Source organism: Stegostoma tigrinum, chromosome 18 (genome assembly GCF_030684315.1).
Source record: "Stegostoma tigrinum isolate sSteTig4 chromosome 18, sSteTig4.hap1, whole genome shotgun sequence".
Lineage (NCBI taxonomy): Eukaryota > Metazoa > Chordata > Chondrichthyes > Orectolobiformes > Stegostomatidae > Stegostoma > Stegostoma tigrinum.
In genome coordinates, this window is record NC_081371.1 from 31,472,649 (window position 1) to 31,544,737 (window position 72,089).

At 41.6% G+C, this 72,089-nt stretch overlaps 2 protein-coding genes across 6 annotated transcripts in view; both read left to right on the forward strand.

The window, feature by feature from the left end:
• Positions 1-17,051: 17,051 nt before the first annotated feature.
• On the forward strand, positions 17,052-44,336 carry ifrd1 (interferon-related developmental regulator 1). Of its 3 annotated transcripts, none has more exons than XM_048549104.2 (12): positions 17,052-17,315; positions 32,227-32,331; positions 33,752-33,836; positions 34,635-34,759; positions 35,038-35,195; positions 35,273-35,323; positions 35,416-35,594; positions 36,011-36,119; positions 36,948-37,082; positions 40,386-40,514; positions 43,435-43,530; positions 43,835-44,335. In XM_048549104.2, the coding sequence occupies exons 1-12, from the start codon at positions 17,282-17,284 to the stop codon at positions 43,922-43,924; spliced, it is 1,296 nt and encodes a 431-aa protein (XP_048405061.1). In that variant the 5' UTR covers positions 17,052-17,281; the 3' UTR covers positions 43,925-44,335. The 3 variants fall into 3 exon arrangements, with proteins under 3 accessions (XP_048405061.1, XP_048405062.1, XP_048405063.1); XM_048549105.2 differs by lacking the exon at positions 17,052-17,315 and adding an exon at positions 24,994-25,179 and having other exon boundaries at positions 43,835-44,336; XM_048549106.2 differs by lacking the exon at positions 17,052-17,315 and adding an exon at positions 25,648-25,668 and having other exon boundaries at positions 43,835-44,336.
• A 6,126-nt stretch (positions 44,337-50,462) lies between these two features.
• Positions 50,463-72,089, forward strand: part of LOC125460692 (leucine-rich single-pass membrane protein 1-like) — a 21,962-nt gene continuing 335 nt past the window's right edge. Inside the window, exons 1-6 of one of the 3 annotated variants that reach the window (XM_048548398.2) lie at positions 50,523-50,901; positions 50,990-51,017; positions 55,268-55,400; positions 57,714-57,803; positions 69,171-69,308; positions 71,502-72,089. The exon at positions 71,502-72,089 is cut by the window's right edge and continues 335 nt beyond it. In XM_048548398.2, the coding sequence (XP_048404355.1) occupies positions 55,268-55,400; positions 57,714-57,803; positions 69,171-69,308; positions 71,502-71,668 (528 nt within the window). In that variant the 5' untranslated portion in view covers positions 50,523-50,901; positions 50,990-51,017 and the 3' untranslated portion in view covers positions 71,669-72,089. Of the gene's footprint in view, positions 51,018-55,267; positions 55,401-57,713; positions 57,804-69,170; positions 69,309-71,501 lie in introns of all 3 variants that reach the window. The other 2 variants (XM_048548400.2, XM_048548397.2) reach the window with 2 other exon arrangements.

The following is a 72,089-nucleotide window of genomic DNA, read 5'->3' on the forward strand; positions in this document are numbered from 1 at the left end:
CAAAGAACAAGTTGCATAACTCAAAAGTCAAAGCTTCTTTGACATTACATTTGTGGTTTTTTCACCTGCCTGATTCTCCATCACACTCTCCCCCATTCCTGATTACTAACCAGTCTTGCAACATTACCAAACTGGGGAGATGACTACCTTCCAGCGCCAACTGTTGTGGGTAAATCTATATAAATTAGCCTTTGATAAGGCTGCTTATTAAGAAATGTCAGAGACAATCAAGTACTAAAACAACAATTCAAAATTTATTGTACATATCAACCAAATATTAGACCCCTCATGTGAGCAAGTATAAACTTAAAAATAAGAGCTTGCATAAACGACCAATCCTTTCTCTCTTTCTAAATGTTTTTTCTACATCATACACTCATTCCACTTGTTTGATCCTGCCAATGGCCAGTAATTGAGCTTCAACACCGAGTTTCAACACACACACAAAGGCACAGGAAGGCTCCAGCTGCAAAGTCCACCACACCCTCATCTAAACCTCTCCATGGTACTCCCCACCACCCCCCCCCCAATCCCTCCCACACACACCTAATCTTCAAACCAAACTAAATCATCAGACAAGGGAGCAAAAGCAGCCAAACAGCCCATTAAATTTGCTCCACCATTCAAAGAGGCTATACAGAAGGTGTTAAATGCCTAAAATGTAGTGCCGGGGAGGTGTTAGAATGGATACAGCAGCAACATTTAAGAACTATTTAGACAGATACATGAACAAGCAAGGAATAGAGCTCAGAACTGGAGGACTGTTCACAGGACCTGAAACATTAACACTGGTTCCTCTTCACAGATGCTGCCAGGCCTGCTGAGCTTTTCCAGCAAATCTTGTTTTTGTTTCTGATTTACAGCATCTTCAATTCATTCAGTTTTTATTCAGGGAATTGAGGTATATAGCCCATGTGCAAGCAGGTGGGTTTAGTTTAGAATGACATCATGGTTGGCATAGACATAGTTGGCCAAAAAGCCTGTTCCTGTGCTATACTGTTCTAAGTTCTATATTTTTCGATTTGACTTGATTTGATTTAACTTATTATTCTCACATGTACCTAAGTACAGTGAAAGGTTTTGTTTTGCATGCACCACAGCAGATCATAACATACAGAGACGCAAAGATCACAGGATGATTGAACAGGACAAGGAATACAAAGTTACAGCTACAAAGAAGGTACACCGAAAGCAAGATCAACATAAGAGAAATTTGAGAGGTCCATTTACAGAAGTCTAATAACGGGGGGAGAAGTTGTTCTTGAACTTGTTGGTGAGTGCGTTTAAGCTGTTGTGTTTTCTGCTTGACAGAAGAGGTTGGAAGGCATTATAACCAGAGTGGGAGGGGTCTTTAATGATGTTGGCAGCCTTTCTCCAGCAATAAGAAATGTAGATGCAATCAATGGATGAAGTTTGGCTTGTGTGATGGTCTGGGCTGTGTTCTCAACTTTCTGTAGTTTCTTACAGTCCTGGGCAGAGCAGTTGCCATACCGATGTATTCAAGCAGAATGCTTTCTATGGTGCAACTGTAAAAGTTAGGAGAGCCCTTATGGACATGCCAAATTTCCAGAGACTCCGGGGGAAGAAGAAGCATTTTTGTGCCTTCGTGACCGTCACATCAATGTGGGTGGTCCAGGACAGGTTGTTGGTGATCATCACTCCGAGGAACTTAACGGTCTCGACCATCTCCACCTCAGCTCCATTGGTGTTGATATGGGCGTGCCATCCTCCTTGCTTCCTGAAGTGGATGATCAGCTCTTTGCTTTTCCTGAAATTGAGAAGAAGATTATTATCTTTTCACCACATCACCAAGCATTCAATCTCTTTCCTGTGTTCTGTCTCATCATTGTTTGATATCAGGCCTACAATAGTGGTATAGTCAGCAAACCTGTAGATAGAGTTTGGATTAAATTTGGCCACATAGTCAAGAGTAATCAGGAAGCACTGTAGAGGGCTGAGTACGCATTCTTGTCATGGAGGAGGTGCTGTTGCATGTTGTATGTCTTATGTTCTCTCATGGCTGGTCTGATAGTCCTCAACTTCACTTTCCTTACCTTTTCCCGACAGTCTTTGATTCCCTTACTGATTTAAAATCTGTCTACCTCAGCCTTGAATGCATTTTAAGGCCCAGGCTTAAACCTGTGGTAAAGAATTCTGCAAATTCACTAACTTTTAAGAGAAGAAATCACTCCCCATTTCTGTCTTAAAAGGATGACTCCTTATTCTGACATTGTGTCGTCTAGTTCTAGACTCCACCACAATGGGAATCAACCTTTTCCACTTCAAACTTGTGAAGTCACCAAAGAATCTTATATATTTCATTAAGGTGTCCTCTCATTCTACTACATTCCTATGAGCACAGACCCAAACTACTCAACCTTACTGAATAAAACAGTCCCTTCCAACGCAAGATCAGTCTTGTGAACCTTTTCTGGGCTGCCTCCAAGTATATCTGTCCTTATAAAACAGGATCAAAACTTTCCTATATTCCAGCTGTGGTCCGAATAGTGCCCTTTATCATCCTATCGAGACTTCCTCATTTTTAGACACTATGTCCTTTGAAATAGAGGCTAAAATTTCACTTGCCTTCCCGATTATGTGCTGAACTTGTACACGAGCATTTTGAGAATGGAGAACACAAAGATTCCCAAATCCTCAGCTTTTCTCCATTTAAATAATATTCAGCTCCTCTATTCTTTCTGACAAAGTGCATAGCTTCACTCTTCCTACATCATACTGCATCTGCCAAGTTTTTTGCCCATTTGCTCAACCTGTCTATATCTCTCTGCACTCCTCATGTCATCCTTCCCACTTATTTTTGTGTCATCAGCGAACTTGACTACACTATATTCAGTGACCTCATCTAAGTCATTCAAATTTATTCTATACAGTTGTGGCCCCAGCACTAATCTCTGTGGCATTTCACTGGTTACAGTTTACCATCCTGAAAATGCCCCCCTTAATCCAATTCTCTGTCTCCTTATAGTTAGCCAATCCTCTATGTTTTATTCTGATAACATTCTAATAATAATATTCTAATAGATCTCCCCTTTATCTTGGTTTCATGTTACTTCCTTAAAGAATTCTAATATATGTGTCAGACATGGTTTTTCCTTTAATAAGTTATGATGACTCTGCTTGATTATATTATGTATTTCTAAGTACTCTGTTGTGGCAATGTTTCCAACACTTTCCCAATAACAAACATTAAACTAACTGGCCAATAGTTACTTGTTTTTATGTTCCATTCCTTTTTCTAAATAAAACTACACAGCTCCCCCTCACCTGAGTTTCAGTCAGCAATCCACAACCAGCAATGTTTCTCATCAAGTTAGCAAAACAAAAAATAATAATGAATATGTTTGTTTAATCGATCTCACTACTTTTAATTATATAACTGCTTTTTCTATTGATAGAATAATTACTTTGCAGAGGATCCATGGAAATTATATATCATAGAATTGCAGCAAAAGGACTCAAAAACTAAAATGTCGGGAACCCTGTTCTAGTCCACCATGTCTATAGCTTCACTCAATAATTAGTCACAAGGAGGGCTTCAGGCAAGGCGTGAAAGAATCAGATAAGCATAGCATGTTCAGATTCCAACCTGCAGGTTCTCCAGATGAGAATGTGAGAGTGATAGTTGGGCTAATAGTCACCAGTGTTTTGTGAAAGAAGGCAGCTACACTGCTAAGCATCAGCTCACTCATTAGCAAGACAGTAGAACGAGTGTTACGAAAAGTTTAATGGCACAACAATGGATAAAGTACAAAACTGTCACTTTCCTCTGTATATTTTGGCAATGTTCATCCTAACTTTTTAAATTCTCAAATGTAGCTTGGCAAGTACATACAATAGGCAAATCAAGAGCTGCACTGAATTTTACTGATCATATCATTTTGTGAATGTTTGGAACAGTAAATTATCCATGCCAGGTACCCAGGATACTGAAATAATATTATCAAATCCTCTTGCACTTTCTTACAATCAATGGGGCCTGTATACATATGCTGACAGATGGGGTGGGGATTGTACTGGATGTCTAATGGTAGCTAAAACTCATTTCTTCCATCTCATTTGTTCATCTCCTCATCGTCATGGAAGGAAACAAAGGACTTTTCAAGAGCAAACCTGTTGTGCTGTATAGTATTCCATACTATGCATGGGATCACGGTAGGAATTAAAATATGCTGGTAGCCAAGGGTGCCATCAGCTGTCAAAAAACAATAAAGAAAGACAAAATGTAGAGGCAAAGTGCATGATCAGTCACTGCTTGCTTTCAAGTTAAAAAGCAATACTCGGTTGCACAACAAAGAAGGAGACAAAATGTCTTAATTATCTGCAACGACTGCAGCTATGTGAGGGGTTTGCTGAGTGAAATCTGTAGAAGTGTTTCAGTGAAAGCAATCCTTTTATTTTAATTAGGTAATTCTAAACTATGAAAGAGAGCTCCAGTTTCTGTTATATCAATGGAACTCCCACATTGCCAGTTTGTTGCAATATTTCTACCTATTGTTTTTCAATTTAGAAATGTTTAATTTCATTGACTCATGTATTTGAACTCAGATTGAGTCTGATTAATTCACTGCATGAGTCTTATGTATCAGGAATATAACAAAGAAGCCTGGGGTGTAGACATGAAAGCAAAATCCTTCACTGTTACATTGCCTTCCAATATACAGCATTTGTTCATTGTAAATCCTCCGAGTAAATACAATTAAGTTGGTCTCTGAAGTGGTGCCATAATGTATTAATGAATCCTAAGTTTTGTGTCAGAATTTCTTAATGTTCCCCCTCTTAGTATTTCAATAAAACTGATGAAGGAACTGAATTTAGTGAGGGATCACAAAACAGTGCAGTTGTGGCCAGGAAAAAAAACATTCAAACCAATGTTATAATCTTACAAATCAGTAAAGAAGAATTAAGATATTTTAAAAGAATATTTTACAAACAAACTTGTTTATTAAATAAATTTTCATAGATGTTAATACAACATTGCACAAATTTTTATATAACTGTAAGATGATTGGAATTACTTCCACTTTCCTGTCACTTTTTGTGCACCTTGAGTTGGATCACTTGAATTGTTAGAGCATACTTAGATTAGAAAATGCTCACAAAAATCAATATCAGGCCCTTCTGATTTGAACAGGCTTTTTAAAATCCCATATGGTGTAATAGATGTGAGTAGGGTTAACACATTTAAGAGGAAGCTAGAGAAATCCATGAGAGAAAAAGCAATAAGAAGTTATACTGATGTATGAAGAAAAGTGGCAGGAGGTTCATTTGGAGCAGATACAAAAACATGTACCTGCTGGGCCAGATAACATACATCCGTTCTACAAATTTAATGTAATTCTATGGGTAGAGTTTTATGTGGCACTGAATAACATAGGCTGTGGTGAAATGGGTGGCAGAATCAGGCAACAAGTGTGATGAGGTTCATCTCAATGTCAAGATTGTTGCACTCCACCTTTCCTGTTCTTCATCCAAGGCATTGTCATTCAATGACAAGATGTCAATTGATAAACGTTACTGCCTGTTAAACACTTGTTAATGCCAAAATCTCATTAACATCCAACCTCCCGTGTTACCCAATTCACCAAAAAAAAACTCAGTGTTGGGAATACTCAACCACAAAACCAGAGCTTATACTTGATTCAGCTCACCACCCGCTCCATGGGTACTAACCGCATGCACACCATGTCCAGTGAAACTGGCATCCAATTTGTGCCAGCCTTTAAGAATCCTCATGGCATATCTCCAATCCACTTACAAGAGAATTCTGCACTTCAACATTATACCTTGATCTGCATGGGAAATACCATTGTGATGCTGCATCAAGAACATTTCCAGTCAAGAACACAAACCCAGCTTAAGAACTGAACTAGGTTGTATCTCTAGGCTGTTTTCTTGCTCTCAGGGTGTTCATTATTTCTGAGCCTACCTGGATGCTCAATCCTTGCCGAACATTTCCTTTTCGCATTTTGCCCTATCAGACAGAGCAACTCATGTTACTGCTATTTTGCCTTGCACTTAGCACAGATACTAAGCCAAGAAGCTTGTCATTATTGTCAGCAGGCCTCAGCAAATTTAAAAGGGATAGTCGTCACTCAGGCATTCTGAGTCCGGTAAGTCAAGGGCAGCCTCCAATGCCAGTCCAGGCCTTTTTTGGAGCAGTCAAAGTTAAGATCCTTTAATAAAAAGGGGTGAGGAGTCAAGGGGGCAGAATATGACCCATCTTGACTCAGTCTGCTCCATTGTGGGCTGTTTTCCTCCTGGAGTGAGTTAGAAGCAGGTATTAAGGTAGGTGAAAATGTGTGGCATGCGATTATTGTTAGAGCAGGAAGGGAGGAGTCCCATGTGGGTGAGTAAACAGTGCAGAATTAGCAATGGTGTCAGGGATTGGAATGGGTGAGAGTGTGTGGGATACATGTTGCCGGCCACAGAGAGAGTGGCAGAGCATGAGCCTTTGTGGGATTTGGATACAGTAACAGAAATAAAGTGAGTATGAGGTATCAGAGGAAAGATAGCGAAACTGACACTTTTGGGGTAAGAAAGATATTGATCTTCTATCTACATTGTTGGGTATTCCTCCAGATGGTGACAATGCTTTAACCCAGCTATCGACCTCGAAACTGGGTGGCATTTTCTAGTGTCACAGGTTCCTCTGCTGACCCTCTGCATCAGCAACACCCTATTCAGCAGGAGCTCTTGGAACCTTACTGCAAAATTTGATGCTGATTTCTGTGTACAGCAGTTTAGGACTGACAGTGCTTGTTCAAGTGCACAATGGGTTTTTAATTATGGTGTGGCACAAGGGATGTTGATGAAGTTTGGGACATCCCCTGAGTATGGTGTTTTCTGGGAATGGCACATGGTAAGATGGGGCAGATATCAAATGTGATGGATTTGATTTGATTTTTGTCATGTACTGAGATACAGTGAAAAGTATTGTTTTGCATGCTTTCCAGACAAATCTTCCCAACATAACTACATCAGGGTACTTGAACAGGTGCAGAATAAAGTGTCACAGCTCTCAGTCCAGCCAGGCTTCACCTTGAGGCTCTCCAAGCCTAGAGATCTCTCTATAATCACCTCAGAGGCTAGTGTGGCTTGGAAACTTTCTGCCTTAGAAAGGGGAATTAAGGTGGGCTCATTGACTCTATTTTAGGGCAGAGGTGGGTCAGTTCCTCATCAGGAAGGGGAATCAAGGATTATTGGAGTCAACGGGAAATGTGAGATTCTCAACTAAAATGGATCGGCCATGATTTTATAGAATGGATGGGCGAATGGCCAACTTCTGCTCCAGTTTTACATGTTAGCATGTCTCTGTTGGCTTTTCTTTGTTTGGCCACCTACATTAGTTATCCTTTATCTCATTTCTAAAGACATTTTTGCAAAATTTTGGAGTTACCTTTTAGCCAAACAAAAAGGTAAATTAAGATGAAGTTTCCAAACAAAACATTCCATTTCAGATTCTGATCAACCTGCTGTGCTCTTCTGGCTGTGATTTTCTTTATGCTTTTGGTGATCTTTTGAGATCTGTTTGTCACCTACAGTTTAGGTGTTTGTTTCTGACTAGTGCAGAGTTGATGGGCCAAAGGGCCATTTCTCCTGTACTGTAGATATTTATGACTGATACTCAGCTCCAGCTTAGTTCTAATATTTTGTGATTCAGGAAATTTCAGATTGAGAGGGTCACCTTAATGGATGAGTATCAACTAATAATGTTCTTCTGATAAAACAATTTATTGACTTATTCTACTTAATACATGTTACAGACATATGCAAATTAATGAATAAGTCTATTGGCTTAAACAAGATAATATACATGGATATGCAAACAATTGAGTCATGGAATCACACAGCACAGGGGCAGACCTTTCACTCTGACCGGTCCATGCTGACTATGGTCCGAGGCTGGGCTGGTTCCATCTGCCTGTTCCTGGCCCATGTCCCTCTAAATAATTCTTGTTCATGTACTTGTCCAGATGTCTTTTGGGCATTGTGGCTGTGCCCACATCTGTCACTTCCTCTGGAGGTTTGCTCCCTGTACGGACCACTCTCTGTGTGGGCAAGTTGCCCCTCATATCTTTTTTCAATTCTTTCTCCTCACGCCTGAAAAATGTTGAGGTCCCCCATCCTGGAAAGGGGACCCCTCTCTATTCACCTTGTCTAGACACCTCATGATTTTGTAGACCTCTGTGGAGTGGCCTTTTGACCTCCTATGCTCTAGTAGGGAGGGCACCAGCCTATCCAGCCCCTCCTTATAAGTCAGGCCTTCCATTCCCAGCAACATCCTGGTGGGTCTCTTCTGAACCCTCTCCAGTTTAATAGTATCCTTGCTGCAGCAGGGCGACCAGGGCTGGATACAGTCCTCCAGAGGAGGACTCACCAAAGTACAACCTTAATATCATGTCCCAATTCTGATACTCAAAGAACTAGGTAATGAAGGCAAGCATGCAAAACACTTTCATAACCCTTTCTATATGTGATGCGAGCTTCAAAGTATTATGTGCCTGAACCCCTAGGCCTCTGCATTCTACAACACTTCCTAAGGCCCTACTTTTAATTGTATAAGGCTTGCCTTTGTTTGTTTTAAGAAAATACAATACCTCACCTTTATTCAAATTATACTCTATCTGCCACTCATCAGCCCAATGACCCAGTTGACCAAAATCTCTTTGTAATTTTAGATAACCTTTTTCACTGTCCACTCTGCCACCAATCTTGGTGTCATCTGCAAACTTAGTAACTATGCTTTCTGTGTTCTCATCAAAATCATTTGTATAAATGTCAAACAAGTGAGTCTCACAATGCCTTCTATACATCGGGAACTTTAGTGTCGGTGACGCTTGGAGCTCTGCCTCAGATTCTATGGCACCAGTGTTGTGAACCCTAGTTCGAGGGTGAACAGTGTAGCAAAGACCCCAATATTAATATCACTCTGAATGAAAAGTTACGTGCTGAATCTCCATTTCATAATGATTTTCCAATTTTCAAAACAAGCTGGAATACCGCAAGCTGGTCAGCAAGCAGCTGCATACATGGACAATTCTCACAGACAACTCAGTGTCACATGGTCACCGCCCAGTCAAAATAGGCCGGTCTGTTTCTCATGTACTTTTCTATGTCCCTCCAATTGTTCATTTCTGGCGTTTTTCTCCCTGGAGTGTCAGAGGCCAGGAGTGGGGTGAGGTTTGGTGTTCGACCTTGTGGAAGTTTGTAGAATCATGAGGGGCATTGATAGGGTGAATCGCCAAGGTCTTTTCCCCAGGGCTTCACACAGCGTTGATTTAGCCAAAAAATAGCCCAAGATGCATCCTACCTTTTTATTTTGCTTACGATTCGAGATGTGTCTGCTCTGTTGTACACATGTCGGGATACCTGCTTGATTTCCCATGTACCTCATCTTTTTCCACCTTGTAATGGCCTTTGCTTACTTTAGTGCTGTATTGATCTTTATTGAGCTGCTTGTGTGTTTGCATCCTGCACTTCATATCCCTTCCATAGGTACTATTCACTAATGGAGACTGGTTTGTAAATTCTGTGTGATACCATTAGCATGGGTTCAATCCCCACAATGGCTGAGGTTACCATGAAAGAGTCTCCTTCTCAAAGTGTTCCCATCATCTAAGGTGTGGTGGCCGTCAGGTTAAATCATCACCAGTTGTTTTTCTATTTCTAGTAAGAGGGCAGCCCTATGGCCTGGTAAGACTATAACGACTTGACATGATGTTATTTCGCCATGTTGATTCTCCACGGAGAAGTGTGCTGATGCCAACTTATTCTCAATGATTACCAGCATATCCTGTGGTTTATTTTCTGAAGTTTGGGTGCTTCACTCCGGACAATCATTCACGTTAGCTTTCATAAGTTTACTTGCACGATATTTGAGCCTCTGCAAAGTACAGAGTCTGGTAAAGTTTAAGTCTGTAAGGGAGAGATTTTTAAGTTTGTTGTGAAATAGGCAATACAAAATATTAAGAGCATGGAATTATTTTGTCATGTTTCAAAGATTACTTACATGATATATATGTATGGAGCTTGGGAGGGGTGCATTTTCATGGTGAGTAATTTTGAAAACCAGGGTTATTTACTGAAAGATCATGTTACTTTTGGAAGATCATGTTACTTTTGAAAACATGTACCTTTTCTGGCATTCTCTGGAGAACAATTCAAAAGGTGTTTCTTAGATTGCTTCAGAGAGCCCTGGCATGGACATGACAGCTGAATGGTCTCTTTCTGTGTTGTAATTATGATATTAAGCACATATTCCAGAGCAAATACCATGGTGTAATACCTGGTATACAAAATTATTAATTGATTAACTGAGTTAATTTCCATGACTAATGAGGGATAATTTTCTTCAAGAACAAGTATCGTGCCTTAACTGTGGTTCATACAATTCCCTAAATGTCTCATCATACCAAATTTATTCATTTCCAATTATTTTTTCAAATGCCAAAGGAATTTACTTGATGCTTACTTTTTTTTTATCACTTTAACCTTTTCAAAATGTTGAAATTCCTTCACAAATGTTTTCTTCTTTCTGTTTATATATGAGGGCCCCATGCTGATATTTGCAAAGTGTTAACCAAACAGTAAGAGTTCTTGCGTCATAGTAGTATTGTCACTACGTTTTGGCCTTATGGTCTGGGCTCAAGTCCAATGTGCCCCATAGATATGACATAACAGGCTGATTAAAAATACTTAAACCAAATAGGCCATTGTTTACAATGTGAGAAACGTAACCTCACAGCTGAAATTGCAAACCAAAGTCTGTGTGACTTCAGGTGTACACTTCTTTGTCCTTAAGGTATAATTAGTACAAAATTGAATAAATTGGAACTATTATTGAAACATATTTCTCATTTGAGATGTGATTTATCATTTTACAGATGCTTAAAATTATGAAAGCTCAAACATTCAAGTCTAGTAAATTCATACTTGCATACTGACAGCATAGGAAAGAAAGTGCATTGGAGCCAAATTTCTCAAATTTCAAATTGTATACATCTATTTCCCTTCCTGAGAATAGTAACCTTATCTTTTGTTGCATGTCTTTGGAGATTACACGCAAACATTCCTCAGGTTTGGTTTTCATTCACCAACTTCCAGAGTGCAAGACCAGCAAAACTCATAGTGAAGACAAGAACTTTACAGCGTCGGTTGCTCAGAGAGATTTTGATGTGGCTTGTTTCACTGCTGCCAATTGTTATTTACCTTCGTAAGCCTGCCAACGTTAGTTGCCATGGAGCTCTTCAGGGAATCAGTCTCACTAAAAGTTAGCCATTGAGGCAATGCCAACGGAGATCAGACAGGCAGCATGAAGAATTCAGAAACTAAACAGTACAGCAAACAGGGATAACAAACCGATACTGCGAGAGAGGGATGATACAGAATGCCTAACCAAACAAAAACACAACAGGGGTAGCTGCTCAACACGTTTCTCGTTGTACAATATAAATCAATTGTGAGGGTATGGAAAGAAACAACTTACAGAAAATGGGTAAATTTGTGATCATATGTACAGTTTTCTGTGACTGCAAAGCAGTTATGATTGTGAGAGAAACAGATGACCTGCAACATTAAATCTGGCTTTCCCATCAAAAATCCTGCAAGACCTGTTGCGTACTTGACACATTTTCTGCCTTTAATTCCCAAATACTCTTTGCCTTCTGTCTTTTAATCAATGTCAGACTCATGTTTTGTGGGAGCTTACCATGTCCAAATTGGCTGCCCATACTTTCTATATTATGACAATGATGAAACTTCAAATGCATTTATTATCTGTAAAGAGCTTTGAGTCACCCAGTGCTCATGAAAAGTGATGTAAAAATGTAAGACTTCTTTTAATTTTAGTGATCACAGAAGCAAAGTACTAACTTGATAACTTAATTAGAACCTTCCTATATTCAAGAAGATTTATATTTTTTCTTTGTAATTGGCCCCACCATTCCTTGAACTATCCTGTTACATTTTATTAATGAGAACAGATTTTTAAGTTCTCTTTCATCTGCTAAAGCTTTTGCATCGTTTCTGTATTTTTGTATCCTTTTTTCAATTTTCTCCTTCTGCCCTCTCCCTATTTTTGCATCTGACAACATCATAAACCTTCTTTTTCTCTTTTATTCTAGCCTCTACTTCCTTTGTCAGCAGGGAACTTCAGCTTTGGATGTCACTGTTTCCCCCCGCTAATGCGATGTTAAACACTTAGCAATATCACAGCTCCTTTTCTGTTTGTGAACTCTAACCAAACAGACTCAGTCTTTGAACCTGTTAATATATCATCCCTCTATAATGCTGTAAATTTATCTTTGATTGGTACAGCTGTCATACACCAATCTTTCTTTCCCTTCCTTTTCCCAGTCAAATACACTTCAGCTAGAAATGGTTGGAGTCCATTCTTGAGCATATTTTACCATGGTGTCCATTTTAGTCATTGTACCATAACTCCATGTAACAATTTGCACAAATGACTTCTGAACTTGTTCGTAGTACGTCTTGCATTTGCAGATGAACACCAGTCTAGTCAACATTGTTCCTCCATATAATTTCTGATAGAGTAAATTGAGTTATAATTTTCCAGGTTCAAGGACTTGAGCAGAAAAGTCATGGATGGTACTCCAGTGAAGAATTTTTCTCTTTTGTATGGCTTTAAGATTAGAAGCTCTTGTCACAGTTTATTGTCAACTTCCGTAGCTACTCCATTGACTGGAGATCAAACTTAACTTCAAGTTGTTTCTCTCATGCTTGAGTCAGGAACAAGATGTTGTTCTGTGCTTTGTGGTTGGTCAGAGCTTCTGCAATCACAGTAGGGTGATATTGTAAGGTAAAGCAGAATATTGAGGTGGTCAGGTAGACCATTGGATTTGAGAAGGAGGTTGGCAGACAGGAGGCCTCAGCAGTGAGGGGGTAGCCACTTCATTAATGCAAAATTAATAAGACACACAGAAGCTGCAACAATATAGAAGATCCAAATGAAAATTTGTTTTTTAATATATCTTTTGGTTTTAAGAATTAAGGCTGGAGCTATAAAAAACGGGGTAAATCCAAATAAGACAGCTTGAAATCTATTATATTAAATGTCTGGAGCCAAATTGATTCCAGAGGTTAACAGTTGGCAAGGTAAAATCATAAATCAGCAAGTAAAGAAAATCAACGTATAACTAACTACCTGTAGGTTTTTTGGTGGAGACATGATACCTGCAATCCTTTCCAACAAGGACAGTCTAGAGAAATGTTTTTGTTTTGATTATTTTGTTTCATAAATTTGTTTAAAAGCATCTATTGAAACTTGAAGGTTTGTACAATCAGTTACTTTTTTTAAATGCAGAAGAAATTTTAAGCAAGGGACACTTAACCTATTGATCTGTTCAAGGACATCACAACATTTTCTACATCTCATCAGAAAAGATAGAGGATCTTGGGAAGATCATCTAACTTCAGTTTATGTGGATGTTTTCTGACATAGTCAGTTGTAGCTTGGAAATGGTGTGGTTTGAAGCTTGCTGAGACAAGACAACTGGAATAAATAGCAGTTAGATGGGCCTGCAGTGTAAGCTTAGAAAAAGCAAACATTGTCATTCATGATGTAGAAAATAGGTGAGGTTTAATTTTAGTTTGAAACTTGTGAGGAAATTAATGTTGGGAGCTTGCCTAGTTTGAAACAAGTGGAAAAATATGTTGTCATCTTCTTGTGATGAAAAAGAGCAAATGGCAGAATTACCTGAGAATTATTGAGAAGTCAACCAGATCAAAAGACTGAAATATCCACTCAAGAGATAGTCAACTAAGTATTACCTCTGAGAATAGTTAGAATTCTGGGAAGAATTAAAGAAAAGATCCAAAGCATGATGGCAGACTTCTGGGTGGTGCAGACATGAGTAAATATCTCTAACAATCATATAGTGTTAATCATACTTGGGGGAGAATTAAGAACAAGAACAAAGTGCACAGTAAGTACAGTGAGTATCGTACTTTTATGTTAATAATGATGTCTTATTTAAATCATTCATTTACAGTAAAGTTTCTTTTACTTTAAAAAGACAATATCTTGTTATGTAGTTCTATTGGTTAAAACAGGGCCTTTGGATTTCTCTGTGAATGTTAATAGTTCTTAAATGTATTGTCACAAATTGAATAGGTGTCTGTTCCTAATTTTCACTTTAGATAAACAGCAAACTTAGAAAAAACACTCCAATTTATCTTTTTCATACATAATATATATAAACAAAGCACACCGATAATTATGTTTCCCTCTAATACGAATGAATGCCTGTTGACTTTCATTGCAACATAAATTTGCTTCACACTTCATAGATGTGTAATCAAGGTTCTTATTTAAGTCTCAACTTTTAGAGCCCATCTTTCTTTTTGTGAATAAGTTTTTGCCAGCTTTGTAAATTTGTATTTAAGTCATGGAGTCATACAGCATGGAAACAGACCTTTTGGGCCAACCAGTCCACGCCGAACGTAATCCCACACTAAACTGGTCCAAACTGCCTGCACCTGGCCCATATCCCTCCAAACCTTTCCTGTTCATGTACTTATCTAAATGGCTTTTGAACACTGTAATTGTAACCACATCCACCGCTTCCTCAGGAAGGTCATTCCACATGTGAACCACCCTCTGTGTAAAAAATTTGCCTTTTATTTCTTTTTAAAATCTCTCTCTTCTCACCATAAAAATGTGCCCCCTAGTCCTGAAATCATTCATCTTGGGAAAAAGACATATATCATTAACTCTACTTCTACCTCTCATTATTTTATAAACTTCTACTAGGTCACCTCTCAACCTGCTACGCTCCAGTGAAAAAGGTCCTGGCATATCTGGCCTTTTTTTTATAACTCAAACCTTCCATACCCAGCAACATTCTGGCAAATCTCTTCTGAACCCTCTCAGATGGATAATATACTTCCTATAACTGGGCAACCAGATCTGGACAAAGTATTCCAGAACAGTCCTCACCAATGTTCTTTACAAACTCACATGACTTCCCAACTCCTATATTCGAAAGACTGAGCAATGAAGGCAAGCGTGCTAAAACACCCTGTCCATATGTGACACAAATTTCAAATGATTATGTACCTACACCCCTAGGTAATATATATAAACTGTATATATGTACAGTTTATAATATATATGTACTACAACACCAACAATGGTCCTACCAATAATTGTATAAACACTATCCTGCAAACTTACTAATCATGCCTTCTATATTCTCATCCAAATCATTTATATAAGTGACAAACAAAAGAGGACCCAGAACCACTCCCTGTGAAACACAGCTGGTCACTGGCCTCCAGCCTGAAAGGCAACCCTCCGCCATTACTCTCTGTATCCTGCCATTTAGACAATTTTGTAGCCAACTGGCAAACTCACACTGAATCCTGTGTGACCTAATTTTACTAATTAGTCTACCATGCAGAACCTTGTCAAAGGCTTTACTAAATAATGTCGACTGCTCTGCCATCATCAATCTTTTTGGTAACTTCCTCAAAAAACTCAATCAAGATTGTGAGACATGATTTTCTCACACAAAACCATGCCGACTATCCTGAATCAATTTTTGCTTCTCTAAATGTCTATAAATTCTATCTTTTATAATCACCTCCAACGATGTACCCACAACCACAGTGACACTCACAGGTCTATAGTTCCCTGGTTTCTCCTTACAACCTTTCTCATAGAACATTTGTTTATAATTCAATTCATCCACTGTGCAAAATTTCCCAAGTTCCCAGCACCACACTGAATGAGTTAAATACCTGTCTGTCAGCATGAGTCCAAAACAAAAACAATTGTACTGAGAGTACACATTTACCCCAAACTGTTAATGTTGATAAGATCAATTCCAATATTTCTAAACAGTTATATCAGCATGCTTTACATGTGATTTAGAAATAACTGATTTGTCTCTAATTTAATCACTCATGATTTTTGCTGCCAATTATTTATTGAGCAGAATTGTTGGCTTCTTCATTGATAGGTATCATTTGAAAAGTGTAAATGCAATACTGCCCCTTTTTTTGAAAATTTGTAATTTTACAGTTAATAGTCTTTGCGAGGAGATGTTGCAATGTATTGGGTAGTACTCCTGCCTCTGAGCCAGAAACTCGTGGCCTTGCTGGTCAAGGAAGATGTATTTATAATCGCAACCAAACTAGTTCATGTTGAATTGTAAATGTTTCAAGCATGTGCCAATGTCAGGTGATATTAACAGGGAAGATTCTTGTTTGGTACTGTAATAGAAAGAAGATTAGAGCTTTGACCATCACAGTGCATAATGTTGGACTGTAATGTTCTTAGAAAAGTACATGCTGCCAGAGCAACTCAGGCATATTACTGGGTCAGTTGGCTGGACACCCATGAAAATTAGGCTGGTGCCAAAGGCATGAATTCAATTTGATTTGGTACCTGCGTTCTAACCCTACCCACGATAATGGGACAGAGAACTGAAGACAAATCAGCCTGGGAAGGGATACGGCAAATATTTTCTGATCAACCTGTTGAGAAATGGTATTACACACCTCTGAAGCAGGTGTGACTTCAACCTTGGCCTCCTAGTTCAGAGGCAGGAACACTCCCACTGCACGTTAAGGGCGCTTCGACTGCAGCTGGTATTCCCAGGCGGGTCTCCCATCCCAGTACCAACGGGCCTGATTCTGCTTGCGAGGGATAAGGTACCATTACGTTTCAGAGAAACCTAGAACGCTTATGTTATCTATACTAAATCTTTAGTTGAATATATTAGTTGCAGAAAATTTTTGGAAAGACGATCTGATTTTCTTTTTATGGGGAAGAGGGGACATGGTCACCCCTGGAGACAGACTCTAGAAAACAAGCGAGGTCAATACAATGACACGACTTTCTAGCAGCTCATTCAGGTCAGTCACTTTCCGCCAACGTGTCACTAGCAGCTGGCCCGCTTTGATACACAGCTCTCCGCTCATTGGCTGAACGTGACACCACCCCTCGTGTTCCTTCACGTACTGCCGTTACGTGTCGGTGCGTCAGGACGCTGATATAAAGGGCGAGGCGGGGAGTCTGACGCTGACTCTGGTGAATGCAGAGGTAAAATGAGTCGTTTTGGTTCGTCGCCATTTACCGGGATTATTTATTACTTTTTATTGCCGTTTGGTGATTCGCATCTGATTCCTGAAAGACGCTACAGTAAAAAGTGTTCTTCAATCGGCTGATCGGTGACAATAATAAGGCGCTATTTAATAAACTGCAGCGTGTCAATCCCAGAGAGAGGGAGTCGGGAAAATGCCGAAATCCAAGAAGCGGAACAACAAGGGAGGTAAGAGCTGGCATAGGATGGGTTCTGAGCATGCGTGCCGGCGAATTGCATTCTGGGGGTTGTAGTTCGCTCAGCGTGAGATCAGCGGCCACGCACGAGAGGGCGGATGTTGAGGGGACTACGTCCCCCAGCGGGCAGTGCGGCCAGGCCCACCAGAGGCCGGCACTAGCCGCGCTGTGACCGCGGGCGGTGGTTGTGTTACAGTAAGGCCACGTGTGGCGAATTCTGTGTTCCCCGCCAGATCCTAATGGGGGTTTGTGGTGTTCGGGTGCGGATGGAACCGGGCTGTGTTTCTTAAATAAAAGATGACCATGTGTAGAGCTGGATGAACGTAGCAGGCCAAGCAGCATCAGAGGAGCCGGAAAGCTTAATATGTTTCTTAATTCGGCCGGCGGTGATGGAGAGACAGCTAGAGGCGGTCTGTTGGCGCGGACATTGCCAGGAAATTGTCGGCTGGCTTGTTTGTTCCTCATTCTGTTTCGGCAGTATCACCTCACCCGCCTCATCGACTTCACACACCTTGCACTTCTTGCTCAACAAGTGGCTTAAAACCCTGGCGGCTGTTGCTTGTGACTGTCTGCAGTGGGGTTGTCTCAAATAAGTCCAATTCCTCACCCACCTCTACTTTAAAATTTCGCTATTACGGTGCTATCTTCTTCTCTTTGAACATGTTCAACCCCCGATTGAAAGTGGTAAGGTAGAGAAAACTCAAATCATTTAGGGGTTTTCACGAACAAGAGCGCCCCACGGTTCTCTTTTATCACCTAAAATTTGTGCACTGCACAGTCCCACAAACCGTATTAAATCGTGGTTTTGACTAAAGAATTTGACACTGGCTAGGTGATGTGATCTTCCCTCTTTTGTAGTAAAATGGAATTTTGCAATCATTTTGATGGAGAAGCATACTTTGGTATCCTCTGAAAAGTGGCACCTCTGCAACACTATATGCATTGGCTGTATAGATTTTGTGCATAGCATAAAGAATATCACAGCATAGGAACAGCCCCTTCAAACCCATTGCATCTCTGCTAACAAATCATGCCGTCTGGCTTGTATCCCTCTTCCCTGTGCGTGTGTATAGTGTGCGTGACTTGAATGCCCAACCTTTGATCGGAGGTGAAGTTACTCCCACTGAGTCATTGCGAACAAAAGGTATGCAAGTTCCTGTAACAGTGGTGATTTGTGTGTCCTGATCCAAAGCTAGCAGATGTAGGACTATGCTGTATGTTATCTAGATGACTAAAAAAATTTCCTACCTCATCCTTATTGGCAAACAATCACTAACTCGGATAACAAAGTGTGAAGCTGGATGAATGCAGCAGGCCAAGCAGCATCTCAGGAGCACAAAAGCTGACGTTTCGTTCCCATTATCTCCATTCACTAACTCAGTATTTGAGTTGTGGACAACATCGGAATGCTGATCAAGAAATTTAAACCTGAAGATAGCAAGAACTCAAAAGACGCAGCAAAGTTGACATTTTTGGGTTTACACCCTTCATCAGGACCAGCCCTGATGAAGGGTGTAAACCTGAAATGTCAACTTTCCTGTGCCTCTGAATTCAAACCTGAACTTGTCCAAATTGTCACTTCCATCTTGCATGTCCACTTCTAAGTTGCAGCTTTCTGAAGTAATCACTTTGAGATTTCCTGAGAAAAATTAGAATACTGGCCCTTCCCATATTTGTGGGGGCATGTAGGATTTTAGCTTCAGAGGGAGAACTTTACATTCTATACAGACACAAATGGAGAATGACTGCTATCTGCACTGATAATGGGGTAGGGGACTGAAGGGTTTTTTTTCTGGAAAAGCATGAGACTTTCCATAAGTTATTCCAATAATTCAATTTATTTATTCTTCACTTTTTCTCCAAACAGCTGACATTTTTGATTCACTTCTGGGTATTTCAGTTGTTTTTCCCAAGTGGTTATCCTGCAGGATTTCAAATGTACACTGTCAAGTTGAACCTCATGATTTAATCTGATTTCTTCCTATTCCAAACTATATACATGTGCGATGTAGTGTGTACACCATGGACATGATTGAAGAGTTAGGGATGAAGTTGTAAAAAAGATTCTTTGACTTGATGTGGATTGATTTTTGCAGGTTGTTCCTCAATTATGTTGAACTATGTAGCCAAAATAATGTGAATTGCAAATGAGGAAATTGTGACCGGCTATTGTGCTTCAGTCAGACTGTGCTCTGTCACTTGCGTTCAAGTTGCCAAATGAATGAAGCTATCATTGCTGCCAAACGCACAAGTGGTGAGGGAAAATAAGGAGGCATCCTGATCAGTGATTCATACAGTCATATGTAACAGCTGAGTGAATGGTGAATGCTAGCTAAACACACTCTTCAAACTGATCACCATGATTAGTACAAGTGATACAAGTGATGCAAGTCAAGCATTGATATCATAACAATTTTGTATCGGAGGTGAGATACCTGAAAGCTGCAACAATTTGTTTCAACAAAAATTGGACACACGCACTCAATAATTGACAATAGCATGATGCAACAGCACATGTACATCTTTGCTTTTGATTGACCATTCTCATCTGTGTGAAAATATTTATTTGAGCTGCTTTGTCCAGATTGTTAGATGAGGTCACTGCCATTAGTGAGGGACCTCCCACCCACAGCCTCCAACCTCATTGTTCCCCAACCCCACACGGCCCGTTTCTATCTCCTTCCCAAAATCCACAAACCTGCCTGCCCTGGTCGACCCATCGTCTCAGCCTGTTCCTGCACCACCGAACTCATCTCCACCTATCTCGACTCCATTTTCTCTCCTTTGGTCCAGGAGCTCCCTACCTACGTCCGTGACACCACCCACGCCCTCCACCTCCTCCAGGACTTCCAATTCCCTGGCCCCCAACACCTCATCTTCACCATGGACGTCCAGTCCCTATACACCTGCATTCCACATGCAGATGGCCTCAAGGCCCTCCGCTTCTTCCTGTCTTCCCACTTCCTACAGACTAAGGGGGTGGCTGTGGGCACCCACATGGGCCCCAGCTATGCCTGCCTCTTTGTAGGTTACGTGGAACAGTCCCTCTTCTGCACCTACACAGGCCCCAAACCCCACCTCTTCCTCCGGTACATTGATGACTGTATCGGCGCCGCCTCTTGCTCCCCAGAGGAGCTCGAACAGTTCATCCACTTCACCAACACCTTCCACCCCAACCTTCAGTTCACCTGGGCCATCTCCAGCACATCCCTCACCTTCCTGGACGTCTCAGCTTCCATCTCGGGCAACCAGCTTGTAACTGATGTCCATTTCAAGCCCACCGACTCGCACAGCTACCTAGAATACACTTCCTCCCACCTACCCTCCTGCAAAATTCCATCCCTTATTCCCAATTCCTCCGCCTCCGCCGCATCTGCTCCCACGATAAGACATTCCACTCCCGCACATCCCAGATGTCCAAGTTCTTCAAGGACCGCAACTTTCCCCCCACAGTGATTGAGAACTCCCTTGACCGCATCTCCCGTATTTCCCGCAACACATCCCTCACACCCCGTCCCCACCACAACCACCCAAAGAGGATCCCCCTCGTTCTCTCACACCACCCCACCAACCTCCGGATACAACGCATCATCCTCCGACACTTCTGCCATCTACAATCCGACCCCACCACCCAAGACATTTTTCCATCCCCGCCCCTGTCTGCTTTTCGGAGAGACCACTCTCTCCGTGACTCCCTTGTTCGCTCCACACTGCACTCCAACCCCACCACACCCGGCACCTTCCCCTGCAACAGCAGGAAATGCTACACTTGCCCCCACATCTCCTCCCTCACCCCTATCCCCGGCCCCAAGATGACATTCCACATTAAGCAGAGGTTCACCTGCACATCTGCCAATGTGGTATACTGCATCCACTGTACCCAGTGTGGCTACCTCTACATTGGGGAAACCAAGCGGAGGCTTGGGGACTGCTTTGCAGAACACCTCCGCTCGGTTCGCAATAAACAACTGCACCTCCCAGTCGCAAACCATTTCCACTCCCCCTCCCATTCTTTAGATGACATGTCCATCATGGGCCTCCTGCAGTGCCACAATGATGCCACCCGAAGGTTGCAGGAACAGCAACTCATATTCCGCTTGGGAACCTTGCAGCCTAATGGTATCAATGTGGACTTCACCAGTTTCAAAATCTCCCCTTCCCCCACCGCATCCCTAAACCAGCCCAGTTCGGCCGCTCCCCCCACTGCACTACACAACCAGCCCAGCTCCTCCCCCCCGCCCTCTGCATCCCAAAACCAGTCCAACCTGTCTCTGCCTCCCTAACCTGTTCTTCCTCTCACCCATCCCTTCCTCCCACCCCAAGCCACACCCCCATCTACCTCCCTACCTCATCCCACCTCCTTGACCTGTCCGTCTTCCCTGGACTGACCGATCCCCTCCCTACCTCCCCACCTATACTCTCTCCACCTATCTTCTTTTCTTTCCATCTTCGGTCCGCCTCCCCCTCTCTGCCTATTTATTCCAGAACCCTCACCCCCATCCCCCTCTCTGATGAAGGGTCTAGGCCCGAAACGTCAGCTTTTCTGCTCCTGGGATGCTGCTTGGCCTGCTGTGTTCATCCAGCCTCGCATTTTATTATATTGCCGTGAGAGTGAGTTTGATGGATGGAGTCCCAAATATAATGGGGTGGTAGTGTAGATAGTCTTACCACAATAGTCATTTATGTTCCTTTCTGCTTTGTTCATTTTAACAGGAGCTGTCTGGGACATCACTCATTAACATTTGTAGATACTGATTGCATGTATGCAGGACGAGCTCCTCCTAGCCTGTGATGCATAGTCACAGCCTTGAAATTAATTACTGAATTCTTTGGGGGCACGTGGTTAAATTCCTGTTGCAGAGTATCTGGGGTATCTCAGGGTACAAGCTGTGTTAGGAATGTTAATAATAAGCTATCTGTGGTATAAACATGTTATCCTTGGATTTTTTTCCTCCCAAGTGCTCACATACACATGGACTTGGACAGTTACAATCCAAACCTTTCCTTTCCTTCAGGTAACAGTTCCAGCAAATCTTCTCCTGAAGGAGATAGAAGGTGGTGGTGGGTTTTTTTCAGATTGGAGGCCTGTGACCACGAGTATCAGTGCTGGGTCTGCTACTTTATGTTGTTTTGGTCACTTGTATAAAATGAATTGGATGTGAATATAGGAAGAATGGTTAGTAAGTTTGCAGATCAAACCAAAATTGGTGGGCAGTGAAGGTATCTCAGTACAACGGAACCTTGGTCAGATGGGCCAAGGAGTGGTAGATAGCACTTAGTTTAGATAAGTGTGGTGATGAAAGACAAATCGGGGCACACCATGATAAGGTCCTGGGGAATCCCTACAGTGTGGAAGCAACCCATTCAACCATTGAGTCCACACTCTTGTTCTGAAGAGCATTCCACTCGGACCCACCCCCTGCTCTACCTCTTGCCCACCCTAGAAACTACAGGCAATTTAGCATTGCCAATCCACCTAAACTGAACATCTTTGGACTGGGAGGAAACCCATGCAAACACAGGGAGCATGCGCAAACTCAACGCAGACAGTTGCCCGAGTGAAATCGAACCCAGGTACCTGGTGCTGTAAGGCAACAGTGCCACTGCACTGCCCTGTGTTCTCAAGAGAAACTTTGGGGTGTGGGTTCATGGCTCCTTGAATGTTGAGTCCCAAATAGACAGGATAGTGAAGAATACATTTACACTCCTTTAGTCGTCAGTACATTAAATGTAAGAGTTGGGAGATGATGTTGTGGCTGTTCAGGACATTGGTTAGGTTACTTTTGAAATAAGATGTTGAGTTCTGCTCTCCATGCTACAGGAAAGATGATGTGCAACTTGAAAGGGTTCAGAAAATACTTATAAGAATATTACTGGGTTGGAGATTTTGAGCTGCAGGGAGAAACTGAAGAGGCTGAGGCATTTCCCTTCCTGAAGTGTCGGCTGAAGGGTGTCTTCCCAGAGGCTTTTAAAATCGTGAGGGGCATGGATAGGGTGAATAGCCAGGATTGTTTCTCCTCGGGGTAGGGATTCAAAAACTAGAGGACATAGCTTTTGAGGTGAGAGGAGGAAGATAAAAGGAACCTAAGGGGCAATGCTTTCATTAGAGGGTGGTGCATGTATGGAATGAGCTGCCATAGGAAGTGGTGGAGGCTAGTACAATTACAACCCTTAAAAGACATGTGGGATGGTTAGCTGAATAGGAAGGGGTTAGAGGGATATAGGTCAAATGCTGGTATATGGGGCTAGATTAATTTCACCTCAAGTTCACTTGAACCATCTCAGATGCCTCTGTCTCCATCTCTGGTGATTGCCTTGAAACCGATATCTATTTCAAGCCCACCGATTTCCACCGCGAACTAGACTACACTTCCCCTCATCCACTTTCCCACAAGAATGTGATCCCCTACTCCCCATTCCTCTGCCTCTGCCATGTCTGCTTCCAAGGGGGGAATGTTCCACTCCTGAACATTCCAGATATCCTTTTTTATCTCAGATAACCAGATATGGAGTTGGATGAACACAGCAGGCCAAGCAGCATCTTAGGAGCACAAAACTTGACGTTTTGGGCCTAGACCCTTCATCAGAAAAGGGGGATGGGTTAGGGTTAGGGGCTTGGTGATACCCATATCCCTTGAAAGAATATGAATAAATTGTGGTGAGTGTGAACTTTGTTTTGTATTGATCAAGTTGCTATAAAAGTAATAACATGCCAGATCTAAAACTTTCTGATGGCTGCTCTTTATTTTCTGCTTGGTGTTGTGTAGGTTTTCAGGAATGCTCCCCCTAATGGGATGTGATTACTGACCATATGCAAATGTTCCAAGACGTCCCCTTTAAGTCTAGGTGCAATTATTGTAAAATCCTACAGGTGCAGAAAGAGGCCATTCAGCCCATGTCCACACCAACCCTTGAAGTATCCTATCCAGACTCAGGCATTCCACCCTTTCCACAACTCCACACTTAACTTGATTAATCCACCAGTCAGCACATCCCTGGACGTTACGGGCAATTTACCATGGCCAATCCAACTCACCCTCATCTTTGGACCATGGGAGGAAATGGGAGGAAACAGATGCAGTGTGAATAGACAGTCGTCCAAGGCTATGATTGAATCCAGGTCTCTGGCACTGAGGCAGCAGTGCTGACCACTGTGCCACCACACTACCCAAAAACACCCCCACTTGTGCATAACCCAACTCATTAATATCTAGTGCTCCCCATCAGGGGGTTAAATCTTGTCTGCCATGACAGGCTGATGGTTTATATGGAAGTTCAGAAATTGTAGTTGCCATTTGGTGCTCCATCACGGACTGTGTAATGTGACATTCCCACAAAGCATCGCTTGTTAAAATTGGTGACGATTTCAATTTTGCTGCTCCAGGAAACCAGGTGCTTCTTAAATGGTTAGGTCTGAATGAATAAAAGCTATATGGTAACAATATCTGATGAACAACTGAACTCCTCTTGGTTGGGCGGGGGTGGGGTTTGTGGTGAGGGGAATTTGTGGAATGCTATTAAATAGATTTCTTAACTGTTATTAATTTTTTTTCAGAATGTTCAAATTTTTCACACTTTTTTTCTGGTTTCCTGTGTGGATGTTTGTGGATCATCCTTCAAATGTGATTGGCTGCTTGGATAGCTTGATGACATCCGTTGTTTCACACTAAGTGTTTTCCAGTTAAAATGCGATGGTTGGTTGTGGTATCACTGCTAGGTGAATCGCTCTCATGAATGGATGTTGTATCTCGGAAGACAGGTTCTTGGGTTGGATACCTTGCTCTGGATTGCTGCCTTGCTCTGGACTGCAAGTTGAGCTGACTCATTCTAGAATGTCACTACTGTTTTTGTTGTTGGTAAGTCTTCTGTTGAGTAATGTAAATGCAGGAAACCAACTTGGCTCCAAACTCCTGGTACATAAAGTAAAATATTTTGTACTGTCAGTTTGTTCTTGTTTTTGGATAATGGGTATTGGTTTCCTATTTAATATTTCTGTATTTCATGTGCAGGAGTAGCCAGTAATTGCTGGTTTAACAGCAATTAGTCAGCATTTGTTGGCCTGGGAATGTACTATCATGACCCAGCAGGTTATACAAGATAATGTGTGAAGAGTGTTAACAACACCCTCATAATATCTTGTCTCAAAACCTGAGTGGATTCTGTGGAAACCAGTGTGCCTTGTGATAAAGGCCTCATTACCAGGAAGATGAACAGGGTTACCCAGTTTGAGAGTCAGGAGAATCGTGCTGGACACTGAAACGTCTGACCTGCTTTAAATAGTTAATTGTAAGGATGTGAGTGTCAGGGGCAGAGGCTGCATTTCTCATCTGTTCCTAGTTTCCCTGGTACGTGGGCCATCTCCTTGAACAGCTCTCTGAAGCTTCCTGAGTGAACACAGCAGCTGATGGAATTGAAATCCAATAAGTAAATTTGGAATATGTTGCTAATAGTGGTAATGGTGACCAGGTTTTCAAAAACCTGTTTTGTTCAGTAAGATCCTTTTTTAGTAAGGGAAACCTGCAGTCCAGTGGTGTGGCCAAGACAAGTGTGAGGTGATGCACTTTGGTAGGAGTAACCGGAAGGCAAAGCACTGGACTAATAGTAAGATTCTTAGTATTGTAGATGAGCAGAGAGATCTCGGTGTCCATGTACGCAGATCCTTGAAAGTTGCCACCCAGGTTGACAGGGCCATTAAGAAGGCATACAGTGTTTTAGCTTTTATTAATAGAAGGATCGAGTTCTGGAACCAAGAGGTTATGTGCAGCTATACAAAACTCTGGTGCGGCTGCACTTGGAGTATTGTGTACAGTTCTGGTCTCCGCATTATAAGAAGGATGTGGAAGCTTTGGAAAGGGTGCAGAGGAGATTTACTAGGGAGGTCTGGAGGGAAGGTCTTACGAGGAAAGGCTGAGGGACTTGATGCTGTTTTCATTGGAGAGAAGAAGGTTGAGAGGTGACTTAATTGAAACATATAAAATAATCAGAGGGGTGGATAGGGAGAACCTTTTTCCTAGGATGGTGACAGCGAGGACGAGGGGGCGTAGCTTTAAATTAAGGGGTGAAAGATAGGACAGATGTCAGAGGTAGTTTCTTTACTCTGAGAGTAGTAAGGGAATGGAACGCTTTGCCTGCAACGGTAGTAGATTCACCAACTTTAGGTACATTTAAGTCGTCATTGGATAAGCATATGGATGTACGTGGAATAGTGTAGGTTAGATGGGCTTGAGATCGGTATGACAGGTCGGCACAATGTCGGGGGTCGAAGGGCCTGTACTGTGCTGTAATGTTCTATGTTCTATTGCTGCAAGAATTGTAGCCAGGATTAGTGTTCATAAATATGCCTTTGCTTCATTTGGAAGGGAATAGCATTGTTTTATATAATTAGTCATACAGCATGGAAATAGACCCTTTGGTCTAACAGGTCCCTGCCGACCCTATTCCAAAACTAAATTAGTCCCACTTGTTTGCATTTGGCCCATATCTTTCCAAAACTTTCCTATTCGTGTACTTATCCAAATGTCTTTTCAACATTGTAACTGTACCTGTATCCACCACTTCCTCTGGCAGTTCATTCCACATGTGATAAAGCAAAGTTGCTCCACACGTCCTTTTTAAACCTTTGCCCTCTTGTCCTAAAAGTATGTCCCCTAGTTTTGAAATCCCTCAATCTAGGGAAAAGACCCTTATCTTTCACCTTGTCTATGCCCATCATGATTTTATAATCCTCGGTAAGGTCACCACTCAACCTCCTATGCTTGAATGAAAAAGGCTCCAGTGTTTCCAGTTGATACTTATATCTCCAACCGTCCATTCCCAGTGACATTCTGGTAAACTGTTTTAAATCATCCAGTTTAATGATATTCTTGCCAGACCAAAACTGCACGCAGTAGTGCAGAAGAGGCCTCACCAAGGTCCTGTACAACATCAACATGACAACCAAGTCTATATTCTGTGGTCTGAGCAATGAAGGCAAGCTGGCTAAATGCCTTCTGGACTATCCTGTCTACCTGTGCTGCAAATTTCAAAGAATTATGTGCTTGAACCCTTAGGTCTTTCACTTCTACAACACTACTCAGGAGCCTTCTGTAAATTGTATAAATCGTGCCCTTGTTGCTTTACCAAAAAGTGTAATACCGCACGTTTATCCAAATTAAAGTCCATCTGCTACTCAGTACATTGACCCAATTGATCAGGATTCATTTGTAATCTCGGCTAACCTTCTTCACTGTCCAAGAGACCACCAATTTTAGTGTCATCCACAAACTTACTAACAATGCCTCCTGCATTCATATCCAAGTTTTATGTAAGTAACAAAAAGCAGTGGACCCAGCACTAGTCCTTGTGGCACACTGCTGGTCAGCAGCTTCCAGTCAGGAAAAACAACCCTCCACCATCCTTTGGCTTGACGGTAAGACACAATTTTGTACCAGTTAGCAAGCTCACTTTGAATCCCATGTGATCTCACTTTATTAGTCTACCATGTGGAACCTTGTCAAAAGCTTTACTGAAATCCATGTGCTCTGCTCTCATCAACCTTTCATCTAAAACTCAAATCAAGTTTGTGAGACACACTTCTTTTCCCTTTCTTAACCATTCTGATTTCCTTGCCCCTCCAAATCCATGTAAATCCATCTTTCAGAATCACCGACAACAACCTGCCACCACCAAAATCGGACTCTCAGGTCTGTAGTTTCCAGGTTTCTTGCAGCCTTAATGTTAAGCACCCTCCAGTACCTCACCTATGGTTAGAGATGATAGCTATTCTGAAGGAAATCTTCTTGATTTGGCTCAAGAATCTGTCTGATATTAGAGGTGTAGTTGCAAGGAAAATAACTACCTGTGATATGCAATGTAAATTGATTTTCTTAAGGAACAATTTACTTTTAAAGTATCCCGTCAAACTATATTGTATTCAATTGAATAAACCAATTGTATAATGCATGCACATCTTGAGTAAAATCCAGCTGGGCAAGTTGAAACTTTAAATTGTGTTGGACTTGTTTCTGCAAAAGTTAATTCTCCACTGGATCTCTTGAAAGATTAATCGGCTGTTTGACTTTTGCTGCTTTCTCAGACAAGCCCTGTAAAATATAATCCTTTTGCTATTAAAATATCTGTAATTCATTGAAAGGTGAAATGGTATGTATCTTACAAAATGTGCTGGAATATGGGCATGATAACTTTGTGAGCTGGCAATAAATGCTTGTTTTCACCAAGTTTTAGCTCTTCATGCTAATGCAATAAGTACTTAAAAATGAGAATGAAGATAAACTTGGAAGGTCACAAGGTTTTGCTGTTGTGTACTGTCAACTTGGGGGACAGTGTCTTCCTAAAATATAAGATTCCTCCTGGCCAGTGCTGATGAGAGAGAAAAGGTCTATTCTTGGCAACAGTAATGATTCAGCATATTTTACATTTTTGTGTTGAAACGTTATCTGTACTTGAGGTTCTAACCCCTGTTGTTGATAATGATTATTACTTAACTTGAGCAGTTAAGTTGCCCTTGCAGGGTCCTTTTTTATTTTAAAAATTCCCATCACTTGTATCCAAATACAGCATCGAACTCAAAGTGAATCAGTTTTTTGAACAACAAATTGGCTGCAACAGCTGTTGAGCTTCTAGCTGTAATGATGTAGCATCATCTCATCTCTTTGTGATTATCATGTTCCTTGATTCTGTTTTTTTTTTTCACTTATACATGAATGTGACAAAGATGCAAAATAAATGGTTTAGAGGTCACTGAGTTAGAAACAGTCAGGTTAATGCTTGGGTAATAAAATGTGAGGCTGGATGAACACAGCAGGCCAAGCAGCATCTCAGGAGCACAAAAGCTGACGTTTCGGGCCTAGACCCTTCATCAGAGAGGGGGATGGGGAGAGGGAACTGGAATAAATAGGGAGAGAGGGGGAGGCGGACCGAAGATGGAGAGAAAAGAAGATAGGTGGTGCAATGGGAGAGAGATTCCCTGAGGTTGGTCCGGAGGGAGGAGTTACCCTCCTCCCTCCGGACCAACCTCAGGGAATCTCTCTCCCATTGCACCACCTATCTTCTTTACTCTCCATCTTCGGTCCGCCTCCCCCTCTCTCCCTATTTATTCCAGTTCCCTCTCCCCATCCCCCTCTCTGATGAAGGGTTAATGCTTGGGGCCTGGGTTTAAATACCAGCACTACATCTGATCAAATTAAAATTCAATGTAATAAATGGTAATAACCACAATAATTATGATAAATTGAAGTCAGAACCCATCTGATTCTTCCCTAAAAGACATTAGTGAAATGTACTTTTATTCCATGCAGTTAGGGCTGGGCAATAAAATGCTGGCTGTGGTGTTTTTAAAAAGTTGACTGAGGAATGAGCAAGAGCTATGATTTTAAAAACTAATTCCATGTGGAAATGGGAACCTTGGGAACACGTGCACATCTCATTCAAGCTTGAGGAAATGCATTACAAAGGCAAAATGAGATCCTGGGCTTTTATGGAAGGAACAGAACAGAAACAAGGGAGGTAATACTGCACAAAATAATTGCTTAAATTAGATGTGGGTGAATGGGAAGGGTCCAAAGCTTGAGACAGCATCAAGATAGGTAAGAGGTGGCTAGGTACAAATAGTACCTGTGAAACCAAGTTTTAATCTTAATTATACAATGAAGGAAGGGGTTAATATGAATAGGAAAAGTTTGGAAGGAGTGGGACTGTTTTAATTTGGGAACAAGGTTGGCATGGATTATTTGGACCAAAAGGGTCTGTTTCCATGCTGTATGTCTATGTCTATGACTATGTAAATTTCTTGATCATAACATTGTTAGCTTATTAAGAAACACACTTCCAAATGACCTAATGTCTCTTAGATCCCCTCCATCCTGAGAGAGCCTCTTCTGTAAGAGGATAAATTCTTTTTAGTTTCGTGATTTGCTAAGGAGTTAATTGGCTTAATTACTTTCACGTTTAGGCAAATGTAGCAGCAGATTTGTGTACAGCAAGATCCCACAAACAAAGTCATCAGTTAATCTCTTGACCGATGTGTTAACCAGCAGATTGAGAACACTGCTAATCAAATAATGCTGCAAAAATTCACATGTTTTGAGATCAGACTTCTGTTTAATCAGTCACTTTTAACAACGCAGCACTTCTCTGGTATTAGTGACATCAGCTTAGATTGTGTGCTTGTTCCAGATTGAACATTAAATTCCATATTCTAATTGAGGCAAGATCCCATCTGAACTCTTAGTAATTTCAAGATAATAAAATGTGAGGCTGGATGAACACAGCAGGCCAAGCAGCATCTCGGGAGCACAAAAGCTGACGTTTCGGGCCTAGACCCTTCATCAGAGAGGGGGATGGGGGGAGGGAACTGGAATAAATAGGGAGAGAGGGGGAGGCGGACCGAAGATGGAGAGTAAAGAAGATAGGTGGAGAGGGTGTAGGTGGGGAGGTAGGGAGGGGATAGGTTAGTCCAGGGAAGACGGACAGGTCAAGGAGGTGGGATGAGGTTAGTAGGTAGCGGGGGGTGCGGCTTGGGGTGGGAGGAAGGGATGGGTGAGAGGAAGAACCGGTTAGGGAGGCAGAGACAGGTTGGACTGGTTTTGGGATGCAGTGGGTGGAGGGGAAGAGCTGGGCTGGTTGTGTGGTGCAGTGGGGGGAGGGGACGAACTGGGCTGGTTGAGGGATGCATTAGGGGAAGGGGAGATTTTGAAACTGGTGAAGTCCACATTGATACCATATGGCTGCAGGGTTCCCAGGCGGAATATGAGTTCCCCTCCCCCCACTGCACCACACAACCAGCCCAGCTCTTCCCCCCCCCCCCCACCCACTGCATCCCAAAACCAGTCCAACCTGTCTCTGCCTCCCTAACCGGTTCTTCCTCTCACCCATCCCTTCCTCCCACCCCAAGCCGCACCCCCCGCTACCTACTAACCTCATCCCACCTCCTTGACCTGTCCGTCTTCCCTGGACTGACCTATCCCCTCCCTACCTCCCCACCTACACCCTCTCCACCTATCTTCTTTACTCTCCATCTTCGGTCCGCCTCCCCCTCTCTCCCTATTTATTCCAGTTCCCTCCCCCCATCCCCCTCTCTGATGAAGGGCCTAGGCCCGAAACGTCAGCTTTTGTGCTCCTGAGATGCTGCTTGGCCTGCTGTGTTCATCCAGCCTCACATTTTATTATCTTGGAATCTCCAGCATCTGCAGTTCCCATTATCTCTCTCTCTCTCTCTTAGTAATTTCAGTTCTGTTTTAGATACAGGAACAACAGATGGAAATTCCCCAAGTTTCCTTTTTTTTTGGAGCTCCTTTTCCAGCAATTACTTTGATACCTAAATTGGTTTAGATTCGTTTACACAAAAAAAACTGGGTAACCAAGCAGTGATCAAACAAAAACCTCGATTTTATTGACTTGATAACTTAGCAAAACAAATGTTTTATACTGATGTCGTCTGTTATAGTGTGAATAACTTCCCAACTGGGAAGGGGGTCAGTCTGAAACGTGCATAATCAAGTGACTGGAGGCATCAAGGACTGTGGATGCCAGAAGTTAGCCGCAATAAATGTTGAACTGGAAAACCATAACCGGTCAGACAGCATCTGAGGAGCAGGAAAGTCAATGTTTTTGGGCTGAAACCCTTTGTCAGGACCCAAAACGTCGACTTGTCTGCTCCTTGGATGCTGTCTGACTGGCTGTGCCTTTGCAGCTCTGTACGCATAATCAAAGCCCCTTCATCAACATCTTTCAAGCCGATTGTCTACCACCAAAAGAAGGACAGCAGACACATGGGAGCACCAAATGGATTTTGTGCTCTAAGTGAATTAGCTTGCAATTAAGTTCCTTTGCCGTCACTTTTGAACAAGTGAGACATTGATCCTTGGACACTACACAAGTGACTCTTCTTTCCCTCCCACTTCCAGGTAGACAGCAGCGAGCAGTGCAGCCTTTCAGTGATGAGGATGCGTCCATTGAAACAATGAGCCACTGCAGCAGCTTCAGTGATTCAAACAGCTTGGCTGATGAAGGTGGAGTATCAGAATATCAATTGGTCATTTGGTAATGTTAAGCTTCTGCTATAAAGAACCTCTTCCCACATCAGTCCTGTGCCTTGAGTAGATGAAATGCTGAATTCTTTGGAAACTATATTTGTGATTAACCTGGAAAACAGTCTGCCTGGTGAGACTGTGGAACTAGTTAATGAAAGTTTATTTGAATGTAAATTGGATCTATCTCTTTTTGAAAAGATCATTTTTAAAATGTTCACCTGTACTTGAAGACTTAGCACTTGAGAAGCTGGACAAGTTTTGAGAATCTCTTGGTTCTCGGAGCTCTCCATGTCTGAAGTTTTTCTTGCATTAGATTCTTGTAGATTATTGTATTAATTGATTTGATGGAAGGTTGAGATTGTGAAGTTGCAATCATTCAGACTTCTGAGATAAGGCAAACTAAATGGGGCTTGTTTTGTTTGACAATTGCTATGCAATACGGAATTGATTTAGAATTGCTTATTCAAGTTTAAATTACAATCTGTCATCTTGTGTAGGCTCTGAATTAGTTCAATGCAAATAGTAATTTCATGTGAAGTTGAATTTTTTAGGTTGCCTTAGTTAAACTTGTAGTTTGTGTAAGTAAGCAGATTAGACTTGAGTCGAATCTTACAGTTGTAAAATCTGATTCCCTGGCTCTACCCTACTAACTTCCAGTTATGGAGGTAGGGCAAGAGATAAACAACCAAGCAATTCTTAGAGTTGGAAAGATAAATATTTTAAGAATGCTGGCAGCTGATTTGCCACTATTGTGGTGAGTGAGCTTCCCAGAACTGTTGAAATGAGGTGAGGAGAGCTTATGTCATCACAGTAATTATTTTGGATCAAAACTATTGCCTTCTGAGCTTCCTTTATCTCCCCTTCAAGGGGTCAATGATCAAATCTCCTTAGTCCTGTGGACCTGGTCACAAGATCCTGACTACAGAGGTAATACTGCAAATGTAGGTTCTGTCTCCTAGTTATTATCATTGATGTCCACTCTTGCAGTTCCTAAATTAGATGGATGCAACTTGTTAATTCTTCATTAGATTTAGCTGCAGTTACGGAATGAAGTCTGCATTCATTTGGGGCTTTAAATTCCTCAGTTAGTAGTATGTTCTTAAGCTTGTCTGGTGGCGTCTTACAGGTTGGGACCGTAGTTTGGAAATTTTGTGTGAATTCTCTCTCAAATTCTGAAAGCTAGACTTTGATTGTGAGGTTTTGCCCCTTGAGAATTTGGTCATCGATCATCTTTGACTCTGCAGTGAAGAATAAGGGTGATAGCAGTGAAAGAACCTTCTTCACACGCATTTAACTCCCATTGTCAACATATTTTGAATACTGTCTACCGCCTACATATGTTATCTTACTGACCAAGATGACACTTCAGTCCTGCATAAAAGCGATTTTGTTTTTTTAGCTATTGAAGACGCTGATGAAGAAGCAAGCCAAGAGGATTATGAATATAAACTGAGAGGATTGATTGACAACACCCTTGACAAAAGGTAAACTGAAACTTGAAAATGAAGTCTCCAATCTTTAGAAATGGTTGTCTTGAGTAAAGGCTAACTGTTACATAACCAGTAACTGATTTGATGTAACTGATTTGATGTAACTGTTGAAATGATTATTCCATATGCTGGCTTCTAGTGCATTGGTAAAATTTGGCTCATGTTATTTACAATAATATCAATTGGAACTGGTTGGGGACTAGCTGAAGTGAGCATCTGCTCCATTCCTGCTGCACTTTCCCTAAAGTTGAATGCTCACCAACTTAATCACTTTTTCTGATCAATTTTAAGTAGTATTGTTTCTGCCCGCAAACCCTAAAAGATTATAGGGAAAGAATTGTGTTCTTCCTTTAGAGTTTAAAGATTAAAACGAAAGTAAATTTTGAGCATGTGAATTTCTTCTATCTGTATCAGGCAATTTTTTTCTACCTTAAGCCACTTCTAGCATGCCTGAAATTATGAAGACTAATTTGCTAAGACAGGACTGTATTCATTGCTCAAAGGCAAGTTAAGAGAAGTAGTTTGTATTTTTGAATTCTTGAGGCTTTGCCAGTGGGTAATCTATAATGCCTTTATTTTTCTCACATAGGTCATCTGCCAACTAATGCTGAAGTTAATTTTCTTTACTTTATTCCCTTATGGAAAAGTTGATGACTTTTTTGTGTATAGTGCAGTTGAACTTCTTCATCTGATAATACTCTATTGATGATCCAACAAACTTTGCCACAAAATCATAAGGCTATTGTAGAATTGCAGTATGTTTCACTAAACTAATTGTGATTATTTTAACAGCGCAAAGGTCAGATTGTCTGCTCTAGAAGGACTGAAGTCTGCATTCTCTTCTAAAATCCTTTATGACTTTATTCTGGAAAGAAGGGTGACCTTAACTGACATTATTGAACGTTGTCTGAAAAAAGGTAACAGATACAGGAATTATTATTTTATTCATCTAAAGAGAAGTTTAGAAGTACAAATCTGCTTTCTTTTGTGTTTGTGAAAGTTGTAAATATGAACAATTGATGCAGTATTTGTGCTTTTTTAAGTTTAGACTTTGACATCAAACTTCAATCATGTTTAGATTAGTTACATAAATGTTTTTCCTCCTAACATTTGTGTGATTAAAATAATGCCCAAATTGCAGTTAACTTGGTAAACTGCTATTGCATGTGAAACTATATATTTTTTTCATGTAAAGGCAAAACAGAAGAACAGTGTATCGCTGCCCAAGTTGCTTCTCTTCTTTGCATTCAGCTGGGATCTAGCATTGAAAGTGAAGAGGTCTTCAAAAGTTTGAGGCCCATTTTCAAGATCATCCTTACTGATGAATCAGTCAGTGTACAAACACGAAGAGCTGTAAGTAGGTTGGATTTTTAAATATTTGAAGTTGCTGTCTTTCTGGTACTAACTTGCAATTTTTGCTGTTTTTGCAGTGTGCTACTAGTTTGGCTGTTTGCTGCTATGTTGCAGCAGATGATATAGAGGTGAGCATGAGTATTTTTAAATACATTTTTGCAAAGTAAACCGTTTTGAATAATGAAACCAGATATTTACAGTACAAATTAATTGCCAACAGGATCTGCACTTAACGATGACCTACCTTGAGAGTGTCTTCGCTACATCCTATCAGAAGGAGGTTCAGACAGATTGCTTTCACAATGCCCAGACGACAAGTTTGGGCATCAGCACTTTGGTAGCATGGACATTGCTGCTAACCATTTGTCCACCTTCTCTCATAAAGAAAATATTTGAAATGTATGTTAATTCAGTGCAGTGATCTTAATAATTGTTTACTTTATTCGTGTTAAGTTTCTTGTATCATGTAAGTCAAACGTGTCATGAATTTGTATGCTAATTGGCTAATAAAGATTATCAGTTTATTTTCTGTACTTCATTTGCGTGTTGGTTATAACATTGTAATATGATCGTGATTGCAATCCTGATGTAGGACTTAATCTTCATGTACATCTTAACCTTGCTGTTATCAGTCACCTGGTTTAGTAAATGTTGTACCCTGTTTGAATTTTAGTTAAATAACAATTGGAATAGAAATTAATATGTAAGCCTGTGTAAATAAATTACCGTATTTGAGAATAGAAGTTAAATGAATGCATTTTGAGAACGAACTAATTTCATAAGTTCTAAAACCTGGCAACTATGTTGTATTTTAGCCATTTGACCAAACTTCCCAGTCTTCTTTCTTGTGGTGACGTGAACATGAGGATTGCTGCTGGAGAGACGATGGCTGTGTTGTTTGAGTTGGCCAGGGATCTGTGTGAGGTAAGATTTTTTTTTAAAAGCTTAGTTTTTCCTTGCCTTCTACTGCCTTCAAATTTATATAATGATCCATTTAAAACAAGTGGATAATGGAAAGATAATTATTTAAGGAGGTTATGACCCACAGCTCCAAAACCAAGTGACATTTGAGTGAAGGAAATTTTAATTGTTAACTTTTTTAATCCTGTTATTCTAGGAAATTTCAACTTTGTCCCACTTATCCCACTTCTGCTAGTAAGGACCCTGCCCTTTTTAGAGAGGGAGAAGTGATGGGAATGCTTGAACTATAACTGACCACAGACCTATATTGGAAAGTTTAAATTTGTGACTTGTGCAAGCAAAATAGGTGTCAAAAGATGCACGGTATCAAAGCAAATAAACCAGTTTGCTCACCTTTTGCCAAACCGCGCAAGTTTCAAGCAGGCATTGGAAACTAGTTGCCTCTCTGGGGTTTTTTTTCGTTACAATAAACTTCTTGTAATAAAGTCTAATAACAATTATGCATTTCTTCTAATGGGACTTGATTTGTGTGAGAGTTATGGGGTGGTAGCTGAAGGAACCAACATGCTTCCAAAATTGAATAATTATCTGGCGTTTTTTTTTTTTTTCCTTTTTTGAGGGATACAAGGAAGAAAATAGGGGACTGCAACTAGCTCAGTTAATCGTGAAGAGATATAACTAGCTAAACCGCTTCCCGTACCATCACCATTCTGATTTGCATGAAAATTTAACTGCAATAATATTGTATATGCAATTCAAGTGGGGAAAATCAACTTTTCAAATTCATTACAAAGGGTTGTGCCATAGTAAAGGCTTTACATCTCTTAACAGGACTTTGAATATGAAGATATGGATTACTTATGTGGAAAACTGAAGGGTCTGGCCACAGATGGCAACAAATATCGAGCTAAAACAGACAGGAAGAAACAGCGCTCTGTATTTAGAGATGTTTTGAAGACTGTAGAAGTATGTATCTTGCTTAATTTGGGGAATTCATTTTGGGTTTGGTTTTGTATCCCTAATTTTTTTAATCTATTTGATTTTCTGTTCTGTAATTAACACACTTCTGAAAATGAGCAACTGAGTGGGAGATTCAGATAAAAACCAAGAATTGCGGTTGCTGTAAATAGGGGCAAATTCAAAGTTGCTGGAAAAGCTCAGTAGGTCTGGTAGCATCTGTAGGGGGGTGGGGGGGGAGGAAAAAAAAAAGTTCGTGTTTCGGGACAGGTAACCCATCCTCAGAACTGGGAAGCAGTTCTGAGGAAGATTTGTTGGACCTGAGAAGTTAACAAGAGATTCAGATAAATGCATTATTTCAGACACTGTCATGTATAGGTAGTGGAAGCTTGCAGGAGTCCAGAAGAAAATTCATTTTTATTTGTATTTCAGTTTTGCAAACGTGTTCCTTTATCCAACCCATATAACTAACAAGTTTCCTGCATGCCTGGTTATGGTGCAGTGACCTGGGTTAGCGGCAACATTTTAATGTTCTCTAAGTGTCCAGATTGAGCGCACTCAAAACTTGGCAAGTCTTTCTACATCTGAACAGGCCACATTGAATGGAAAACAGTTTCCGGACAATAGCAAAAATGTATTCTTTTGACCTATGAATTATTAAATTAACTTTTGTACTTCTGCTAATTTTGAGCTCTGCCTAGATTTGTATATTGTATGTCATGTCTTACTTTGTACTGTATCAGTAGTCCTTTCCCAGAGACCAAACTGTGCTTTTACTCGATCCTATGTTTGAGTTGAGAACAAGGGAGGTAGTTCAAAAGTAAGGGATTTTTCTATTCAAGACAACTGAGGCAAAACGCTCAACGATCATGAGTCTTTTTAGAACACTTGGTTTTTGTGCAGAGAGCGGTGGAGGTGAGGGTGATTTTAAGTGGAAGTAGATGAGCTCCAAGTCAGCGTCTTAAGATTATTGGTGGTAAGTGGGAGTAGGGGAGTTTAGTCCTCAGTATAGTCAAGCATTGTCTTGAATGACCAGTTGTGTCAAATGGTGTGTATGCTGAGCTCCTAATTTGTTTACTTATTGATATCATGTGAAACTAGAAATTCTATATGACAAACTAGAGTAGAATTACTGCTAGGATCCATCTTTGGGCCATTTCATGTCTGTGCCATCTGTATGGATTGCTGCACTTGACAAAATGCATTGAAAGAAGTTGGAAACTAGCATCATATCTAAATCCACTTTTTTGAACTTTCACTTTGGAATAGCTGTAAAATTTGCTGCGTAACTGTCACAAACTAGATTACTTCATTGTGTACGTATTGCACCTGAATGTGCTCTCAATATGACTGATATCACTATGAAACAGCACAGCAATTAAGGTGGGGTTTTTATTTAAACACTGATGTCCAAATGTGTCCACGTTGTGTGGTTCTGTGCTACAGTTTTGTGAAAGACATCCCTGCCTTTACTGTATCGGAGATAATAGGAACTGCAAATGCTGGAGAATCTGAGATAACACGTTGTAGAGCTTGTTGAACACAGCAGGCCAAGCAGCCAGCTCTACATCTTGTTATCTCTGCCTTTCTGACAGGCACTTTGTCATTTTTTAACTTGTAATTTCAATCTAGTTCACTAAACAAATACTGTCTAACATTGAGACTAATGGTGACCACTCTGCAGAACAGCACCGCTCAGTGTAGGGATGATCTTGACCTCCCCAGAGGCTTAGTATTTCAATAAATCACTTGCATCAGGCTAACATTTTTCTATCTTGGCCTTTGTTGTAATCTTTCAGTCCGGCTGTAGGAGTACCACCTTATTTTCAGTTTAAGCACTTCACAGCCTGTCTCCATATTGAATCCATTACTTCAGAAACTGACCACCTTCTGTTTTCCATTTTTCTTCATTCTCTTTGCATATTTTTTCTTTCATACTTTGGTTTGCACCTGTTTTATGTCTCTTCTCACCACCATTAACAATTCCATTGTCTTTTGCGCTGGTCCTCTCCACTATCTGTCCCCTTGCTGCTTCTTTGCTTCTCTCAAACGTGTAAAAAGACCCATTTTCCAGAAGCCTTTCAATTCTGAAGAATAGCATTGGACTCAGTTAGAGGTTTCTCTCCACACGTGCTGTTAGACCTGAGTTTTTCTAGCACTTTGTTTTAGACTTCCAGAATCCACAGTACTTTTTTGTTTTATTTTCTTTTAAGGAGATGCTTGGGAATTGACTGGAATCCTGGTTTTTCTTGGTTCAGCAACTTGCAAGCATATGCAATTAAATGTAAATTTGCAAGCGTTTGTCTAACTAATGATACATGCTGTTTGGATGTGGGATGTCAAATGCATTTGTTCAGTCTTTAAGGGTTTAAGAGGTTGGTCCTTCTTCTAAATGTGCTCAGAACATATCTGTGAGACACTTGTGCAGTACCCCTATCCTCTTTACCCATTGTTTGTTTGTGTGCTGCCATGGGCAGAATGTTTCACCAAGTATGTGAAAACCTTCTGTATCTGCAATGTGAACCTGTGTTCACGAGTGTTGAGACAGAAAGCCTTGTCATAATTTTCATAAAAACAAGTAACTTGTCATTGCAGAGTTTTTTTAATGTTTTAAACTTGAATGTGTATACTGTTTGAAAATTGATATTTTACAAATTAAGTCACTGCTTACCTTGTGCACTTGATGGTTATGAGCAAATTGAAACTTGTTTCATGTCTGCTTCAAAGCCCAGACTGAATTCTTTTCGTTCCATATTGCAACATAGATTCAGTAAACTGAAGTTTGCTTTTTGTACTCTTATCTACAGTTTGATGTAAATGAATGCGTATGTGCTGGCAAGTTGCTATTTGCTAAATGATGGTAAAGGTCATTTTGAACGTCACTGTGAAAGCATTCAAGTAAATAAGCAGTAGTTCTTCATTCTTGAGCCATTTGTGCTAGTTTAGACACATACTTAATGTTATCTCGTTGTTTGTTTGATTTTGTTGATTTTAGAGCATAGCTTATCGTTTGTCCTGAAAACATGTCTGAAAAAATCCCCTTCAATTGTCATATGATAAATACTGTTTAGCCAAGAAACTTCTCTTCCATTATTGCCTGTTCTGCAAGTACTTCTGTTCAAGTAATGAGAAACAAAGGTTATTGTAAAGTCCAGAACACTGGCTGTTTTTTAAAATATACCCTCCAAGCAGCAGACACAAACAGCCTATGTTGGAGGAATTCCTGATTTTTCTGGAAATGTAACCTGCATCACAATCTTAAAGTAGTAAACTAAGTTATTTGACACGAGTAACTTTTTTTCCTTTCTACAGGAAGGAGACTTTGACTCTGAAACCATTACATTTGGTCCTGAATGCATGTATATTGATAGCTGGGTTAAAAAGTGTACTTATGAAACATTCAAGGAATTGCTTGCATCTGGTATAAGATTCCATCTACAGGTTAGTTGATTTCCTAAGTCACTGTTGAATGACTAACTGCTTTTTGTTTTTAGTATCTTTCGAACTCTAATTTGCAGCTGATTACTGCCATTTGGACAAACGTAGCTTATTCAAAGCGCAAATATTATCTCTAATTTTTAAAAAAGCTGCTCTGATAGTGTAGAGGGCTAAATGTTTCAGATTGTTATAGGAATATGTTGCAAAGTTGGGTATAATAGATGAGAAAGTAGGACATTAGAATTTCCATTGTGAAATGATGGAGGAAGAGTATCCCTTTTAAAAGATGTGCTTTTTCTTGGCTTGGAGATTTTAAACAATCTGCAGATGCAGAGTTTCTAGAAGATCAAACATTGTATCAAAAGGCTGCGTGCTTAGCAATCCATGCAGCCGTTTGTTTAGGCAACCAATGTGACTATCAGCCAATTAATTTAAACCCGTACTCGGACTAAAACCCAACTGAATTCAAATCTGATGGTTTTGACAACCTAGGATCAATCCTAGTGTATGAAATTAAAGGTCATCAAGGGTATAAAAGAAAAGGGCATTTTGAAAGTCTGCGAGCAATTGCCCTTGAGTTAACCCCAGCAGCCCTAAAGAGAACCACTGGCTCTCTCGGAATTCTCTAAGCTCTCAAAGCCTTCTGACTAAAGGTTGTTTTGGAGATTAAAAAGAACTGCAGGTGCTGGAGAATCTGAGATAACAAGGTGTAGAGCTGGATGAGAGGAGCAGGAAAGCTGATGTTTCGGGTCGAGACCCTTTTTCTGAAGAAGGGTCTAGGCCCAAAACATCAGCCTTCCTGCTGTTCATCAAGCTGTACATCAAAGGTACTGTGGCACTCTTGACTATACTTCTGCCATATGACTTCAATGGATAAACGTTCAAGAAAGAACAGTGGAAGAGGTACCAATCAACATTCAAGGTGATGTATCCTAGCTGTAATTTTGAAAGTAATTAAGGTTTATAAAACATTGTTTTATATAAATGGGGTTGCTATCTATTAGAACAGCACACCATTACAATTTCATTTTATTCTGGTAGAGCTAGTAGTTAAAAGGTATGAATTGTTTGGGTTTGTTAGTAGCTCTAAGTTTGCTCGCTGAGTTAGATGAATTGTTACTTGATGATTTATAGACACTACCACATGTTCATTTCACTTAACCTCCCCTTTATAACAGTGTCTGTGGGTGAGGCAGATTATAGTATTTTTCACACTTAACAGGTTAAGGCAAGCTTCTGTTTTTTTGCTTTAAATTAGAGGGAGGTAGACCGCTCCTTCATGACATACGGAAATGCAAGGTCCAAAGTATAAATAAAGAGAAGGGGGTTTGATTTTTGTTTCAATTCATGTAAAAATGCAGCACTTCTAGTAAATTTGTATCTTGTATCATGGTGCTTCATTGGAACATTTTATAAAGCAAAATTTGAGCTGCATAATGTGATAAATGGTGCAGCTGCCCAAAAGATTAGTTGGGTTTTCAGGATCATCTTCGAGAAGGATATAAAGTGTACAGTCCAGAAGCCTGATTGTATTCTACTTGGTGACCCTGTGAAAACCTTGCTTTTTAACATTCTATCCTAAAAAATGATCAAACTATTTGTTGTCTAGTTGATCAACTTGCTGTTTTTGACACTACTTTTGCTAATATGTACTTTAATATTTCAGGCTGACTTTTGAACCTTTCTGAAAGAATAAATGAAACCTGCTCTAAACAGTAGCCAGTTCAGCCCAAATGATCCCTCTTAGTGTTTGTTTTCCATACTACTGTCCTCCCATTTCCTCACTTTGTTTCTTTCTCTACTTAGCTTCCTCTTAAATGTATGGAGTAACAACTTTTTTCTTCCACTTACACATTGCAAAGTGGAGAATGTGCATCTTTGATTTTTCCCACTTTTAAAATCTAGCTTTGCAAGGGTATTAATCCAGGTTCCAGCTGGTGCTTGTCAATATTGGTGGGGATCCCTTTAGGAATTGACCAGATCTGACTTGTTTGAATATGGGGACTGCATAAATGATCAAGCTAGATTGTAGCAGCAGTCAGAAGCTAGGGGGAAGGAACATTAAGTTGGTTGATACACAATGCAGTTGACCTATTGAGGGAGACAGTCTGTGACTAGGATGGATTTTTTTTTGCTATTGATTTGGTAGAGACAAGGTTAGTGACTGTAATAGAGATAGTAGGAACTGCAGATGCTGGCAAATCTGAGATAACAGTGTGAAGCTCGATGAACACAGCAGGGCAAGCAGCATCAGAGGAGCAGGAAAGTTGACGTTTTGGGTCAAGACCCTTCAGAAATGGTGGAGGGGAAGGGGGTTCTGAAATCAATAAGGAGTGGGGGAGGCAGATAGATGGATAAAGAAGAAGATAGCAGATGTTCCTATCTTTATCCATCTTCTATCCTGCTCCCTGCCACCTGACCCATCATTTCTGAAGAAGGGTCTTGACCCAAAACGTCAATTTTCCTGCTCCTCTGCTGCTTGGCCTGCTATGTTCATCCAGTTTGTGTTATCTGTGACTGTAATGCTCTCTTTTGCCCTGATTGCTAATTGCTGATTTTTTCAATTGTGAAGATGCATATTTCTCCACAGCAATATGCTGACAGACTGCTCTCTGCAGTTGTACAATTGGCAGTTACTTAATGACTCACTTGGCTTTTGATTTTCTAAAGAGGTGCAAAAAAAATCTGAGCTACAAAGTTGCATTTCAAAAGTGTTAAAGATATTGGTTTGGCTTTGTCCTGTAAAATGAAATTGTGCATTGTTCAGTTAGCATGCAATCAATTGTGCAGCTACATCGGAGGGAGAGAGATGATTACAAATACCTTGTAAATCGTGTTACCTGGTGACTTTTTTTTTGTTCATGATGAAGTCAGTTTTCAAGAGTTGAAAGCTAGTTTGTTTCAATATTTCTGTTTTAAATAGGCTAATGAATTTGTGCGTAGTGTCTTTGAGCTAGGACCACCATTGCTGCTTGATGCTGCTACACTCAAAGCAACCAAAACATCTCGTGTTGAGCGGGTAAGGCAAAAATTGCACTCACCTCCTGTTCCATAAACACTTCTGTTTTTAATGTAGTTGATGATGATAGAATGCAGATGTTTTGCATTTTGAAAGGTTTGGCTGGATGAAATTTGCATGTTCAGTTTATTTTCTAATCCTTGATCACTTCTACTTCCAACTACTTTATCTGATTTACAAACTGATTCTTGTAGCTGCCAATGAAAAGGTAGAACAGTAGAGTGCAACACAGACATTTCAAAATGAAAACTACATTTTTATTTTAAACCATTATTTTTGTGCATTTTTTTTTTCTGTTTTTCAGCACTTTTACAATGCTGCTGTTTGTAAAGCTAGAACTAAAGCCAGGAACAAATTCCGTGACAAGAGAGCAGACATCGGAGAATATGTATAAATTCCTGACAAAATTCCGTGAGAGGTTTCCTCTGCCCTATGTGTAACTATTACATTTGATCTTTGTTAGACTTAGCAAGTGGAGGAAATCTCTATCCTCCCCGATGCATGCACACACTAGAACTCTTCCTTCAAACCCATCATAAGTGTTGCTTTACTTCACTTTCCAATCACTTTGTATATCAAATAACCACCGAAACCTAAGTATTGTGGATTTCTTTATTTTGTAACTGAACTTTGCACAAATAGGAATGATGCTACTTAATTTGTACAAGACTTTAATTGGTGTAAGTAAACTTTTGTAACTCCAACTTGATTTAGTTATAATCAAGTATTCATGTTTAATGTGACTAGATTTTAAAATTTATAATGTAAACATTGTATCCATTTTGTGCTCACTGTGTCTATTTAATAAATAAATGCATTCAAAAACTGGCAAGAATTTATTTTCTTAAAGGTAAATTGAAAAAGTTCAGAATACAAGCTATTAACTGTGAGACTAAAATTTTTGAAGGCTAGCAATAAGCATCTGGAAGAAGTAACAGAGCATCATGGAGGATCCCTGAACTGAAATGTGAACTGTTTGTTTAATTGTTTGTTTGTCTCCATCAAAGCTGCTGGATGATCTGAGTATTTCCAGTCTGTTTTTGATTTCTTGCACCTGTGATTTTTTTTTGTATTTGTACGCTATTCTTACTGTAAGGTGAGTGTTCAAATGTCCTGGACAATTGGGAAGAAAAATGCTCCCTCGTTCTTTGACCATGGGGAAATGAAACTCTAGTGATCTGGAAGCTTACCTTTAACAAAGCCCAAAGATTCAAGACTATAAATATTCATTTGCAATCTCTTGTGCCCAGCTACAATAGTGCTATTTTGGGTAGGGATGGGATCTCTTCCTCCTAATCCTGTTTTGATCGCTGGAAACAAATTTCCTCTTCTTTTAAAATATCTAGCTTGCTAGAAAATGAAGGAACAGCTAACATGTGTGCTTCAGTGAATAATTAATAAACTAAGAATGTAAAGAAAATGTAGCAATGTGATGTCAAATACAAATCATGTAATTTTAAAAGGAGTGGTAGAAGACTGATGCATTAACTTAATGTTAAATGGCAATGTTTTCTAAAATTCTTGTTGTCTTTCAAATTATCCGGCATGCATTGGCAACTGAAGTAGTCAAACGCTGAGGTGGTCCAGCATTTGTGACTTCAAAACAACTATTTAAAATCAATTACATACTAGTTCAAATGCTGCAAGCCAGGAATGGCTCTTTAGTTGGACCATGAATGGACCTCGTGTGGCTGGAGGTACAGGGACCTGGTGTTCATGGACAGCGTGGGGAGGAATGTTGACTACTTTTTAGAACTGCCAGAGGAGACCATGGCATGAGACTCTGCCAGCCTGGTCTGAGTTTTTTTATATATTCAGTCTAGAGGAATATCCAGCAGTGCAAAAGATAGTTAATGATCTGTTCTGTGCAAGGGTAAGTGCAACCATCTCATCTCTGCTACCTCCCACTTCTATTCTGATTCTACCTTGGCACCCACCTCCCATAGAGGCTTGAGATAAACCTTTCATATGCAGCATCTTCCCTCCCTTATTTTCACTTCCCTGTTCCTGTCCTCTGCATTTCCTCCTCACTGATTTGATGCACAACCATTGCCCACCTACCCTGAGTCTAGAAGCTGTGCTAACATATTCCTGACTTCTCATTTTAGGAGCTAGTAGCCCATGCTAGGACAGCTGCCCAAGTTGATTTGAGTCAGCTGACATGGCATGTTCATCCCTACTAGGAGACCATCTTTAGTGGGAGAAGATGAAGGCTCAGCATGACATAAGTAGCCTCTGTTCCAGGAATCGAACAAGATTCATTCACCCTACTAAGTGTTTTTTTTTTTTCCCTGTGGTGCAACTGTCTTCTGTAGGCACCAGCAGAACCCACATAACGTCTGCTCTGAAAAATCAGCCCTTCATCCTTCCTGCTGGTACTTTGTTTTAAGGAAGAAACCATGCTTTTCTGGAGAAAAGCATCCTGCACCTAGCTAATTTGCTAATACCTCAGTGGCACTTCAGCTAGACAAGAGTATAATCTAGTGAGCTCATGTCTCAGCTGATTTGAGGAATAAATACAGTCTGCTTTGGAGAACAGACTCCGCTTCTCCCCAGGCAGCAGAGAACCACATGATGTTAGCCATTAATAACACTTTTGCTAAACACAGCAAAGAGCATTAAAGTTTAAGAGCCCTCCAATACTGTCACAACTGTGACTCAAATTTGTCTGGATGTCTAGACAGCTTGCTGGCTGTTTATGGGGAACCAGATTCAATGATGGTTATTGGTTGCTGGAGATTCTCTCAGATCTGCAGTTCATTGCTCTACCTATTCAGAGTCTGTCCTGATGGCAAGAAAACATGGGACTTTTGATCCTACAGTTGGAGACACAGCAGGCACCAATTTGGTGGAGGTACCACATTCCAGGTTCTCCCAGGGATCTCTTCAAAACTCAAGCTGACCCCGTCCACTGTTTGCAATCTCTAAACCTTTGAAAGCTCAAGCTGTGAAGGGTGACCTGGTGTCTGACCAGGAGCCAATTTAACCACGACCCAAGTTGCAGACTGCAGGGGGAGGGGAAGGAAACCAGCTGAAAGTATGTAAGTGAGATTCTGCTCACATTGAGGTTTCACCTAAATATTTTCAATTTATATCACTTCTCTGATCAGCTGTCTTTTTGGCTGCAGTTACAAGAATGATTTGATTTTTTTTCTTGTTTGTGAGAGAGAGTACACCTTCTAAGCTACACCCATGGTTAGAAACCAAACTGAAGGAACATTGCTCCTTCTGTAACTCCATTGTAGCATAACATCTTGTGTTTGAATGTGGGAGCATCAGCTGCTGTGAAACCCCTTAACACTTGTTGACAGTAAGTACTGTTGCTGAACAAAAAGGTAAAAATGGATAAACCAAAAAGATGCATTTGGGAATATGTAGGCTACTTGTTCTCCCAGCACCAATGTATTTACAGTCGATGAAAATTATTACTTCCAACAGACTTGAATGAAGTAATCAAGAATTGGCTGGCTTCTTGTGCTGTGACATGAAGTGATGTTCCTCCTGATCAATCTCTTAATATTCAACAAAAGAATGCTACTGCTGATCATCACATTTCCCACCTTGCTTGCTCATGTTGGCTAAAGCACAGCATGCAAGGATTATGCAGTGCACTCTCAATAGACAAATGTAAAATACTTTCTGGTCTGTCCAAGCATAGGAATACCATCATGAGGCCTCATCAATCCACCCATGATGCCCCCAGTGCAAACAATGTAGCATTTTATCTATGTTCAGCCTCACCAAAGGTTCTTACAAAGTCATCACTTAAGTTTTGGTGAGCAGAGATTGAGAACTCAAAAATGAACATTGAATGGTCATTTCCCCAATTTTTCCTTTTTCACAGTGGTGTTATTTTTAAATGCTGAGAGGCACAGGCAGGAAGCAAGAGTTCCAGTTCTTGGCATACATTCAGATGCCTTTTCAATGTTGTAATGATGTACCATCTCCCTGAAGAATTAATTGCACCACACCGCACGGAAAAATTGCCCCTCGATCCTTTTTCAATTCCCCTCTCACCTTCAACCTATGCCCACTAGTTTTGGACTCCATCACCCCCAGGAAGAAGCTTTGGCAATTCACCCAATCCGTGCCTATTTTGACATTTATAAACCTCTGTAAGGTCATCCTTCAGCCTCTGATGCTCTCGGGGTTGGGGTGGGGTAAGCCCCTGTCTATTCAACCTCTCCCTATAAACTCAAACTTTCCAGTCCTGGCAACATCCTTGTAAATATTCCCTGCACCATGGCAAATTTAACAACATTATTTCTATAGAAGAGCTATAATACTCAAATGTTGCTAACATGCCTGCTTCCATTACCTCTTCTGCCAGTACATTAAGGGTTCTTACCATACTCTGCACGGAAAGCTTCCCTCATTTATCGCCCTTAAACTTTTTGTCCTCTCTCCTTGAATGTGTGTCCCCTTATAATTGAAACTTCAACCCTGGGAAAAAGCCTCTGACCATCCCAGCGCCTCATAATTTTGTGGACCTCTGTCAGGTCTCCTCTCAGTCACCATCTTTCCAGTGAAAACAATCCTAGTCTTTCTAGCCTTTTCTCATAGCCTATGCCCCCGAGAACAGGCAACATCCTGGTAAACCTTCTTTGCACTTTCTCTAATGCTTCCATATCTTTCTAGTAGTCTGTTACATTGATGACTGTATCGGTGCCGCCTCTTGCTTCCCTAGAGGAGCTCAAGCAGTTCATCCACTTCACCAACACCTTCCACCCCAACCTTCAGTTCACCTGGGCCATCTCCAACACATCCCTCACCTTCCTGGACCTCTCAGTCTCCATCTCAGGTATCCAGCTTGTAACTGATGTCCATTTCAAGCCCACCGACTCCCACCCACCCTCCTGCAAAAATTTCATCCCCTATTCCCAATCCCTCTGCCGCATCTGCTCCCAGGATGAGGCATTCCACTCTCGCACATCCCAGATGTCCCAGTTCTTCAAAGACCGCAACTTTCCCCTCACAGTGGTCGAGAACACCCAGATGAGGGGAAATCAGCTCCATTTTTACTAACCCGAGTAACTGGTGCCATTTGTCTTGTCGTTGTTTTCCTTTTAAAAATGAACTACTGTGACTTTCATCCCACTGTACAACTTCCAGAAAGGTTTGATCCAAACCAGATGATACATAGCTGGGTCCCAGTGTCTTGTTCCAGTGGCAATTTCAGCTCAGACTGATCCTTTGTTACTAATGATTTAATGAGCTTGGCTCAACATGGCCAACAGATCATTGCAGCTATTTAGGTCCATGTTTATCTTGTTTAAAAATCACTTTAGTCAAGAAGATATAGTACATTAAAATCAGAGCATGTTGGCTGAGTATTGATTGTCAATGTTTGCTGCTGTCATTAATACCATGAAACATTTGATGTTATATCCAATTTTATATTTGTTTTTCATTCTACCTACAAGGATCCATCTATTTAACCAGGGATCTGGGACTGATGAACTTTTTGTTGTGGACTTGTTCAACAAATGCCTGTCAGAACACCATCTGAAATGCTGGAGATTGTTCCCTAGGCCAAAGTTATCTCCTGAGGATTTGAGTACTTTGAAGAAAACCTTTTCAATAGTGGCTAAGAGTCCCACATCCCAATGGAAAAATTGGGGTGGCATGGTGGCTCAGTGGTTAGCACTGCAGCCTCACAGCACTAGGGACCCGGGTTCGATTCCCAACCTTGGACAACTGTCTGTGCGGAGTTTGCACATTCTCTCCGTGTCTGCGTGGTTTTCCTCCCACAGTCCAAAGATGTGCAGGCTAGCTGGATCAGCCATGCTAACTTTCCCGTAGCGGTGGGTTATAGGGGGATGGGTCTGGGTGGGATGCTGCAAGGGTGTGGACTTGTTGGGCTGAAGGGCCTGTTTCCACACTGTAGGGAATCTAACCTATATGGTGTTATGCTTAGTTTTGGGAACCAGCCCACTTCAAATTTAGGTGACTAAGTAACTTGTTCAGGAAATCTATCATTGGGTGGACATGATGACTGCTCGACACACCATCTGCCCAGCCTAAAATTGAAAGTTATCTAGTTGCTGTTGAAGCCTTGGAGGTCAAGGAAAAGATGTGGCATTTGTCTAACAGAGCAGGATCATCAAGTAATTACCCAGCAGGCTAGGCAGAGTGAGTTGAGGAGACCACTGTTGCTTGCAACAACACCAAGACTTGGATTTATTGTAGAAAAGAGTTCAATTATTTTACAAGAGCAGCAAAGGTGATTACAGCTCCTCATCTCTCCTGTCTTTTAACATCTCCCTGTCCCTTCCCACCAATTATAATAATTTGCTCTCCTCCTTTCAGCCCAAAAAGAACACATTGCAACACCATTTTCCTGTTCTAAGTGTACTGACTTTTTCTTCACTAATACTAAAAACAATCTCCCCTCGCACCCTGATGTTTGTATAACATTCACTTGCTGACAGTGCTGCTCCCTCGTTTTGCATTCCAGACAGGTGTCTTTACTTAATACTTAGAACCTTTAAAAGATGGTTAAGGTGATGACAAATGGAGCAAAAAGGGACTGCAAGCCTCAGACTATGCAAACTGGAACTGAATTGTCTTTGGTTGGCTTGATTTAGATACAAATTTCTGTTACTTACATTTGTAATTCTCACAAACTACTTGCGATTGCTCATACGTTGTTTGCAGGAAAGCCAAGTTCAGGTTACAGCATTTTGTATGTTTTAGAACCTGTTCACTTTGACTGCTCATTGGTCTTCACAAGGAACCTTTTAGGCACCTTTTAGGCATCTTGATGATATTGCACATTTTTTCTCAAATCAAATTGAGTTATTCTAAAGAGCTTGCTGATTTTTTTTTTTTGCAAATCCATTGTAGCACAGTTTTGACTATTTTTGTAAAATAAAAATGATTAATTTCAGTTTGCTGATTGCTAGGACTAGTTTGTTTGACTCTGCTTAAACACGTACAATCATATGCATGCAACTACATCTGACCCATGGGACATTTCAGTTATTTCAGGTTAAAGATCGACTGTACATTCCTTCACAAGTCGGAAACCAAATTAAAAGACAAACGTTTCCTTCTTGTAAGAATGCAATTCATAGTTTCCCTGCAGCTGTGACCATACATATAAGCAGAGATTCTACTGTCACATCTTGAAATTTCATTTTTATGTAGAATCCAAAGTTCAACTTGAAAACTTTTTCATGAGAAATTATACAGACTGTATGTTGCAAAAATGATTCTCCGTGGATATTCCCATGTTGGTTCGATATTTTAAAATTTAGAAACCCGAGTACTTGATGTGGGAACATCTATATTTAGATTGTTGAGTGTGGTTTGCAGGCATTGCACAGCTGATTTGCAGCACTTCTGTTTCAGTAAAGAGAATTTCAAACAGTATGCTGTTTATGTTAAAATGTTACCTCAATTTTGTAATTTTCCTGGCAAAGTCTAATTGCCCATTGATTTGATTTATGCTTCACAGAATTCTACTAGATTCCTAAGGAAACCTGGTAAGTAGAATTTCTTTCTGGAGAGAGTGGTGCAAGTAGTGACTGCTATAATTAAGTCACTGAGTTTGTAACGTTATATCAAATGGAGACTAGACAGCAACCCGAGAATTCTATTTGTTAATTATCTCTAAATATCTCAAAGTGAGTTAGTGAAATCAAAGTTTGTAATGCGCAGAAGTCCTGACGTGCACAGATTTGGACAGTGATTCTGTAAACTTTTGTGAAACATGAACAGTCTCATATATTTGTTTTAATATACGATGTTATTGATTTACCCAATCATGAGTCTCCAAAAGACTCCATACATGTATATTTACTGTTTTCCTTGACAACGCCAACCAGGTAACATTGCAGCTTTATGTAATTATAAAGTTAGACTTATGCTATTGATTAATTAAAACTTCAACTGGCATGAGATTTGCACACTCCAAATGATCTAGATCTGCAATGGAATTGCAATAATCAAATGGGAAAAGGAGCTGTCAGCTAAGTTCAAATTATCGAAGAATACAAACAGTGGAGCTTCTAATGCTCAGTTGGAAATGCTGGAATGATGATAATTTCCTCAAGACAAGTAAATTGGGGATAGTAAAACAAACTATTTTATATAATTGTTTGATCCAATCTGGCACTGATGGCAGGCTGGCAGCTAGTGTGGATGGGGGGGGGGAACAAGTAAATGCCAGGGTGCTTTGCCCATGCTTATTGACCTGGCTCTCTGCCCACCACAATTTTACCAGCAGCAGGGAGTTGTCAGGTGGTCTGCCAACCTATGAGCCATTTGAGGTCCTTTAAATATTACATATAGGGTGCACCATACTGGTAGGCTTTTAGCTGTGCAGGTTGGTGATTAATAGTTGGCAGGGGAGGAGGAGAGTTAGACAGTCCAAACTAAAGGCTTGCCCTCATGTTTGGTGTCTTTCCGCCAACCTGTTTGTCCCAGGCTCCTCACTGTATTTGCTGGAGATTATCAACCTTGCCCAGGCAAAAAGCTCCAGACTTACCTTCAGCACAACAATGCCTTTGTGCAATATATTTTCAACCCAGAGTGGTGAATGACTTGGAGGGGATCTTTCAGGTTCCCATGGATCTGCTGCCATTGCCCTTCAGATGGAAGTAGTCATAGGGTTAGAAGGCGTTGTCTAAGGATTTTTGATCTTGTGGATAGTACACACTGCTGCTACTGAGTGTCGGTGGGAGGGAGTGGGCTGCTTTTTCCTGGATGTTGTCAAGCTGTTTGAGTTTTGTTGGAGCTGTGCCCATCCACGCAAGTGGGGATAATTCCATCACACTCCTGACTTGTTGATGGTGAACAGGCTTTGGGAAGTCAGGACATGTGTTACTCATTGCTGTATTCCTAGCCTCTGACCTGCTCTTGTGGCCCTGTGTTTATATGGTGAGTCTAGTTGGAGTCAGGTCAATTGTAATTTCAGGATGTTCACAGTGGGGGAATTTAGTGACAGTAACACCTTTGAATGCCAAGAGATTGTGGTTAGATTGTCTGTCTCTTTTGGAAATGGTTATTGCCTGGCACTTGTGTGGCGCGAATGTCACTTGTCACTTTGTCAGCTCAATCTTGGATGTTGTCCAGATCTTGTTGCATTTGAACATGGACTGTTTCTATATCTGAGGAGTCACAAATGGTGCTGAACAATCATCAGTGAATATTCCCACTCTGACATTATGGTGGAGGGTAGGTCAGTGATGAGGTAGCTGAGATGGTTGGGCCAAGAAACTCCTGCAGAGATGTCTGGGAGCTGAGATGACTGGCTTCCAACAATAACAACTGTTTTCTTATGTGCCAGGTATGACTCCAATCAGTTTGCACCATGATTTCTATTGATTCCAGCTTTGGTAGGACTCCTTGATGCAACACTCAGTCAAACGTGGCCTTGATGTCAAGGGCTGTCACTCCTCTGTCTCACCTCACCACTGCACTTCAGCTCTTTTTTTCCATGTTTGAACCAAGGCTGTAATGACATCAGGAGCTGAGTGGCCCTGGCGGAACCCAAGCTGGGTGTCACTGGGCAGGTGCTGCTTGATAGCACCGTTGATGACACCTTCTATTTATCCCTTCCATCATTTTCCCGATGACTGATAGTTGATTTGATGGGGCAGTAATTGGTCAGGTTTAATTAGTCCTGCTTGATGGCCAGTTAGCCATTAAATGGCTGGGTTTGAGTTTTTTAGTCAAAAGTCCACAATATGAAGTCTAGCCAGGATTTCGGGTGAAGCAGCATGAAAAGGTCTGGAATACTAAAACCACGGGATTTGGGATAGGCAAAATATATGATTCTGTCATCCATTTCTGAAGTTTTTCTTCTAGTAGCTAGCTTCGTAACAATGAGATTGGTCCCTTGCAGGCATCTGCTTTTATTTTGAAAAAAAAAACCTTGATTTATTTTTCAATTTTATAATAACCTTTATTGTTAAAATCATTAACTTTCACAAAGAAGAGTGGTGGTATTTTAATGAAATTATCACCCCTTTAGGGAAAGGACTAAATTCAGGAACCACTTCAGGAAGCCAAGAGCTTTATAATTCAATATTATTTTTGTGCCACTGTCAAAGTAGTGAACTTTGATATTTTCAGGGATCTTTTAAGGAAGTAAGGGAATGATAACCTGTTGGTAATTACTGGCCAGACATCTGCACACATGTTCCAGAGACATTAATTCAAATCCTATACTTAGCAGCTGGGGAATTCAAAAAATTGATTAGTTAATAAATCTGTAATACAAAAATTACTTGTCACTTTTAAAATTCATTTGGTTCACTAATACCCTTTAGGGAAGGAGATCTGTCATTCTGATCTGGCTTGGATTAGCTTATGATTCCAGATGCTGAGACTTAGCTTCCAAGTGTAATATTTGATACAAGAAGATAGTTGTATTAAACCTACAGCACATTGACCTGCAGCAGTTCATTGCTGCATTCTTGAGGGTTTTTTTGGGATGGGCAGTAAATACCAGAGGTGTTCTCCTTCTCAAGAATGATTTAGGAAAAAAGCTGACAGTGAAATATTCTGATTTGAGCATTGCAACAAGGAATTTAGCATTAATTGATGCCAACTCGTGTCATAACAATATATAAATGAATTGTAAACGAAGCAAGAGAAACTCTGCAGGTAGCATCAAGAAGGTGTCATAGAAATATGAATGTTAAGAAATGGCAATCACATCAAATGGATCCTTTAAAAAAATCTTGATCAAGTAACTTTAGCTTAAATCTATTGTCAGATGTTGGCTAAGCCTATGTTCTGAAGAATGTCAAAGAATGGGATACCAGAACTAATCACCTGTTCCCAAGGATGTCTTAGAAAATTGATCCATGGTTTTAAGAATGAATGGCCCTTGATTCCCTGACAAACTGTATGCAGCCAAGAGCAAACTTCAGAAAGACTGTGGAGTAGGAAATTGCAAGCCTGCTCAGTCCAACTTCCAACTAATTTAATTCAAACATACAGAAATCAAAGCTGCAAACTTGTAGTTCCTAGACATTTCGTCATATATACCTGAATGTAAAATCAGCCCTAATTTAAATGTCAGAGCTGTGGGTAAGATAGAAACCCAAAGTTTTGAATAGGGATATGGAGTTCACACTAGCATTGAATTGAGGAGAAGTTATAAAATTAAGGTACCTGCGATCACAGAACTATTAAAAAAAAATTCATCATGGAACAAAGAACGTTTGAAGGTTTTGTCTTTCCACATATTTTCTTAATTTTCTAGTATAGCTATAGTGAACGTGCTCTAAAACTCCCCTTTATGTGCAAATCTATAGAATGTTAGCCCTAGCTTTTCCTGGCTTTAATATCTTTTGACAGATCCTGAATAGAGCTCACCATTGAGAATTGTGCAGCCTTACAAATTAGTGGATCAGGGTTGAAAAATATGAATGCAAATGAGGGGTTTGATGCAAAGATTTGACTATATTTGAATAGGACTGGGCTACATTTAATGAAAATATTCTCTACCTTGATTTTCTTTCTCTTTTATTCATTTTGATGGAATATTGAATGTATCTTTATTGGGAATTGAACTTTTTAAATCTCTATTTGGTGCTTCTACACTACAATTCAAGATTATTAACCTGTTTATATACATATTATCTATAGCTTTAATCTTTTAGAGATCTGGATACCAACATAATCTGAAAATAACCTGCTTGTGAATTTGTATCCTTTGTATCATGGGTAAGCAATTGCAGATTTATAATTTAGTGTGCTACATAAAGTTCTTTTCTGTTAGATGAAAATGCAGAACGGTATCAAGGATTTAACGCTTTTTGACTTGGATGGTGAAAGCAAACTCTATGTGGTTGATTCAATAAATAATTTGCACCGGGCAAATACCTGTGAAGATCGCTGCAACCCAACTTCAAGTACGTATTACTGCAAAATCACATTTTAATAATATTTTCCATTGATTGAGGAACACTCACACTTCTGAGTCAGACTGTTGACATTTCCTATTGCAATACAGAACTTGAGTTTAAGATTCAATCTGACACTTCAGTGCAGTACAAAAGGAGTGTTGACATATTGGAAGTGATGCCTGTCAGAAAATGGTAAGCAATGGCCCAGTCACCCTTTTTGAGTGGATGTAAGATTTCATGTGGCATTTTCCTAAGAAAAGCAGTGAAGTTTTCCCCAGTTTCCTTTCAGTCAAAACATTGAACAGATTATCTATTTGTGTATTAAACCTCTTTTTATTGAACCTTGGAGTGCATTAACTAAACTGACTGTTAAATACTTTTGGATTTTGTTAAGAGCTATCTAAAAGCAAGTCTTTTTTGGTCATGTTTGGAATTCTTACATTATTATGTAATCTATTTTCAGGCCTTCACCTTGAATCTGTACAGCAAATTATACCTAATTATAATGTTAATTAATTGACATTAAAAATGCTTTGATTGGTCCCTATTCAATTAGTAGAACTCAATCAAGGCAGTTGTAAGGTTACAAAAACTGGTCTCAGCATCTCTTGACTTGAAAGCAAATGAAATAGGACACAATTCCCAGCTCATCTAGGAAGTGTGCATATGAAGATATGAAGTGAAGCTAAGATCAGTGATTTCGAAGTGTGGAATCACGACAGTGTGAAAAAAGCCATTCAGCCTATCACATCTTCATTGGCTGTCTGAGAGCTTCCCATGCAGACCTGACCCAAACCCTATCTCCATAAGCCTCCATTTACCATGGCTAATATAGCTAATGTATACATCCCTGGACTCTACATGGCAATTTAACATGACCAATCCATCTAACCTGCATATCTTTGAACTGTGGGGATGAAGCCAGAGCACCTGGAGAAAATCCACAAAGACACAGGGGAATGTGCAAACTTCACACAGAAAATTGCCCAAGAATGGATTTAAACCTGGTTCCCTGATGCTGTGAGGCAGCACTGCAAATCACAGTGCCACCGTGCCTTCCAATCTAGTTAACATTAAATTATTTTCTTTACTTATGCATGGGATTGGGTACGTCACCAACAAGACCAGCATTTAATCCTTACCCCGAAATGCCCTTAAACAGACTGGCTTGCGAGGTCATTTCAGGGGGCCGTTAACATTCAATTATATTGCTGTGGGTCTGGAGGCATATGTGGGTCAGACCAGGTGAGGATGGCAGATTTTCCTTCTCTGAAGGACATGAGGAAACCAGATGGATTTTTACAATATTGAAATTGATTTCCTGTTTACCAGATTAAACTTAATTACCATTGACCTGACCATCTGCTTTTCTGGGATTCAAACCCATGTCCCCCGAACATTAGCCGGGTGTCTCTGGATTACTAGTCCTTATGTCACTGCCTGCCTCTATTGTTTGGGTTTATGTAAATGATGGCCATGTAGGCATGGAACTGAGGACTGCCAATACTTATGCAATCATGTAACAAAAAGATTTGCTAAGTTTAGGAAAGAGGCAGAAAAAGGTATAAATATAAGCACGATCCTGCAAGTTAAATAGCCATCTCTTGTGAATCTTGATTGAATTAATGAAATAGTGGCATTGTCCTGTAAATGAAAAAGCAACCATTTTGGTTTAGTTTGTGGTATACTCATATGTATTAGAACCTGATATTATCCTTCACAGAACTACTATCGTTTCCCACACAAACACAGGAAATAAGTATAAACAGATGCTGCTACCACTTCCCCTGATCTACTTACTTCTCAATATCCTCAGTGGCACTGCAACTAATACCCTAAAGAGTCTGTAACTTGCGCACAAGTGCTTTGATTTTCTCTCTGAAGATACTTTCAATGATGCCATGATGTTCCAGGAGCTTTCATTTCACTGTGATGGGCTTATCACTTAGTATCATTATCTGACAAATAAATAAAGCTGATTTTTACAAGTCTCAGCTAGTACAGCCCTACAATTTCTAACAGCTTGCTTTGGCGCTGCCAACTATCATGTAACATGTCACCTTTTCACAATTGTCCTTGTATCACGTATATTAAAAAAAAGCACTGCCACTAAGGAACAAAGAATGTAGAAGACGTTAACTTACCCAACATTTGTGATGCACAAAAGCACATCAAGGGAGAACTAAATTGAACTCATTGCATGAAGATTCAGTGGAAGGAATATGCTAATGGTTTGCTGGAAAATAGTGAAGTTGTCCAGTAGAGTTGTAATTTAAATGTGCAGATGTGTCAAGTTATTGCTTTTTAAATCTTTCCTAGATTCAGTAGAATGTGAAAGTGTTGCTGATGAAACTGAAGCACGCACAAAGGAATTGTTGAAAGATAATGAGAAGAAGGAGCCAGGAGTTGGTATGAGGCACAGAAATTCCAAATGACCAGAGATAAATTTTAAAATGCTGCTATTTCTGTATGTTGGCTATAGATGTGTTGTTGATCCAGAAGGGGTGAAATAATTTCCTAAACAGATAATTAAATACAGTATTCTAACATGAAAGTGAATATATAGTCAGAATAGCCCTCAATGGTGTATCATTAACAGTGTAATTCCTCAAACAAAATGATCTTAATGGTATCATGCAAGAAGCTAAAGCCACTCTGTATAGTCATGAAATAGAGTAAGAATGTTCACTTCATTGTACATCTGCCATTTAAAATAATACACTTGGGGGTTGTACTGTAGACTGCCAGTAATAAAGGGTGTGTGTGCTGTTTATTAGCTATGAGGACCAAGAATATTTTTTGAATCCTTTATATGAGGCACTTTTCCTCTCTATTTACTTATACTTATTGCTGGACAATGTTGAAAGAAAACAAGATGAAATAAGATAATGAAATGTGAGGCTGGATGAGCACAGCAGGCCCAGCAGCATCTCAGGAGCACAAAAGCTGACGTTTCGGGCCGAGACCCTTCTTCAGAGAGGGGGATGGGGTGAGGGTTCTGGAATAAATAGGGAGAGAGTGGGAGGCGGACCGAAGATGGAGAGAAAAGAAGATAGGTGGAGAGGTAGAGGGGGGATAGATCAGCCCAGGGAGGACGGACAGGTCAAGGAGGTGGGATGAGGTTAGTAGGTAGGAGATGGAGGTGAGGCTTGGGGTGGGAGGAAGGGATGGGTGAGAGGAAGAACAGGTTAGGGAGGCAGAGACAGGTTGGACTGGTTTTGGGATGCAGTGGGTGGAGGGGAAGAGCTGGGCTGGTTGTGTGGTGCAGTGGGGGGAGGGGACGAACTGGGCTGGTTTTGGGATGCTGTGGGGAAAGGGGAGATTTTGAAGCTGGTGAAGTCCACATTGATACCATTGGGCTGCAGGGTTCCCAAGCGGAACATGAGTTGCTGTTCCTGCAACCTTCGGGTGGCATCATTGTGGCACTGCAGGAGGCCCATGATGGACATGTCATCTAAAGAATGGAAGGGGGAGTGGAAATGGTTTGCGACTGGGAGGTGCAGTTGTTTATTGCGAACCGAGCGGAGGTGTTCTGCAAAGCGGTCCCCAAGCCTCCGCTTGGTTTCCCCAACGTAGTGGAAGCCACACTGGGTACAGTGGATGCAGTATACCACATTGGCAGATGTGCAGGTGAACCTCTGCTTAATGTGGAAAGTCATCTTGGGGCCTGGGATGGGGGTGAGGGAGGAGGTGTGGGGGCAAGTGTAGCATTTCCTGCGGTTGCAGGGCAAGGTGCCGGGTGTGGTGGGGTTGGAGGGCAGTGTGGAGCGAACAAGGGACTCACGGAGAGAGTGGTCTCTCCAGAAAGCAGACAGGGGTGGGGATGGAAAAATGTCTTGGGTGGTGGGGTCGGATTGTAGATGGCGGAAGTGTCGGAGGATGATGTGTTGTATCCGGAGGTTGGTGGGGTGGTGTGTGAGAACGAGGGGGATCCTCTTGGGGCGGTTGTGGCGGGGGCGGGGTGTGAGGGATGTGTTGCAGGAAATGCGGGAGACACGGTCAAGGGCGTTCTCGACCACTGTGGGGGGGAAAGTTGCGGTCCTTGAAGAACTTGGACATCTGGGATGTGCGGGAGTGGAATGCCTCATCCTGGGAGCAGATGCGGCACAGGCGGAGGAATTGGGAATAGGGGATGGAATTTTTGCAGGAGGGTGGGTGGGAGGAGGTGTATTCTAGGTAGCTGTGGGAGTCGGTGGGCTTGAAATGGACATCAGTTACAAGCTGGTTGCCTGAGATGGAGGCTGAGACGTCCAGGAAGGTGAGGGATGTGCTGGAGATGGCCCAGGTGAACTGAAGGTTGGGGTGGAAGGTGTTGGTGAAGTGGATGACCTGTTCGAGCTCCTCTGGGGAGCAAGAGGCGGCGCCGATACAGTCATCAATGTAACGGAGGAAGAGGTGGGGTTTGGGGCCTGTGTAGGTGTGGAAGAGGGACTGTTCACCCCACCCCACCAACCTCCGGATACAACGCATCATCTTCCGACACTTCCGCCATCTACAATCCGACCCCACCACCCAAGACATTTTTCCATCCCCACCCCTGTCTGCTTTCCAGAGAGACCACTCTCTCCGTGACTCCCTTGTTCACTCCACACTGCCTTCCAACCCCACCACACCCAGCACCTTCCCCTGCAACCGCAGGAAATGCTCCCCCACACCTCCTCCCTCACCCCTATCCCAGGCCCCAAGATGACTTTCCACATTAAGCAGAGGTTCACCTGCACATCTGCCAATGTGGTATACTGCATCCACTGTACCCGGTGTGGCTTCCTCTACATTGGGGAAACCAAGCGGAGGCTTGGGGACCGCTTTGCAGAACACCTCCGCTCAGTTCGCAGTAAACAACTGCACCTCCCAGTCGCAAACCATTTCCGCTCCCCCTCCCATTCTTTAGATGACATGTCCATCATGGGCCTCCTGCAGTGCCACAATGATGCCACCCGAAGGTTGCAGGAACAGCAACTCATGTTCCGCTTGGGAACCCTGCAGGCCAATGGTATAAATGTAGACTTCACCAGCTTCAAAATCTCCCCTTTCCCCACTGCATCCCAAAACCAGCCCAGTTCGTCCCCTCCCCCCACTGCACCACACAACCAGCCCAGCTCTTCCCCTCCACCCACTGCATCCCAAAACCAGTCCAACCTGTCTCTGCCTCCCTAACCTGTTCTTCCTCTCACCCATCCCTTCCTCCCACCCCAAGCCGCACCTCCATCTCCTACCTACTAACCTCACCCCACCTCCTTGACCTGTCCGTCCTCCCTGGGCTGATCTATCACCCCCCCCCCCCCTACCTCCCCACCTATATTCTCCTCTCCACCTATCTTCTTTTCTCTCCATCTTCGGTCCGCCTCCCCCTCTCTCCCTATTTATTCCAGAACCCTCACCCCATCCCCCTCTCTGATGAAGGGTCTAGGCCCGAAACGTCAGCTTTTGTGCTCCTGAGATGCTGCTGGGCCGGCTGTGTTCATCCAGCCTCACATTTCATTATCTTGGATTCTCCAGCATCTGCAGTTCCCATAATCACAAGATGAAATAATGCATTTTCCATTATGTACTCAGCCCTGAAGCAGTCCCCAAACAAGTATCTGACAAACTGGGAGTAATGCAGACCTGTTTTTGAAATTCCCAACTGCATACCTAATTCTTCAATTCAAGAGCTTCATTGTCTGGCTGTAATAGTGAAACATTTATCAAACCACCACACTTTTAAATATTTATTGTAAGGCTTATAATCATTTTAAATGTAGCTGAAAATAATAGACTAACAAATAACCAAAGTTTATTTGTACATAAAATTAGGAAAAGTCAATTCCAAGTAAAGCTATCAATACATCTAAAGTACAAATGAAAAATAAACTAACAATAAATATGGTAAAGTACCGTAATTGTCCATCATATCGTGCATGGTCTATTCACTCGGGCATCAGTTCTCTGACGGTAAATGTAATGTATTGGACTGATTTTACAGAAGGGGAAACTTAACAACTTAAGCACATATTGGATATGCATTGCCATGACTTTCAGACCATTGAAAGGTTGCAAAATGCCAGACATGAAGATTGATGTTAGCTTCTTGCATGTAAGAGACCCTGTTAACAGCCCAAAACCACTGGGTCAAAATCATGGCACAGCCTTCCAAACAGCATTGTGGGTGTTTCTATACCCAAGGACCGCAATAGTTTAAGAAGGCAGCTCACTGTCACCTTCTCCAGGGCAGTTAGTAATAGACAATAAATGTTGCCTTAGCCAGTAACACTGACACCGTATGAACGGATAATAATAAGAAAAATCCCAATGTTGTAATCCCTTTTATTTGCTTGCAATTCTTCCCTTACAAAATATTTCATTCTTCTGCTTTCCTTCACCATTTGAAACAAAAATCCCCTCAGAGGTAATCTTTCTTCACCTGAGACATGCCTTGCCACCCCCCAGTGTCTCCCTTTTCTGCATTGGCTTCTTTCAAGGTCGAGAAGAGCAGAATTCAGGATCTTAAAATATTAAAGGGGTTATTTTATAACATAATTATAATTTCAATTTTAATTAATTTCAGTTATAACATTGAAAGGTAATAATGGCTGAAAGAAGATAGAAAAATACTTTTCTCTCTCAAACTGCTGTTATCTGTGTTAAATCTGATTATCTATTTGAAAAAGAACTGGACAAATACTAGGTTAAGAAATGCACAGGAAGTTTAAAGGGTACAGATGATTAAATATTCAATGATATGTAAAGCTTTCAGTCTTACCGAAAATATGGGAATATCAACTGTGTTAAAGCAACTAGGCTCAAGTTGAATGATTCAGGTTGCATTTAGAATCTTAAAATTCGTAAAAAATTTTAAGAACAAAAAACATCTATTCAGGTTATCATATTTGTGCTGTTTGATAAGTAGCTACCCAGCTGAGTCCCATCTTTCTGTACTTGGCTCATGGCTCTGCATGTTATGGCTCTTAACACCATAAGACGTAGGAGTGGAAGTAAGGCCATTTGGCCCATTGAGTCCACTCTGCCATTTAAATCATGGCTGATAGGCATTTCAACTCCACTTCCCTGCACTCTTCCCCATGACCCTTGATCCCTTGTGAGATCAAGAATTTATCGATCTCTGCCTTGAAGGCATATAACGTCCAGGCCTCCACTGCACTCTGCGGCAATGAATTCCACAAGCCCACCACTCTCTGACTGAAGAAATGTCTCCTCATTTCCATTTTAAATTTACCCCCTCTAATTCTAAGGTTGTGCCCACGGATCCAAGTCTCCCCGTCTAATGGAAACAACTTTCCAGCGTCCACCCTTTCTCAGCCATACATGATCATGTAAGTTTCTATTAGATCTTCCCTCAACCTTCTAAACTCTAATGAATACAATCCCAGGACCCTTAGCTGTTCATCGTACATTAAACCTACCATTCCAGGGATCATTCGTGTGAATCTCCGCTAGACACGCTGTAGGGCCAGTATGTCCTTTCTGAGGTGTGGGGCCCAAAATTGGACACAGTATTCTAAATGGGGCCGAACGAGAGCTTTATAAAATCTCAGAAGCACATCACTGCTTTTATATTCCAACCCTCTTGAGATAAACAACAACATTACATTCACTTTCTTAATCAAGGACTCTACCTGCAAGTTAACTTTTAGAGAATCCTGGACCAACACTCCCAGATCCCTTTGTACTTCTGCTTTACGAATTTTCTCACTGTTTAGAAAATAGTCCATGCCTGTACTCTTTTTTTCCAAAGTGCAAAACCTCGCGTTTGCTCATGTTGAATTTCATCAGCCATTTCCTGGACCACTCTCCTAAACTGTCTAAATCTTTCTGCAGCTTCCCCACCTCAGTACTACCTGCCTGTCCACCTATCTTCGTATCATCGGCAAATTTTGCCAGAATGTCCCCAGTCCCTTGATCCAGATCATTAATATATAAAGTGAACAGCTGCGGCCCCAACACTGAACCCTCTGGGACACCACTTGTCACCGGTTGCCATTCCGAAAAAGAGCCTTTTATCCCAACTCTCTGCCTTCTATCATACAGCCAATCATCAATCCAAGCCAGTAGCTCACCTCGAACACCATGGGCCCTCACCTTGCTCAGCAGCCTCCCATGAGGCACCTTATCAAAGGTATTTTGCAAGTCTAGATAGATAACATCCACTGGGTTTCCCTGGTCTAACCTACTTGTTACCACTTCAAACGAATTCTCTACAGGTTTGTCAGGCACGACCTCCCTTACCAAATCCATGCTGACTTGTTCTAACCCAACCCTGCACTTCCAGGAATTTAGAAATCTCATCCTTGACAATGGATTCTAGAATTTTACCAACAACCGAGGTTAGGCGAATCGGCCTATAATTTTCCATCTTTTGCCTTGATCCTTTCTTAAACAAGGGGGTTACAAAAGCAATTTTCCAATCATCTGGGACTTTCCCAGACTCCAGTGACTTTTGAAAACTCACATCCAAAGCCTCAGCTATTTCATCAGCCACCTCCCTCAGAACTCTAGGATGTAGCCCATCGGGGCCAGGAGATTTCTCAATTTTTAGACCTTTTAGCTTTTGTAGCACTTTCTCTTTTGTAATGCCTACCATACTCAACTCTGCCCCCTGACTCTCCCTAATTGTTGCCACAGTAATCATGTCTCCCACTGTGAAGACTGACACAAAGCACTTATTAAGTTCTTCAGCTATTTCCTTATCTCCCATCACTAGCCTTCCAGCATCAATTTGGAGTGGCCCAATGTCTACTTTTGCCTCTCGTTTGTTTCTTATGTATTGAAAGAAGCTTTTACTATCATTTCTAATATTACTAGCAAGCTTACCTTCATATTTGATCCTCTCCTTCCTTATTGCTCTCTTTGCTATCCTCTGTTTGTTTTTGTAGCCTTCCCAATCTTCTGATTTCCCAGTGCTCTTGGCCACTTTATAGGCTGTCTCTTGTTCTTTGATACATTTCCTGACTTCCTTTGTCAGCCATGGCTGTCTAATCCCACCCTGGGTAATCTTTCTTTTCTTTGGGATGAACCTCTGTACTGTGTCCTCAATTACACCCAGAAACCCCTGCCATTGTTGCTCTACTTTCTTCCCCACTAGGCTCTGCTTCCAGTTGATTTTTGTCAATTCATCCCTCATGCCCCTGTAAGTACCTTTGTTTAACTGTAACACCATTACATCCGATTTTGCCTTCTCTCTTTCAAACTGCAGGCTGAACTTTACCATATCATGATCGCTGCCTCCTAAGTTAAAAAAGTGTGAAGCTGGATGAACACAGCAGGCCAAGCAGCATCTCGGGAGCACAAAAGATGACGTTTCGAGCCTAGACCCTTCATCAGAGAGGGGGATGGGGAGAGGGTTCTGGAATAAATAGGGAGACAGGGGGAGGCGGACCGAAGATGGAGAGAAAAGACGATAGGTGGAGAGGAGAGTATAGGTGAGGAGGTAGGGAGGGGATAGGTCAGTCCAGGGAAGACAGACAGGTCAAGGAGGCGGGATGAGGTTAGTAGGTAGGAAATGGAGGTGCTGCTTGAGGTAGGAGGAAGGGATGGGTGAGAGGAAGAACAGGTTAGGGAAGCGGAGACAGGCTGGGCTGGTTTTGGGATGCAGTGGGGGGGAGGGGACGAGCTGGGCTGGTTTTGTGATGCAGTGGGGGGAGGGGAAGAACTGGGCTGATTTTGGGATGCAGTGGGGGAAGGGGAGATTTTGAAGCTTGTGAAGTCCACATTGATACCATTGGGCTGCAGGGTTCCCAACTGGAATATGAGTTGCTGTTCCTGCAACCTTCGGGTGGCATCGTTGTGGCACTGCAGGAGGCCCATGATGGACATGTCATCTGAGGAATGGGAGGGGGAGTAAAAATGGTTCGCGACTGGGAGGTGCAGTTGTTTATTGCGAACCGAGCAGAGATGTTCTGCAAAGCGGTCCACAAGCCTCCGCTTGGTTTCCCCAGTGTAGAGGAAACCACACCGGGTACAATGGATACAGTATACCACATTGGCAGATGTGCAGGTGAACATCTGCTTAATATGGAAAGTCATCTTGGGGCCTGGGATGGGGTTGAGGGAGAAGGTGTGGGGGCAAGTGTAGCACTTCCTGCGGTTGCAGGGGAAGGTGCCGGGTGTGGTGGGGTTGGCACAGGAAGTGCTACACTTGCCCCCACACCTCCTCCCTCACCCCCATCCGAGGTCCCTTCAACCCCACCACACCCAGCACCTTCCCCTGCAACCGCAGGAAGTGCTACACTTGCCCCCACACCTCCTCCCTCACCCCCATCCGAGGTCCCTTCAACCCCACCACACCCAGCACCTTCCCCTGCAACCGCAGGAAGTGCTACACTTGCCCCCACACCTTCTCCCTCAACCCCATCCCATGCCCCAAGATGACTTTCCATATTAAGCAGATGTTCACCTGCACATCTGCCAATGTGGTATACTGTATCCATTTACCCGGTGTGGTTTCCTCTACACTGGGGAAACCAAGCGGAGGCTTGGGGGCCGCTTTGCAGAACATCTCTGCTCGGTTCGCAATAAACACCTGCACCTCCCAGTCGCGAACCATTTCAACTCCCCCTCCCATTCCTCAGACGACATGTCCATCATGGACCACTGCATCCCAAAACCATCTCAGCCTGTCTCTGCCTCCCCAACCTGTTCTTCCTCTCACCCATCTCTTCCTCCCACCTCAAGCTGCACCTCCACTTTCTACCTACAAACCTTATCCCACCTCCTTGACCTGTCCCCTCCCTACCTCCCCACCTATACTCTCCTCTCCACCTATCTTCTTTTCTCTCCATCTTTGGTCTGCCTCAGCCTTTCTCCCTATTTATTCCAGAACCCTCTCCCCACCCCCCTCTCTGATGAAGGGTCTAGGCCCGAACCGTCAGCTTTTGTGCTCCTGAGATGCTGCTTGGCCTGCTGTGTTCATCCAGCCTCACACTTTGTTATCTTGGATTCTCCAGCATCTGCAGTTCCCATTATCGCTGTCTCCTAAGTGTTCCCTTGCTTTAAGATCTTTTGTAAAGTCAGGCTCATTACACAGCAGTAAGTTCAGAATCGCCTGCTCCCTTGTGGGCTCCATCACAAGCTGTTCCAAAAAGCCATCCTGCAAACATTCCATGAATTCCCTTTCTTTAGATCCACCGGCAACATTATTCACCCAGTCCACCTGCATATTGAAGTCCCCCATGATCACTGTGACCTTGCCTTTCTGACATGGCCTATCTATTTCCCAGTGCATCTTGTGCCCCTGGTCCTGATCACTGTTAGGAGGTCTGTACATAACTCCCATTATGGTTTTTTTGCCTTTGTGTTTCCTCAACTCCACCCACAGACTCCACATCCCCTGACCCTGTGTCATTCAGTGCTGTAGATGTAATTTCATTCTTAACTAACGAGCCATCCCGCCCCCTCTGCCCACCTCCCTGTCTTTTCGATAAGTTATGAATCATTGGATGTTTAACTGCCAGTCCTGAACTCCCTGCAACCATGTCTCTGTGATGCCTACCACATCATAATCATTCAAGATGATTTGTGCTGTTAATTCATCTACTTTGTTGTGAATACCACGAGCATTTAGGTAAAGTGCCTTAATGCTAACTTTCTTATCATTATTAGAGATATTTGAAATCCTAAGATGTCTTAAGTTATCCTTCCCTTTTGCTGTATTCCCAGTCTGCCTCGAGTTCAAACCCAACTGTACACATGCTATCCTGTGGCTTATCTTTCCATTTAACTCCATACTCCCTGTCACTTTCGCTTTCCCTTCCCCCCACCCCGACTCAGAAGTTTAAAGCCTTTAAGTAGATGGTCTGATTACTTTTAAATGTGGTCAGAGTCTCCGGCTCTATGACTCTTTCAGACACTGAATTTGAGATCCAACCATCTTCTGGGTGAAAACATTTTCCTAATTTTCCCTCGTATCCTTCTACCGCTTGTGTTAAATCTGTTTCCCCTGCTTCTTAACCCTTCAGCTTAAGGTAAATAGATCATCTCTATTTGCCCTATCTGGGCTCCTCGTAAGTTTATACACTCTAAGTACTCAACCATTACCTCCCCATTCCAGGGAAAATAACCCCAGCCTACTCAAAATTTCCACATAGCTGAAATGTTCCAATTTTGGGAACTTTGTCAAGAACCTCCTCTGCACCTTCTCCCATTCAATCGTATGTTTCCTGGATCGTGTGGGCAGAACTATATACTTTACTAGTGTTGTGGTTTAGGCAGTGTTGTTTACAATTTTAGCCTAACCACATTAATCTATTTTATCAGATGAGGTAGAGAAAATAAGACATGCCAAATGTCATCTTAAGCACCTTATTTTGCAAGGATTTGTGGGCATCCACTCCAATGCCTTTTGTTCCTCCACACTACTCAATACATTTATTATAGACTGCATTGTCTTACTTCACTGCACAAAATGTATTGGCTCACATTTCTCCAGTTTGAATTCCATTTTACCACTTTCTGCCTGCCCAAACCTTTCATATCTTCCTGTAATCCAAAGATTTTCTCTTCATAACTCATCAAAAGGCCAAATTTAGTATAATCTATACAACTTCTTTCTTATGACTTTTGGATTTGATTCTGAATTATTCACACAGAATGTACACACTGAAAGCAAGGGACTAAGTGCTGAGGAACAAAAACAAAGTTGCTGGAGAAGCTCAGCAGGTCTGGCAGCATCTGTGGAGGAGAAAACAGAGTTAATGTTTCAGGTTTGGTGACTGGTTCTGAGGAAGGGCGACTGGAGCTGAAACATTAACTCTGATTTCTCCTTCACAGATGCTGCCAGACCTGCTGAGCTTTTCCAACAACTTTGTTTTTGTTCCTGACTTACAGCATCCGCCGTTCCTTTGGCTTTGACTAAGTGCTGAGGCCTGTAGAAACTGTCAGCCTCCACTCATAAAAACACCCATCGATCATTGTTCCATGCTTTTAAGTCACCTTTGGATCAAATTTGCCACTCTGCCTTGAATTCCAAGTTTTAGCAAGGCCTCCCTTCCATTTCCATTCACAATTACCTGCTGAGCTTGATTGCTAGCTTTTGAGATTTAGATGCAAATGCTCCCAAATCCCTCTGCTGTAGTTTACTGCAGTCTTTTCCCATTTAACATAGATATGCTAATATGTTGAACCTAACTGACAGTTTAATCCTCTTGAATATATTACACCTTGTTCTACTCCAAGACAAAATCCATGGTGATGTGAACGGTCAGACTGTTCCATAGCAGTTGGTCCAATATTGCCATTTTACACATCAAAAGTTCCACAATGGACAAAGCAGGTTCCTTTTTATTTAGCATCTAAATTAGTTTAAGTAACTAATAAAATATGACAGAGGTGACTTAACTAGTCATCGAGTGACATTTCTGGCACACAGTAAACACTGCAGACTTAAAGACTTTTTAAAATATATTAATGGCTATACTGTTATAGTGTCATATATTGGCATAATATAGGCAAAAACTGCAGGATCATATCAATTAGTCTACATGTGTTGATTCCTGATGTTGAAGAGCTGATAAAGGGAAGTGTAGGCCAGGTCCTTCCCTACGTTGAAAGTAATAATGAAGCTTCCAGGCTACTGTCCTGTTGAATGGTTGCTGAACAAAATAAAGCATTGTATATTCACAGGTTTTTGCCTTTCTCAACAACCATCGAACACCTTGGGATATAGCAAAGAAAAGCAATACAACTTTTAAGGGGTGGAGGTGTTCAAAAATGCAAACGATAATGTTGTAATTTCCCAGTTAATATCTTAATCTCAGAACAAGGTTATCTTATTTCTTCCAGATCTAGCAACAGGTAATTCTACAAAAACTGATCCTTCGTTTTGCTTTCGGCATTTTAAGAAAATGTTACTACTTGCTACTGTAATCGTACTTCTTCTGATCAGCTTTGTACTTGCTGTGTTTGCTATCTTCTTTATTGGTGAGTATTACACATATTGGGTTCACTGCAGATCTCTTCTCATTGGTATCAGTTGAGGGAGGAGGTGTGACGGCAGGTGTAGCACTTCCTGCGGTTGCAGGGAAAAGTGCCGGGTGTGGTGGGGCTAGAGGGGAGTGTGGAGTGGACAAGGGAGTCACGGAGATAGTTGTCCCTCCAGAAAGCAGACAAGGCGGGGGGAGGGAAAAATGTCTTTGATGATGGGGTCAGATTGCTGATGGCGGAGGTGTGTGAGGATGATGCTTTGGATCCAGAGGGTTGTTTTTAGATTAGATTCCCTACAGTGTAGAAACAAGCCCTTCGGCCCAACAAGTCCACACCGCCCTTTGAAGCATCCCACCCAGACCGATTCCCCTATAACCCACACACCCCTGAACACTACAGGCAATTTAGCATGGCCAATCCACCTATCCTGCACATCTTTGGACTATGGGAGGAAACCGGAGCCCCTGGAGGAAACCCACACAGACACAGGGAGAATGCGAAAACTCTGCACAGACAGTCGCTTGAGGCTGGAATCGAACCTGCGTCCTTGGCACTGTGCGGCTGCAGTGCTAACCACTGAGCCACCGTGCCACCCCTGAAGTTGGTAGGGTGGTATGTGAGGACGAGGGGGATTCTTCTTTGGTTGTTTTTGTGGGGACGGGGTGTGAGGGATGAGTTGTGGGAAATGTGGGAGACACGGTCAAGGGCGTTCTCGACCACTGTCGGGGGGGACGTTACGGTCCTTGAAAAACGAGTACATCTGAGATGTACAGGAGTGGAATGCCTCATCCTGGGAGCAGATGTGATGGAGGCAAAGGAATTGGGAATAAGAGATGGCATTTTTCCATCCTGGGCCTCCTGCAGTTCCACAACAACACCACCCGAAGGTTGCAGGATCAGCAACTCATATTCTGCTTGGGAACCCTGCAGACCAATGGTATCACTGTGGATTTCACAAGCTTCAAAACCTCCCCTCCCCCTACCGCATCCCAAAACCAGCCCAGCTCACTCCGCCTCCCTAACCTGTTCTTTTCTCTCACCTATACCCTCCTCCCACCTCAAGCCAAACCCCCATTTCCTACCTATTAACCTCATCCCGCCCCCTTGACCTGTCCGTCCTCCCTGGGCTGACCTATCCCCTCCCTACCTCCCACCTACAGTCACCTTTACTGGCTCCATCCCTGCCTCTTTGACATGTCTGTCTCCTCTCCACCTATCTTCTCCTCTATCCATCTTCGATCCGCCTCCCCCTCTCTCCCTATTTATTTCAGAACCCCCTTCCCCTCCCCCATTTCTGATGAAAGGTCTAGGCCTGAAGCGTCAGCTTTCCTGCTCCTCTGATGCTGCTTGGCCTGCTGTGTTCATCCAGCTCTACACCTTGTTATCTCGGATTCTTCAGCATCTGCAGTTCCTATTAGCCTGGGTTTGGGAGACAAGAGCTATCTTTCTTGGAATGTTGTGTCTGAATCCATACAGTTCAAAGTAACAAAATGGCCATTACCAAAGTGACAAGTGGCATCCAATGTTGATATTTTCTACTCAACCTGTTTAGAGATGTCATAACATACATCCAGAAGAAGTGGGTTTGAACACAGACCTCCTGATTCAGACTTAGAGACATAACCACTGCAAGCTATTCTTCTTCCTCATCTTATCTGCAGCCTTTGGCACAGTTATGATAGAATGATAGAATTGCCACAGTGTGGACACAGGCCCTTCGGCCCAACGAGTCCCCGCTGACCCTCAGGGCATCCGACCCAGACACATCCCTGTATAACCCACCTGATCACTGAACTCAGTTCTAAGAAAGGGTCACCGGACCCAAAACGTTAACCCTGATTGTTTTCTTCACAGATGCTGCCAGACTTGCTGAGCTTTTCCAGCAACTTCTGTTTTTGTTCCTGATTTACAGCATCCGCAGTTCTTTCAGTTTTTATTGGAATGAAGCTCATTTCAGAGCTAGACACTTAAAGTTGATCTCCATAACTTTAGTTTGGTTTGTCAACTGCCCCAAATCTAACTTTGTTGTAATGTGTGTTATTCCAAACTGTAACCTCACTTTGAGTGAGAGTTATATAGAGTAATGCATTCATTTTGTGGAACGGACAGAATTTTGTGTAGTTAAAGCATTGTAAAATTGATATATAGTTGGGAAAAAGCTTAATAACAAAAATATTCTTGTTTATCCAGTAAGAATGGAGAACCAGCTTAATTACATTTCAACAAGAGTGACTGCAGAAGACAGAAATATTAAAGAAATCAAGATACTCATGTTGAACTATTTCAATTTTTCAAAAGGGTTAAATGACAGTAATGTAGCTGGAATATCTCCCACCTCTAATACCCAAAGTCCATGATCAGAAGACCATAACCAAAAGGTATCAAAGACATGTAAGTTTGCAAGTTTCAAAGACTCCAATGAAAACTAAAACAATCAAACAAGATGCCTCAGTTTACATAACCTTCTTCAAACTATGCCTGCTTGGATTGTCAATTTTGGTGCTGGAAGAATGCCTAAGTCCAGCAACAGTCACATGGATTCCTTCAAGAAACATTTGCGAATAACAAACCCTTCACAGTGAATGCAGTTATAAATGTGATCCATTGCAAATGTTCCAACTAATTAAACGGAATCAGCCTTGACTATCTTCAGTCACCTGACCCAGCAGAATAAACTGATTTAATTACAGAACAAGAATCTGCAAAAGAAATTAAGCCTCAATGTTGCATGGCAGTCAATTCCTTTTTACAGGAGTCTGTTAAATTCTAAACATTTCT

Coding starts and splice junctions, on each gene's coding strand:
- ifrd1 (XM_048549104.2), top strand. CDS start 17,282: ATGCCGAAATCCAAGAAGCGGAACAACAAGGGAG. Junction 33,837..34,634: donor GACAACACCCTTGACAAAAG/GTAAACTGAAAC, acceptor TTATTTTAACAG/CGCAAAGGTCAGATTGTCTG. Junction 37,083..40,385: donor ATGTTTTGAAGACTGTAGAA/GTATGTATCTTG, acceptor TCCTTTCTACAG/GAAGGAGACTTTGACTCTGA.